Source organism: Balaenoptera acutorostrata, chromosome 17 (assembly GCF_949987535.1).
Source record: "Balaenoptera acutorostrata chromosome 17, mBalAcu1.1, whole genome shotgun sequence".
Taxonomy (NCBI): domain Eukaryota; kingdom Metazoa; phylum Chordata; class Mammalia; order Artiodactyla; family Balaenopteridae; genus Balaenoptera; species Balaenoptera acutorostrata.
The window spans coordinates 28,569,934-28,642,022 of record NC_080080.1 but is presented as its reverse complement, the minus strand read 5'-3'; the positions used below and the strand labels follow the sequence as shown (position 1 = coordinate 28,642,022).

The window sequence follows — 72,089 nt, the reverse complement described above, 5'->3', positions numbered from 1 at the left end:
CAAATATTTTAATAAATAAATTAAAATCCATTTTTAATTTAAACATTAGTTTGATAAAACTTGCAGCTGAATATTTCATGCCTGGCTTTTATCGCTCAGGAATCACTATAGCAACAGGACAGGAGCAGGATTTGGCATTTCCTTAACCACAGTCAAGTAGATAACCAATAAAAGAGGTGAACTTTCAACAAAAGAACCATAAAATATACATCATTAGACCAGTAGAGCTCTGGCTTTCTCTTGTGTTAATGTGCATTCCACAAGAACAGAAAGCAAGAAAGTAAATATTTTTATATTTACCCTGTACTCTCAAGGGGATTTATCTGCATATATACAGTGTGTTTAAAGGTCCCCAAGAGCTTGATTCTTTGACATCACGTGGGTTGTTCTGCCCTGTTCCCTTATGCAGCTTTTAGCCTCTGCAGTCTCTGCAAGCTAGTGGCATTACGTGTATGATGCACAAGAACTTGGGCATTTTCCACGCTGAGGTAAACCAACACAGGAGACCCAAATAGAGCAGCCTTGTAGGCTGCCAGCAAATGCAGTTTTACAGACATGATAAAATATCAGGGGCACAATCAGAGGGTCCCACTTCCCAGCCTAGGTCCAGAGGACAGCTTTGTCCAGCTTAGAGAGGAAACCCACTTTTTCCATTTTGGTTCCCTCAAGATGTTGGTATAGGAGAGACAATATAGTATGACTCTGGGCTACCTGAACCTTAAACATCATTTCTTTTGATTCTCAACAAGAGTCTAAAATAACCTCAAAATCAAACATTTAAAACTAGAACATGTCAGTTATTCCAACATTTTCATTTTATAAATGAGGAAACTGAGGCTCAGAGAATTGAAGTAAATTATCCAGGCTCATTATGGGACACTCAAGGCTTTCCTTTCCATTACACATACACCTTGCCTCCCTGCTCTTCCAAGCATGAAGCCAATTATTTTTTCATATGACATTGGATCACTTCGCATTAAACTGAACCTGGTTTGCAAAAAGCTAATGTTGCTTGTTGTAACGTTGTTAAAAGCATGTGTCTAGAATGAGGAGAAGGTATTCCCATGACTTGTTCTGCCCTGGAGAGGTGGCGAACACTTGCCCTAATCTAACTGAGACAAGCAAGGAAAGTTGCTGCCTGCAGCAGCTCCCACGGAGGGCAATCAATCAATCAATCGAGTTTCGATCTTTGAAGTACACTGAGCCCTTAGGTAAGCAAATTCAGCTAGAATTTATTAGGGACAGGCATAATGTTGTAGAAATTTTCTTTTTCCAGCTGCATTAGTATTCAGTTACGCACTCGCAATAGAGCCTAGGAGAATGCAGCTATTTTGGCAAGGTTCAGTGCATCTTCAAATATTAGGATGTTGTAGAAAAAAATAGAATGTTTATTCCCAAAGACATTCTCATTACTAGGGAACATGGTAGTGAGTAAGTTGGGACAACCCAGAGTTTTAGAAACATGCTCCACCTTCCCACCCTTTCAGTTTATTACACACATTCTTCCCTCAGCCTGAAATCCTCCCTCCTCCTTCTACTCTCAAGATTCAGGTCCAGGATTGGCTTCTCCATGAGCTTTTTTCATCCTTCAGCCCAAGTTGGTGGCCACTCTTATGTACAACCGAGCAGCTCACTGCATTTCTTCTCATTTCAATTGTTGAACTTACAAGGTCATAGTGTAACTCAGATTTTATGTTTGCTTGTCTCGCCCATTGGACTATAAACTATTTGAGAACATTGGACCCTGTTCTACTTATCCTTGCTCCCCACAATCCTTAGAATAAGAAGGTGCACAGTTAACATTTATTTTCTGAAATAACGTTTTGTGCGTGATATTAACTGAATTTTTTGTAATCTGCACATCTTAGCAGTTCACCATTTTCTCTCCCTAAAAGCATGACCTTGACGACTTTGACATCTTACTCTTTTGCATACACTTACCTTCCTCTTTCATTCTTAAATTGATTAAATAATTTGGCTAAGATTCAGAAGTAACCTGAATATTAACACTGGCTGTGATTGCCAAGAGGTTGGAAATTCTACAGAGCTAGTGCATTTGCCCAGGGATGTGGGTATGGTGGGGGCTGCCTATCTTCTCTGCATCGGAGTGGCTTTCAAACCCATTTGACCCATACCCACGGTAAGATGTGTATTATATATTATCACCATGTACCTCATACCATCTAGAGCCAGACTTCCAGGTCTGCACCCTGGCTCTGGAATATATCAACTCTCTGTCCTTGTGAAGTTCTTTAACCCCTTGGTTTTCTCACCTGCAAAATGGAGTTGGAAACGAGCTTTATCTCCTAGGATTGTTATGAGAATTAACTGAGTTACTATACATTAAAGTTCTTAGAACTGTGTCAGGCACTATAACAGCATCAGCCATCATATTATTGCTTATATAAATTAAGTGAAACTAGAAGTTTATGAAATAATACCCATATTATCTGCAATCTAAAAAAAAATTTGTCCTGAAATTTTAAATTGATTTAACGACCCAATATTGCGTCTCAACTTGCAGTTTGAGGATAACAATGCTTAGCAATTTCATTCTCTTTTTAAATACTCGTTTGATAGAGCTTGGTAAACATCAGTCATTTGGGAGAATCCCTTTAGAACAGGCAGAGAGACTATAAAGCCTCAGTCAGATGGAGTCATAAGAATGGGCATCCTAGTCTCCCTGACTTACTTCAAGAATTTGTTCAGCAGGATAGAAAGCCCAGAGATAAACCCACACACATACGGTCACCTTATTTTTGATAAAGGAGGCAAAAATATACAATGGAGAAAAGACAGCCTCTTCAATAAGTGGTGCTGGGAAAACTGGACAGCTACGTGAAAAAAAATGAAATTAGAACACTCCCTAACACCTTACACAAAAATAAACTCAAAGTGGATTAAAGACCTAAATGTAAGCCCAGACACTATAAAACTCTTGGAGGAAAACATAGGCAGAACACTCTATGACATAAATCACAGCAAGATCCTTTTTGACCCACCTCCTAGAGAAATGGAAATAAAAACAAAAATAAACAAATGGGACCTAATGAAACTTCAAAGCTTTTGCACAGCAAAGGAAAACATAAACAAGATGAAAAGACACCCTCAGAATGGGAGAAAATATTTGCAAATGAAGCAACTGACAAAGGATTAATCTCCAAAATTTACAAGCAGCTCATGCAGCTCAATATCAAAAAAACAAACAACCCAATCCCAAAATGGGCAGAAGACCTAAATAGACATTTCTCCAAAGAAAATATACAGATTGCCAACAAACACATGAAAGGATGCTCAACATCACTAATCATTAGAGGAATGCAAATCAAAACCACAATGAGGTATCACCTCACACTAGTCAGAATGGCCATCATCAAAATATCTACAAACAATAAATGCTGAAGGGTAGCATGGAGGAAAGGGAACCCTCTTGCACTGTTGGTGGGAATGTAAATTGATACAGCCACTATGGAGAACAGTATGGAGGTTCCTTATAAAGCTAAAAATAGAACTACCATACGACCCAGCAATCCCACTACTGGGCATATACCCTGAGAAAACCATAATTCAGAAAGAGTCATGTACCACAATGTTCATTGCAGCTCTATTTACAATAACCAGGACATGGAAGCAACCTAAGTGTCCATCGACAGATGAATGGATAAAGAAGATGTGGCACATATATACAATGGAATATTACTCAGCCATAAAAAGAAATAAATTGAGTTATTTGTAGTGAGGTGGATGGACCTAGAGTCTGTCATATATATGGAATCTAAAAAAAAAATGGTTCTGAAGAACCTAGGGGCAGAACAAGAATAAAGATGCAGACGTAGAGAATGGACTTGAGGACACAGGAAGGGGGAAGGGTAAGCTGGGACAAAGTGAGAGGGTGGCATGGACTTATATATACTACCAAATGGAAAATAGATAGCTAGTGGGAAGCAGCCGCATAGCACAGGGAGGTCAGCTCAGTGCTTTGTGACCACCTAGAGGGGTGGGATAGGGAGGGTGGGAGGCAGACGCAAGAGGGAGGAGATATGGGGATATATGTATATGTATAGCTGATGCACTTTGTTATAAAGCAGAAACTAACACACCATTGTAAAGCAATTACACTCCAATAAAGATGTTAAAAATAAATAGAGTGAGATGCAAAAAATAAATAAAATAAAATATCACTGCCTCTTGAAAAAAAAAAAAGAATTTGTTCAGCAAAAAAGGAGCTATGCTATCCACTCCTTTCATCATTAAATAGATTCAAATCCTGTCTTTGCTTTGTCATTTCTTTGTAATACAGATGAGCATCCAGCTTCTGTAGACAGCCCTGCCACTTCTTGAAACCAACAAGAATTTAGCTGGTACAACTTCAGAGGACCATGCCTCAAAAATCAGCAGATTTGGGCTTCCCTGGTGGTGCAGTGGTTAAGAATCCCCCTGCCAATGCTGGGGTCCCGGGTTCGAGCCCTGGCCTGGGAAGATCCCACATGCTGTGGAGCAACTAAGCCCATGAGCTACAACTACTGAGCCTGCTCTCTAGAGCCCGCAAGCCACAACTACTGAGCCCATGTGCCACAACTACTGAAGTCCGCGTGTCTAGAGCCTGTGCTCTGCAACAAGAGAAGCCTCCGCAGTGAGAAGCCCGCGCACCGCAACAAAGAGTAGCCCCCGCTCACCTCGACTGGAGAAAGCCTGCACACAGCAACAAAGACCCAACGCAGCCAAAATAAAATAATAAATTTATTTTTTTTTTTAAATCAGCAGATTTAGAAAACAGTCTTTTTCTTCTCCTCTAAATATAGTAGCCATTAACATTTACCCAGTACACTCTTGTGTGGGCATAGTTCTAATAATTTTAACTCGTATTACTTCATTTAATCCTAAAAAAAACCCACACACAACCCTATGAGGTAGCTACTATTATTATCCTTACTTTACAAATGAAGATATTAACATACAGAAAAGTTAAATGACTCACTAAAGTCACGCAGACACTAAGTGAACCGGGATGAAAGGCCAGTCAGTCTTTCAAGAACCATAGGCTTTGTGTACGCCTTTGCATTGGGCTCTATGTTTGTCCAAGGATGGAGGAGTCAGGCACTGCACATGTGATAGAGTAGCGTTCACCATGGGACATCCTCAGAGAGAACGTGGCACCTACTGCTGTCCACTGAGAATTTTCTATGCATGGTAGCTTCCCTACACCCCAGCTTGTTGGTCAGGGGCTATTTGTCCCACTCTTTATTGCTTTTTTTCTCTCCTGGACCAAGGAGTCCTTCTCCTTGGTCTTGTGAATTTACTCCATACCATTTCACATAGAATTAGTCACTCCTAACACCTTACAGCTTTAAAAATATGTACATACCTCAATTATAGCAGCTAACACACTGCATTATAATTGGCAGTTTGTATAAGTCACCCCTGCCAGGCTGGGAGCTCCTCTGTGCTTTTCATATTCACATTCACATCTATAGAGTCTGGGAGAGAGCCTGTCAGATAACTGGCACTCAATAAGGCAGCATTTAACAAGTGTGAATGTATGAGCAGGTGGACGGACAAATGAACCTCCACACTGAAGGTGAGAAATCACTCTGTAATGTTGTCTCTTAATTCATTCACCACACTTCTTTCTTGCCATTCTTCTTCAAAAAGTATTTCCCAGAAGACTGAAAGTTTAAGAAACATTGTAACAAAATACTTCAGAAGTGTCCCACCTTAGAGGAAATTACTATGACGATGTCACAAACGGAAGATTTGTTCCACATTAATGCCTCTTTTTATTTTTAAAAAAATCATTTTCAGTATTGAGGTGGCCTTTGATTCTCGAAGATGCTATACTTTTGATTTTGGCAGATCTTACTTATCTCCTTCAAACAAACCCCTGTTTCCTATCACCATTACTCCCAACAAGCCCCACCCACCTTCTCCAAGGGTTTGGGCCACCTGTGCTGTGCGGGGGTCAGAAAACATTTCCTCAGGGAGATGCATCCCTTCTGCACATCAGTGCTTGGATGATTTCATCAGTAACACCGAATAGTCAGCTGCCACTACAATCTAATAATTAAGTGACCAGATTTCATTCTTAACTACTTACTGTCTTCCTTTCCCTTTTTCTTTTTTTAAAATATGTACAGTTTCAGTATTCTGTGCTCTCCTTTCTGTCTTAGCATACTATGTAAGCCAACAATTCCTGACAACTAAAACAAGCCATGTTTTTCAACGTTTCCTATCACAATCGTAATTTCAAAGGCATCAGTTAAGAATTTCAATTATACAAATTCCCTCATTCATTATGAACATAATTATGGTGAATGAACAAATGCTTGCATTTTGTTAATTAATTAATAAACAATTGTGGAGGCATGAAAACATTTAATGTTATAATTCACATTTACTGGGTTTTAGAAGAATAAGAGAGATACGGCACTAGGATCTTCACAGAGATATATCTTAGCCAAACCACTAAAAAACCCCATTGGATTCAGCAAGACATATTTTATAACTTAGAAATTTTAAAGGTGGTATGTGGTGTTTTAGCAAATTTAATAATACCGGTTTTATTTTCCATGAACACATTGTGTTTATAGAATAATAAATATACTAAACTTTTATTATGTGCCAAGTACTGGACTGAGTGCTTGATATATATTATGTCATTTACTCAGCATATCTGTTCTATGAATTAAGTTTAAGGCAATCATTTGGGAAAATTAATTCACTCATTTATGCAACAAATTCGTGTTGTACACGAACTGCCTTTTCTGTATACTCTGTGTATTCTCTCTGCTGCATGCTGGGGGACACACAAATGCATAAAGCGGAGTTCACCCTAAATGTGTACAGTTACTTTCTGCTTTGAATTTTTTATATGTAGCCATTATGTAGGTTTCTATGAAAACAAAACATTATGTAAATTTGTATGAAAATGTTGCAATCATTTTGGAAAACATTTTGGTGATTTCTTAAAAATGTAAGCATATACTAAATTTATGTCCCAACAGTTTTCGCGCTTGGAATTTGGTAATTCTTATCCAAGAAAAATGGCAGAATGTTTTTACAGACATTGTATTTGCATGCATATTTATAGAAGTTTCACTCATATTAACCAAAACCTGAAAACAATTGAAATATCCACCAACAGGTGATTGGATAAAATATGATATATCCATATAACCATACGATGGAATGTTGTGCAGCAATAAAAGGGAACAAACTACAGATTCATGCAACAAAATGGATAAATATAAAAAACATTATGCTGATTTATGTGTGCATAAGAGTGTGTACTGTATAATTCCACTTATATGAAGCTCTTCAAAAGATAAATATAGTCTAGAGATAGAAAGCTGAGCAACATTTACCTGAACATAGAATTGTTCGGGGGATACAGAATTGAATGGGAAGGAACACAGGAAACATTTTAGGATGATGGAAGTTTTCTGTATCTTAATTGTGGTCGTGGCTACAAAGTTATATGTATTTGCTATAACTCACAAAACTCTACATTTAAAGTGAATTTATTTTATGTAAATTGTACCTCGATAAAATTGATTTTTTAAATGATATATACGTATCTGGGAAGCAGTGTTATGTGTCTGCATCTGTGTGTCTGACATAATAAATAAGAGCAGAGGAGGAACTGAAGGTCAAATACAAAGTTGATAGACTTAGTAAGCAAAAAAAACATTTTATTGATAAAGTCTTACACAACCATTTATGTAAGGATATAAATTCAGACTTGAAATTCCTAGCAGCCAGAGTCAGCCATGTTCAGCTTACAAAATGGGATTTTATAATAACTTAATTACAGTAACTTTTTAATATTATATGAATTTTTAAAAATAACTTTAGTGTTCCATAAAACATACAATAAATCAAAATAATCAGAAGCTCAGAAGTTTTTTTCTTTTTATTTATTTATTATTATTATTTTTTTATTGAAGTATAGTTGATTTACAAGCTCAGAAGTTTTTATTAAAATTCTTACTCTTCGATCTTTTGTGTAGGTCATGACACTTTGGGGAAACTTTTGTAACTGGTGTTAACACTTCCTGAACATGCTTCATCCAACCAGATAACAAATGCTACAGACTGCAGAGGGTAAGAAGCTATGTATATGTGTTTCTACTTTTTCACTTTAAAATATTTTTAGGTTGACTTCTACTGTACTTCATTTTTAAATCTAAGAGCTTATTTTCTCCAGAAATGTGGACACTAGGGAATGGAAAAATAAGAGTATATATGGTTGAGAAATAGAAAGGAAGGGCACTTTGTGCCCAAAATATACAATATTACTGTACAACTTATTTTACCTTTCAGGTTCTGTACCTTTTCCAATAAGCACAAACACAACTTCATAATCCCATTTCATAAAGTATTTTTCTTTGTTGATCAACAGCCAACAGTTTTCTCTAGCTAATATTTAAATTTCAGCAAAAATGAATTTTGACTTCTTTTCTATAATGTTTGCCAAATGCTTTCTTTTACTCAAAGCTCTGTGATCAAACTTACACCTGAACAGGGAAATTTTGAAGGATACTTAGTTCAGTATCTAGGTGACTTAGCATCAAATCCTGAGTTGACTTTGTTTACTACTTCCAGAACCCAAACCTTCTATCCCAGTTCCAGTGACCCAGTCTTCTGTGGTTTCTGTGTCTGAATCTCAACTCGATAGGCTGTACCTCACTCTGCTCTTCTAAATCTAGAAACCTGTATAGTTACATAATTTTTCTCAGGAACCAGACTCTGTGCTAGTGTTCTGTTGCCAACATTTTCTGTTGTCACCTTTCCAAATCTGGGTGGGTTACCCGCACCTAGTTTACTTCACCTCCCTGGCCCTCCCGTAGCCTGGACGCCCACATACCACCACTCCCTCACCTCCAGAGACCAACATTTGTTGGTGTAACTCAGTGGTTCTTAATCATCACTGTACATATCAAAGGTTAGGCTTCACTTCCTGACTAATTAAATAAGAATATCTGTGAAAGGGACCTAACTATATTTTTTAAAACTCCCCAGACGATTCTGAAATTCAACAAGGGATGGAAAGGGAAAATTCATAATATTGCTGTCTTTATTTAAAATGTTGATATTGTATTCATCATAGACTTTTTTGCATAAACCTTAATTTTAAAAATATTGCATTAAAATATTGATAGTATTAATTACTGAGGTTTTTGGCACCCCCTTAAATTTTGCCCTCTCCTCACCATGGTCTGGGTCCTGCAAACCACTGACCTAGCTGGATGCTCTACAGTATCTCCTCTGACCCCAGTGCCACTTGACCACAGTGAGCATAGATATTCTCTTTCACAGCAATCCCCCACCTGCCAAGCCAAGCTCCAGGTATGATAGTAGAGATGAAAAAGAGTGATAGATACAGAGGAGAACAAGTCAATTGCTTTTGTCCAGAGCCCCACTCTCTTTCTCAGGCCCTAGTCCAATCTGAGGACATACACCAAAACCCGAAATACTTAGGAGAGCTAAGCTGATATGTAAATTTTTAAAACTTTCTCCAGGTGATTCTGATTCCTCATTGCTCCCACCTCCCACACCAGAACCGCTGAGCTAGATCACACAGTACAAGGTTATTCGAAGTGTGGTCCACAGACAAGCAGCGTCAGCATCACCTGGAGCTTATGAGAAAGGCACATACTCAGGTCCCACCCTAGGGCTACTGAAACAGCAGTTTGGGGGCGGTTTTATCAAGGTTTTAACAAGCTCTCCTGGAGATCCAGATGCACACTAACATTTGAGAAATGCTGATAGCATAAATAATCATCTTTCTACTAAAGGGTTCATGACAACCAGCTGATAGCCAGCTACTACCTAGACAGCTAAGATCACCTTCAGAGACCAGGGTAGGGCTTTCCTGAATTCCTCTTATGTAGAATTCTTGTAGAATTCCTCTTGTGTAAAATCATGTCAGCCACCGTGTCCCAGGGACAGAGACTTGGCCAAGCAGATGATTTCCTGGGGTAGCCAAGAAAGGGAAAGCCAGATACCAAGAGCAAGCTGGCTGTCTGGTTGGGAATACCAAGAGTGGGAAGCAGAAGTGCTAAATCTTTTCCTCAAGCTGAAGGGTCAGGTCTGAGGCCAGGCCAAAAAAAAAAAAAAACGTCCCACCTTGGAGTCCAAGTGCATTCTTACAAAGGAGCCTGTAAGTGTGATGCTCATTCTTATTGACGCTAGCCAAGTGGCACACGACTGAGAAGGCCAGGCTAAAGGTCAGAGGAAACGGAGCAAAACTGAAAGTGGGCAATGAGAAGTCTGTGCACCATCTATATGCTGTAACCGTGACTTACCAACCTTTTTTCAAAACAGACGCCACTGAGCTATTTTCAAAGGATGCATTTCTCTCTAGTCAGAATTACGCAAAAGATATAAAAGTCACAGTTGGTTAGAATTTAAGATATTATTGTGAGAAAAAAATCTCACCCCAAAATGTAAAGTGTAATCTAGTTGTACACTATTTCTGTGCAGTGCTTTACACTTAGGGAGCATTTATTAGATATTATCTGATTGAGATTTACAAATAAAACACCTACCTTATGAAATCGCAGTTACTTTGAAAATATAATTTTGCAAAGAGCATGAATTAGCTTGAAAACAGACAGGACCATAAGGGACAGGCAAGTCTGGGATGGTGAAAGCAGAAGGTAGTACTCTCCGGAGATGAAAGAACTAGTTAAAGGGGAGGGAAGGAGCAGCCAAGGATGGTCTGAGTCAGAGCAGAAAGGAGCGGTCCTTACTCCGAAAGCTGCCTGGTGGTCATCAGTGGTTGTCCCATCACCAGTTCATACTCCTCACGGCCAAAGCAGAATCATAAAATTACCCCCCCACCCCCCAAAATCCTTGCCATTTTACACAGCTGGGCCTTATATAGCCTATCTCCTCCAGTCAGAATATCTTCACTCATCCCACCCTTCAAAAAGAAGCTATACTTTTCTTTAAGACTGTTCTCAGATGTTACCTTGCCTCGGAAGCCCTCGCTGGTCCCTCAGTCTGTTGCCCCTACCACCCACAAATGCTTTCCCCTTCACAACCTAAGCCCTCTCAACATATCTATGCATATTTGTAACTGTTCCTAAGTCTGCTTCTCCCAATAGACCATGACCTATTTGAAGGTAAAAACAAAATGTTATATACTAGATGCCTGGTACCTAGTAAGAGCTTACCAATTAAGTGCTAAAAGAATGAATAGGGACACAAACTGAAGACTCAGAATGGTGTCCTTACCATAGAAATGCTGAAGAATGTGCTAAGATTTAGAGGGAGGTGGAATTGCCAGGGCAGGTAGCATTGTAGATGTGCTCTCCCCTCATGTTTACTACCCAAGACTTAAAATAAGGTCTCTTCAGAAGGCCTGAAAGCTGACTAAAATCCTGGGGACAATGAGAGGGGAAAATGTGCTTTATGAAGTGTGACTTTTGAAGAGGCCTTTCAGATTGGAGGTGGTGGGGTTGGGATGGGGTAGGGAGGCAATGTTTTCACCTTAGAAAGCACTTTTCATTCCAAAATGCACAGGACTCAACCAGAAACAAGGTGTTCAGAGTAATCTCTGTCCTCTAGGGCAGGGAGAGAAGTAAAGCTGGCACCCAATCTGCTAAACCAGTTGGGGGAACAAACTAGAAGGTGGGCAGAAGTCCTATTCTGGGTAAAAGAATTTGCATTTGGCTGGTACCCTCCACTGTCTCTCTCAGGAACTGCACGTGATACAAGAGTCAAGACTCGAAAGGCTACAGAGGCCAGGTGTGCAGGATTACTGAGTGAAGCTGGCCTGTGTGACAGAAAAGAGGGAGGAAAAGAGGAGAGGACACATCCTGTCCCCCCACAGACTGCTACTCACAACCGCTACTCAGCTTCTGATGATTATTTCTAGCAGGAATATGGACTCTTGGTGGCCAGATCTTTCCATGTTTATGAGAGGCAGAAATCCAGATTTACTATACAATCTCTCAATATTGAAAGGTAGACAGACGATAGTCTACCTTTGAGCCTACATTGTGCAGGCCAAACAATACATTTCTGAAACCTGAATCTGAGTCATGGGTCACTAATTTGTAACTCTGGTTGATTTAGAAGGAGAAGTAGATACTCAAGGAGCCCTCGATGGTTCAGAGGGTAGAATTCACTCAATATGATCCAAGCTTCGCCTTCATCCCATTGTTACCTAGCCTTGAACATGACTCTGATTCCTTCATGATCCTGTCTACACCGAATCTATTCTTCCATTGACATCTTCTAGAAAAAAGAACATCTAAACTTCTTAGAGTAGAGAATCAACCTGTTCACTATATAGGGCATTAAGTTAAGGGCTGTTATTTGTTGTCAGTCTGAAATAAAAGTGGACAAACATTAACATTTGGTGTATTCAGTTGGTGTCTGGAGAAGAAAGACATATTTTCTGAGATTCCATTAAAAAGTATAAAGATTTGCCCATGGGCTACTTCAGAGAAATAAAAATCAAGCCGAAGTACACTTTCCTAAAAAAGATTGTTTATAAAGTTTTGTTTCAGAGGTATGTTACCAGAGTGGCCCTGGTTTAGAGTTCCACCTAGAAATAAATTGACACAAAACATTGCTGGGTGGTACATGTTGGTTGGCAGTCCAGAGGGTGGGTGAAGAGGGGAGAGGTGTCCAGAGCAGTTAGAGAGATCCTAGTAAGTGACGCAGAGCCAGAGTTGAAAAACAAAGTTCACAGATCATATGTAGGTTTAAATTGATGTTCTTAGCTCAAACAGGTTTTTAAAAAATAATCTTTATAAGCCTCAGAAGATTGCAGCTGAAATGGTTTAAAATCCATTTCAACTCATTTTCCATTCATATAATATGAGAGGAGGGAGTCAATTTCACTGGTTCACCGGAGAAATAGTCTAAGGGTTTCCATAGTAGGGGAAGAAGTTGATTTCAGCTCAGACACATATCTCAAGCTTCAAGGACTGTGCCTGGACTGAGAAGGATTTGCCATCCCCAAGTCCTATCAAACAGGGAGTGTAAATATATTTCAGGGCTGCCTCAGGTACTGGAGTTTCTGTAGAACTTAGACTATAAACAACTATAAGACCAGCTGCTTCTGGACCCCTTGCTGGTGATTTCAGCCTTCCAGATTAGAACTGTATCATTAGCACATTTAAAAGTAAATCCTTCGAGGGGAGAAGATTATGAATCAGTGAGGACTGACTGGCATTTGCGAGTGAGCGTGTGTGTTTGCGCGTGTGTGGGAGGGGGGCGGGGGGAGACAGAGCGAGCGAGCATGTTCTCATTAGGGGACGATCTACGATTTGACAGGCTCGCTGCTCCGGCTCCTGCTGCTGCTTCTGCTGCGGCTGTGTGGGCTGTCATCAGCTGGAAAGGCTGCAAGGGTTGAGAAGAACCGCAGTTCTGAAGACAGAGCACTGCTAAGTAGTCTCCCTGTCAAACAAAGTAGACGAGGTTTTCTGCAGCGTTGAAAACTCGCGCTTAATACTGCTTCATCTACCTGGAAAAGCAGGCAGCGCTACAGAGGAAAAGGTAAGAGAAGAAATTGTTCTCTGTTGGGTCTGCAGGGCAGAGGGCATGGGGAGAGGTAGGTTCAAAGGCTTGCTATTTTGTAGCAAAGGGATCTCACCCTTTGAGAGCAAAGGAGGCAGATGCTCATTTTCTGTCAAGCTTGATCATTGAGCCTCTTGGCTTTCCCCCCCACCCCCACCCCGGTATCTTTTTCTTCTCCATTGTACTTTTCCCAAGCATCTGAGAGATGTCTTTGTATTTATTTTTCAGGTAGCAGATATTGTTTCTTTCTTTCTTTTTTTTTTTTTTCCCATTGAGCACTCTTTCAAAACAAGGAGCATTTTCTGTGTCTCTTTTCTTGAGCATTTTTCTCCATTAAGAAAAAAACCGGTCCCTCTTATTGTAAGGTACTCAAAACAGTTATTCCATCCTACAGTAGAGTTGCAACAAAAGGAGTTTTGGGGAGTACATAGGAGCCCTATTACTGCAGAAAAATGGGAGGTGAAAGGAGAGGAGAATTACCTGTAAGTGACGGTGACTTGATCAGAATTGGTGGTGCTGTGAATGAACATGAACTTAACTCTTCGCAGGGGGAGAGAACCACTGTGATAAAGGCAGGGCACTGGGAAGAAGATGTGCTGAGAAGTGTTTCAGAGAAAGCTCCAGCCACTAAAGATGGAAAACCAGACAGTAAGTGAACTGAACCAAACACAGCTTCAGCCTCGAGCCGTGGTGGCCCTAGAATACCAAGTGGTCACCATCTTCCTTGTGCTCATTATCTGTGGTCTGGGCATCGTGGGCAACATCATGGTAGTCCTGGTGGTCATGAGAACCAAGCACATGAGGACGCCCACAAACTGCTACCTGGTGAGTCTAGCAGTAGCTGATCTCATGGTCCTGGTGGCCGCAGGCCTCCCCAACATAACGGACAGCATCTATGGTTCCTGGGTTTATGGCTACGTCGGATGCCTGTGCATTACTTACCTCCAGTACTTGGGCATTAATGCATCCTCTTGTTCAATCACAGCGTTTACCATTGAGAGGTACATAGCAATCTGTCACCCCATCAAAGCCCAGTTTCTCTGCACATTTTCCAGAGCCAAAAAGATCATCATCTTTGTCTGGGCTTTCACATCCATTTACTGTATGCTGTGGTTCTTCTTGCTGGATCTCAATATTAGCACCTATAAAGATGCTATTGTGGTGTCCTGTGGCTACAAGATCTCCAGGAATTACTACTCACCTATTTACCTAATGGACTTTGGTGTCTTTTATGTTGTTCCAATGATCCTGGCCACTGTCCTCTATGGATTCATAGCTAGGATCCTCTTCTTAAATCCCATTCCTTCAGATCCTAAAGAAAACTCTAAGACATGGAAAAATGACTCAACCCATCAGAACAAGAATCTGAATTCAAAGACCTCTAGTAGATATTTCAACAGCACAGTATCTTCAAGGAAGCAGGTAAGCAAATCTGAACCTCCAAGTCCACAGAGGAAATGTGGGAGAGAGTTCCCTGTGAGATGGGATCAACTTTGCCCTACTTAGCTAATGGTAAAACTAAAATACAATCATGCAAATGTTTCACAGTGTAAGCTTCTGCTTTACATATTAAATCCATCTCTAAAACAACTGAAGATCTAAAAATAGATGGGAAAATTTGGATAGCACATCAGCAGATACCAGTTCACATGCTACTGGGATATAAGGAAATATAACAAAAACCCTAGAATTCCTCCTTTAAAATGTTTGCGCCTCTCTGAGAAATGTTATCAAAATATTTAGACCATGTCTGGCTTCTATAGGGAGCAGCTGGATATTTTTAAGAATTCTATTGTCTGACAAATATTTGACAAGATAGTTTGAGAAAAGATGAGTCAAAACAATAATGAAACTGAGAGGGGTTACTGGACTTATTTTTTTTTTTTTTTAGTCTTAGTGGAGAAAGATTCTATTACCTTCTCCTCCACCTCCCTACAAAGTGTCCCAGCATGTAGAAGTTCAAAATGCACTTTGCTCAGGAAATGTTCTAATAAGAGGCTAACACCAAGCTCAATTTGTTACAAACAATTATTGAATTTTTTTTAAAATGTCTGTTTTTCCTGCTAAGCATCACTAAAAATCCTTTTATGTTTCAGATCACCTGAATGCTCAGGTGGTTACAGTTGAATAATGGTTTTATATGAGCTAAACAAATGGTTTAACTTTGTTTCAGTAGATATGGTTTATAAGACAATACAGGAATAAAATACTGTTATATCCTATGCACATTTACCTCTAGTTACACAATTGTTCTAAGTTATCTACGAACTTGGCATTCAGGTCCTTTTCCTTCTTTGTTAAACAGAAAAAAAATAGATGGTAAACATCCTCAGAGCTGAAAAGAAAAACTTGAAATCAACAATACTGGCTCTTTCAAATGGGTTGAATTTTCTTTCTTTTTTTTAAAATCCTGCAGGAATATAGTTCTTCCTATGTGCATAGATAGAAACTGAGTGTACTTTTTAAAGTAAGCACGTGAATCATCCACACTATCACTTCCTAAACTCTGGATCAGCTGAAATATGAAGAATTGTAATTGGACATTGGGCACATAGTGAAATAAGTTACTAATAAATGTAGGTGTTTTAGACATGCATGAAATGAATAATGAACTGTCACTAGAAAGAAATATATACAACATTTTAAATGGTACCATGATACTTGATTTATATAGCATTTATTATTAAAGATGCCCAGGTGATAAAAAGACTTGAGCAACTGGGGAAGAGTTGAGCAACTATTGCCAGCTCTTAGATTTCTGTTGCTTTGGGTCTAGCAGTACTACCTAATACAAGGCATATTTACTGGGCCTTGTATTGGGCATCTATTACCCAAAACTTGATTATGGGTAACTTAGAGAGATCTGTTGGCCATCTGCCAAGACAAACATTAAGAGAGTAAAGAATACAATAAGAGAGTAAAGAATATGTACATCTCAGAGACTAAACATGGGGTAATGTCTGTAGCAAAGAAGGTCAGGGAGTAGATTCATTCATTAGACTCTAATTTAGATCCTTGTTTCAAATTCTAAAAACTTGTTTGTCTGGTCTAATATCTTCCCTTTCAATTATAGTCATTAGCATCTATCAGCATTAATAATGTGCTTTAAATTGCTAATTGTGTTACATGTTCACACTCTTATTTCAAAGCTGTTACAAATAGGCTGCCCTTACAGAGGCTGAGTGGTAAGAGAAAAAGCCAAAGATTTGACTCCAAATACCCTGGGCTTTAAAATGCCAGGGCTCTAATCAAGCTTGGATGTATGACCTTGGGTAAGCAGAACTCTCTGAGCCTCAGTTTCCTCATCTTTAAGGATAAGGATAAATAACAACCAGGGTTGGTGTGAGGGTTTAATGAAATACCTTATGAAAGACACCTAACATAGAGTGTTGGTTCATCTGAATGTTTAATTAGTCTCATTCTGAGTTTTTTTAATATGTTGGCAACTGTAAGGGAAATATTTATTCTTTAAAATATGCATTCACCATTTAAACAAAGATCATTTGTTGAGCAGGTGTGTATATGATATAGCAACTTCTCCAAGGAACTTTTTTTTTTTTTTTTAATTTATTTTTTTTGGCTGTGTTGGGTCTTCGTTTCTGTGCGAGGGCTTTCTCTAGTTGCGGCGAGCGGGGGCCACTCTTCATCGCGGTGCGCAGGCCTCTCGCTATCGCGGCCTCTCTTGTTGCGGAGCACAGGCTCGAGACGCGCAGGCTCAGTAGTTGTGGCTCACGGGCCTAGTTGCTCCGCGGCATGTGGGATCTTCCCAGACCAGGGCTCGAACCAGTGTCCCCTGCATTGGCAGGCAGACTCTCAACCACTGCGCCACCCGGGAAGCCCCTCCAAGGAACTTTTTAATAATTAGGGCATTTGGAATTGTATTCAGAGCATTTGGGGTTGTCACAATAACATCCCTGTCACTTAGCATCAGGAGCCTGGGATGCCAAATGACCTGAAATGTGCTAGACAACCCTGCACAATGAAGTGCCCTGTTACAAATGTCAATAATACCCTCCTTGAGAAACAAGGGATGCCATATAAATCAATAGAAGTGTACTGAAGTAATATGTCGTGTAATTCAGTCTTGATTATAGATAGGAGGAGAGTTCAGAGAAAAGAAAGGAAATTATGGGGCTAGAGGGATCAGAGAAGCCTTCATGGAAGAGGTGGCATTTGAGAAGGCTCTGGAAGGATGAGGATAATTTGGAAAGTAAAAGTCAAGAGGGACAGCACTTTACACAGAAAGGACTTGGCTGGGATGAGAATGGTATGGATGTGGAGACAGGGTCAGGAGGGGGACTTTTATAGTATGTAGTGATTTGGTTGACTAAAATGAAGTCTTTGGGGAACAGCAAAAAGTAAGATTGGATTGATGTGTGTGTGAGAGAGAGAAAGGGAGAGAGAGAGAGAGAAGGAGAATGAGGGAAAGGGCTGTGGAGGATCCCAACTATCAGGCAGAGCAAGGAGTTTGAACTTAGTGGAGGGCCAATGAAGACAGTGAGTGGTGAGCAGGCGGCAGCAGTGAGGAAAGTGACGTTTGGGGACGATAAATCTGACAGCTGTGGACCAGGCAGGGTTGGAGGCTGAGAGAATTGTGGCAGAGGGACCACTTTGGAAGTTGTTGGTAGTAATTCAGGCATGAAGTAGCACGACTCTCTCTCAGGAGAATGTAAAGTAAGGTGTGAACCAGAGAGAGCTTTCAAAGAAAGAGAGGGTGAGATGTGAACATATCAGATACAAAGGATGAAGAGGGAACAATTCAACGTGGCTTCAGGGTTCCGAGTCTGGAAGAACGGTAGTGCCCCCAGTGAATGGAATGAGAGCCATGAAGGGGAGTCAGTTTTGTCCAAAATCAGTGACCCTTTGATCTGGCTCTTCCTCTTCTGAAACGGTTCTTTTCTTAAATCTTCCAAAGGTTCTAACTCCACCTCCTATAACCCAAGAACTTTTTTTCTAATATTTTCTCTGCATGTTTTTTCTTTCAGGCAATTTTAATTTACATTTTAATAAATATTCTGTCTGGACCATGTCTTTCTAACCAAGTAATGAAAGTCAAATGTGCATAGCCTAAAAGAACTATGTTTTAAGAAGAAGTAAAAGAGTATTTATATGTAAGGGACAAGTGTGGGGTTTTTGTTCGTTCATTTGTTTGCTTTTTAACTTATATCCCCTATGCAGAAAATTCAGACCAGAATCTTTTTTCTTCCTATTATTCAGATTCAATTATGTTTTAGGAAACCAACTAAATATTTGGTAAATTCAATGAAACAAATTACTCAGAATAATGGCTTGGAATTGTGTAGACAAAAGAATTATCTGATTGACTAAATCTTTTGCTTTACAATTGGCTGTAATGATAATGGAGACATGGTTTAAATGATCACATTTTTCCCATTTCAGCTCTATCTACACACTACCAAAAGATCTCTCTCCGTTCAGTCAGTTCAGGTGTTCAGCATTGTGTAGATAAAATATCTTTATAATTGACTGCGTATTTCAAAGGAATTGATTGGAGCTTTCAGTATTTTGGAGACGCAGAAATATCTTGGTAAAGGACTACACTATGGATAAACACATTCAATTCAAATATTTTATTTCCACAGGTTACAGGGGTATGCAGAATATTTTATAGATCAGGCTACCAGTTTCATTTTCAGTTGAGTCACACTAACGTACTTTTTTGTTTGTTTGTTACAGTATAACTGGTGGGAAACTGCAACATAGTCCAAGTAGAAACTCCAAAAGTTTATGGCAAAACTTTCATTATGGATTTTGTTTGGCTGAAAAAGCCTTTGAAATGCCAAACAGTCTTTGTTTACATAAATTTCTTAAAAGCCTTCTACCTTCCTAGAGGAATGTTGGTAGCCCAAGAGACAAAAGCAGCTTTCCTTTTAAAGCAATATATGCCTTTTATTTGTTGCTGTTATTGCTGCTGATGATAGAAAAGCAGTCGTGTATTATGGAAAACACAGAAAACTAGGAATAAGAAAAAAGGCATCCTTTACCCCATCTCTCAAAAACCACAATTTATTAGCATTTAGTCATATTTTTTCATGTTTTCACTTGATCTTTTTTATATCATTATAGTCAATATACAGATATATAATTTTATATGCTGTTTTTACACAAAATGTGAAATTAATATTCTCAAGAACAGCACAGAGTAAAAGAAAATGGATAAGATTATGAGTCAGTTTTTCTCAGCCGCAGTTTTCTCATTAATAAAATGATACTAACAATTCCTCATGGAGTTACTCAAATCAGATGAGATGCATCAGACTAAATTCGTGGGGTTTTTTGGGGGTTTTTTTGTCTCTCCTCCCTCCTGTACCATCAGCTACCCTTCCATCAGTCCTTTACTTCTCAGTGACTTCCATTCCCCTAGGCAGCCTCCTGACTCTGACTCTGACTCTTGAGTAATCCAAGTAGGTTGTGCTCATGGAAAATGAAGAATTCAGTTAAAGAAAGGGCTTAAATGTGTCTTTTCTCTTCTCCCCCTGCCTCCCTCCAACTCCTGCCTCAAGTGTTACCTACTTTTTATGGAAGAAATTTTGAACAAGGGAAGACACTTAAGAAACAAAGGAAAGCAGGCATAATGGTGGCAGTAGGGCTGACATTTGGAAACATAAAGTCCCTTAAGTCGTGTGGGTAGCTTAATCAACGATTAACCTTAAAAGGCATATTGGGACTTCCCTGGCAGTCCAGTGGTTAAGAATCTGTGCTTCCACTGCAGGGGGCACGGGTTCGATCCCTGGTCGGGAAACTAAGATCCCACATGCCGCGGGTGCGGAAAAAAACAACAAAAAAGGGTGTATTCATGATACTAAACTCTCCAGCATTAGGCCTAAATCAGAGGTTCCTCAAGTTTACTGGGACTGTTTTTGTACTGTTTTCACAGATCCACCTTTCATTTTTAATTGTTTTATTTGTTCCAGTTTTCTGGGTTCAACTACATCCTTAATAGTATAAAGATCTCTTAGATGGGAAAAAAGTGTAATTTTTGTAACTTAGCACACAGTTATCTAAGTGTGCAATCTTATTTTATTATTAAAGAAAAGTTTTCCATTTTCCAATTCACATCCTATATAAGGAAAAACTACATATGCCATAAATTGCCTCAGTGAAAGTGCCCTGCAGTTACATGTTTTGTGTCCTTTGGTTAGATGAACACACATTGTGTATTCCCAATTTTATGCTTGCAGCTTTGAGACATAATTTCACCAGTAAAGAAATATAAATTTTCCTGTATGCCTACAAAAAGGAAAAACCTGCACTCGTACAGAATTCTTGATTTTACCACACACCAAAAAACACCTTAAATTCAGCTAACCTTGAAAATGACAAAGTATATTTCTTTACATAGCCTCTTGTGAATTCTTCAAACTGCAGATATTCCAAGTTCCAGACAGATTAAGTCTGGGCTGTAACCATGTTCTTAGTCTCCTTTACTTTTTTTATGAGTTGGGGGAAGGGTGAAAGGTATAAAGCTAGAGCTAGATCAACATCAAGCAGATTTTTGCAGTAGGTCACTTTATTTTCACTATCCTCCTCAACTTAATGAAACATTCACTCACAACCCTAAAAGCACCTAGCGCTCTCCTAGGTGGGGGGGCCACTGGGATATAGAAAGACACACTCTTCATCTTCAAGGAGCTCACTATTGGCCATGTACACAAATAATCCTGAGCAGACCATTATGTTCTACAATAGAGGACGAAGCCTCCATGAGGGGAAAAGCAAAATGGCGGAGAATGAAGGAAAGCTCTATGGAGAACATGGCATTGATCTGGGCCTGTAAAGGTGGGCGGAATGTCTAAAAGCAGCAATAAGGAGACAGAGAGAAAAGGAAGAAAGTTCAACAGAAAGAGAGGAGTAGATAGGGGAGGACTGGGCACGTTCAAGGAGAGAATAGTCTAGTATCACGGAAGTGGGGCAATGAAAGTGAACTGTCTACTGAGGGAAGCCTGAACCAGATTGTGGTCCTGCTATATCTAACTCCCATCTCTCCTCCCCAGCCCTGACCTTTGTCACTCTACCTACTTACACCCACACCCATGATTACAACTCCCAACTATGAGAGTCTAGTACACAGCTCTAGCAAAGACATCTCCTGACCCCTACGCCTAATTGAGTTTTGGACATCATGTAATTACATCAAATCCAATATGTCTAAAACTAAATCCATTTTTTTTCCTTCATAAACCACTACCTCTTTTTTTCTTTCCTATTTTAGATTCCCAAGCCACAAATCTAGGAGTCCTTCTAAGTTATTTTCTGTCCTATATACTCACCCCAAATCCAAGTAATAGTCAAGTGCTAGTGATTCTAGCTGACAACTCATTATTTGACCTACTCCGTCACACTACCATTGTCCTAGTTCACCATTTCTCACCTGCTCTATTTCAGGACACACCTCACCAAGCCTCTCTGACTCCCATTCCACTGTCCCCCCAAATCATTCTGCACATTTCTCACTAGGGGGTTTCTCTAACAAACAGATATGTTATTAAAATGCTTTAAAGTTCCCAGAGGCCTAGAGTTTAAACATCTTAGCATAACAAGTAAGATCCTGGCTCCTTTATATGATTTTAGCTTCATCACTTATGGCTTTCCTAACTCAGACTTTATGCTCCGGTGATACTGAATTATTTGTAGTTCTCTGAACATGCTATGTTCTCTCAGCCAGAATATCTTTCATCTGGCAAACTCTCAATTATCATCCAAGTCTCAGATCAAATGGTGCCCCCCATGCATCCCATCAAGCCTTCCCTGAATGTCTCAGGCAGATCTATGTAACTGAATGCCTAGCTATAACCATGTGTGTTAGGTATTCTACCTATGTTTCCACAGTACATTGCATATACTTCTGGTTTAGTAATTCTTATGTATCATAATTGTTACCTGTTGGTCTTCCCATTGCCACTAACATCCGTAAGAGTAGGGCCCGTATCCCCAGTGCCCTCAGCACTGAATTTGGCATGTCACAGGCTCCCAAAAGAGTTTATAGATAGTCGTGTGTTGCAGCCAAAGAATACAGGCTTTGCAATACAGCAGGTGGCTAGCATTTCTTCCCAAATCTATGTTCAGTGACATCACACTAGTTGCTTAAAATTGGTCATGGTTGGAGTACTAACACTGCAGAAATCAGCAAATATGACATTTCAGGGCCCCTCCCTTTTTTTGTGGAGAGCCAATTGTTAAATACTGATCAGTACATTTCTCTGTGTGTGTGTGTGTATCATACATAATAAATGAAAGTGTAAAAGAGTACATACACGTATACTTTGGAGCTAAGTCAATTCCAACACTCTATTTTGCTCCCTAAAAAATTATTGTTTATTTATTCCATATCCTTCACTGAGTTTAATTAAAATTTATTGTCTTTTATTGAATGTCTTTTGAATTCCAAAACAGAAAAACTAGCAACCAGCTAGTATGAGAGTGAGTTTGTTACTAGATAAGACTTTTGAGCAAGATTTCCCCCTTCCAGACAGAACAGACTGACTTAGAAACATGGCAGACTCAAATCATAATTTACTTTTTATACAGAATCCTGTTGGCTTTCCAAAGAGCCTTTCAAATATCCTCCCCAATGAGAGAGCTACATTGGACCGAATGCACAGAGATGCAGAGGGATGGCAACTTAGGGAAGGAAACAGTGTGAGCAGAAGTATTAAGATGAGAATAAATCTATCCGAGCGCTCCTATGTGGCTAATTTTCCTAAAACAATTTGCACACATCATCTTCTTTCAGAAAGAAATATCCCCAATCTCCTCTGACTGGCTTTCAAAGCCCTCTAAAATCTGACCTTTTCATCATTTTTCTGGCTTTGTTCATCCATTGTTTCTTTAATTTAATAAACAATTATTGAGCACCAATTTCATGTCAGGCATTACTCCAGAAAACTAATAATAATCACTGTCTTATGGAACTTTCTGTAAAATACAAAAGATCACCATTCAAAAACAGTTGGGGTAGTATTTTTGTTTTTTTCAGATATATATCCAGGAGTGGAATTGCTGGGTCATATGGTAGCTCTATTTTTAGTTTTTTGAGAAACATCCATACTGTTTTCCACTGTGGCTGCAGCAACTTACATTCCCACCAGCAGTGCACAAGGGTCTCCTTTTCTCTACATCCTCACCAACATTTGTTATTTGTGGTCTTTTTGATGATAGACGTTCTGACAGGTGTGAAAAAACAAAAACACTAATTTGAAAAGATACATGCACCTCAATGTTCATAGCAGCATTATTTACAATTGCCAAGATATGGAAGCAACCTAAGCATCCACCAACAGTTGAATGGATAAAGAAGATATGGTACATATATACAATGGAATATTACTCAGCCATAAAAAAAGAATGAAATCTTGCAATTTGCAGCAACATGGATGGACTTGGAGGGTATTATGCTAAGTGATATAAGTCAGACAGAGAAAGATAAATACTGTATGATATCAGTTATATGTGGAATCTAAAAAGTAAAACAAATTAGTGAATATAACAAAAAAGAAATAGACTCACAGATATAGAGAACAATCTAGTGGTTACCACTGGGGGGGAGGAAAAGGAAGTGGGGAAAGTTTGGGTTAGGGGATTAAGAGGTACAAACTATTATGTATAAAATAATCCACAAAGATATATTGTACAGCACAGGGAATATAGACAATATTTTATAATAACTATAAATAGAGTATAACCTTTAAAAATTGTGAATCACTATATGGTACACCTGTAACTTATATAACATTGTACATCAACTATAATTTTTTTTAAAGTTGAAAAAAAAAGTTGGAAAATACCAAGTTAGGCTGTACAGTGTGCAGAAGAGGCAACAAGGAATGAGTGAACACCATACATAAGGCTGGAGAGCAGGCCCTCAACAGAGAAGAGTCACTTCACTTTAGAAAAACGAGTAGGCGTTCGCCAGGCCAACATGAAACCAGCAGAATTTACGTAGCCAAGCAGAGCCCAGGGTAAGACCTTGGAAGTCCCTGTGTGCCACTGAAAGCAACTAAATCTGGTTCTAAGGCACCAGGGAACCACTGAAGGACTCTAATAAGGGCAGTGGCAAACTGGATTTGACTTTCGGGAACTTCACTCATAAAATTTTACAATGAAGCCAGCCCATAAACAGGGAAACAGAAATGAGGCTTTTGCAATCTGAGCAAAAAGCAAAGAAGACTTGAATTAGGGCGTAACAGTAGAGAAGTCTAGGAAGGATATACAAGAGTTAAATGAGTGGGATTTAACTACTAATTTGGCAAATGAAAAAGAGAGAAGCTCCTAAAGTGAGTCCCAGATTCTCAACCGGAGTGACTGGACGGGCAGTGGTGGTAGCAAGCATGGCGCAGAATACAAGAGGAAGAACAGTCGTAACTGTATTTACTCCTTCCTCATATACGTGGGTATGTCTCGCCAGATTCTCCCATGTATAATAAGCTCATTTGATTTTGCAAACTTGCTCATGTAATTTTTCCCACCTGTAAAGCCCTCCCCACTCTTGATACCTCCCACCTCTCTGAAAAGCTCAAGTTCCCAGCTCAGGCTGCAGTTAGAGCCAGGGATCCCGTACATTGGACATCTACCTGAAGGCAGAGTCTAGCATGAGCTCTAGAGTCAGAAAAACGTAAGTTCAATTCTACTTCCTATCTCTGTAACTTTGGATACGTTATTTTACTTCTTGATACTTGTTTGTTCAAATGTAACATGGGATACTAATGATACCCACTCATAGGGTTGCTGTGAGGAAATGCTTAGTACATAGTAAGCATTTAAAAATGTTTATTTACTATATTTAAATTATATGCTATAGTTAAAATACTATTTACCCCGCCTTATTCATGAAATAGCAAAAAATACAGACTGGTAATTCCCCAAAACGACAAAGTTTAGAGGTTATAATAGAGGTTGATCTTCCAGGCTGATCTAACAGTATATTTCATAAGATCAAATTAATATTTCTTGAGCTCTGCTATGTGCCCAGAGAGAAATACATTAAGCACATTAAGTTTATATGAACTAAATATATCTTCACAACAATCCTGAGAAGTAGGAACTAACTGTAGAAGAGAATTTGGAGGCAAATGAATGCAAAGTGACCTGCTGGTTGTGGCAAAGCCAGGATTTTGACCCAGCACACCTGCTCCATTTCAACCGTAGGGCAAGAGAAAATCAAATAAAGGTGAGACTGGTGAAGGCTAAAGTAAGTTTCCTGGAGTTGGATGTTTCGGCCGGGTTAAAGAGACTGAGAGGAAAGAGGTCGTTCCATATAAAGGAGGGAGATGGGAAGGATATGACAGTATTATCAACAGGAGAAAAAAGCCCAGAATTTTAAAAAGCATTTTCTGTCTGAGGAATAGTAATGAGATTAGTCAGATGTGGGCCAAAAGTTTATCGGAAATAAATTTGGAGGACATGCAGACTGGGGCTGGAACAGTGAGACCAGAAAACCAAGCACAGGACCACCAACTGCCTCCCCAAGCCCGTCATCAGGCTGGTGAGCAGCACCAGGGAAATCACCTTCTATAGGGCGCAGCTATCCCAGCCTTGGAGTTTCCCTTCCAACAGGCCCTCGTTAACCTCTGCTGATCCGTTTACAGGACCATCACCGGTTCCCTTTTTTCATGCCTATTTCAAAACTTTCTACTCTCCTCAAGTTGTCACACCTGGAATTTTTTCCCTCTGAAATCCGCCCCCAACATCCAACCTCTCCTCTCTAATGCTATTTTCTTAATTCCAGTCTCATCATGTCCTCCCTGCACTGTAGACCAGGAGGCTGGTCTCTCTGCCTCGCCGAACTGTTGCATAAGCATCCTAACCAACTTCCCTGCCTCTTAGTTGCCCTCTTCCAATTCATCCCCCAGGGTGCTGCTAGAATCATCTAAAATGCAAACTTGATAACATCATCATGCTGCCTGAAGTCTTCCAATATCCTTTTTTTCCTATAGGTTTAAATCCAAGGTCATAGCACACTGGGACATTTATGTTCTGCTCCCCACCTACTTTCTCAACCTCATCCCCTTTCTGTCCCCAACATACCATTCTACAAGCAGTTTCCTTATCTGGCCACACTCTTTCCTGCCTCCAAGCCAGTGTGCATACTCCCCCCTGCCACAGGCATTCCATACAGATGCAAGAACAAAATGCTACAAGTGGAAGGGACAAACACCAATCCCTGCCAGTGGAGAAAAAGAAAGCCTGCTCTGAGTTGTGATCTATGAGAGGGTCAAATGAGGGCCTGCGTGCACCGCATTGCTGTAGTAATTTGTTCAAATGTCTCTCCCACCAGACTGTGTATCCCACAATGACAGAAATATTATCCCATTCATTTTTGTGTCCATAGTGCCTGTCATGGTGCCTAGGGACATACTGATAAATGACTAAACTAGTAAAGACTGGATGTAAAGGTAGAAGGATCAAATATGACTCCAAAGACTTTTTCAGGAGACCAAAAATGGTAAAATTGTTGAAAGAAATGTTAAGGGAAAAGATGTTAAAAACACTGTCAGAAATCTTTAGCTTAAATGAGGATGTGGAAATTTTACATTATAAGTATTTAGGATTTGGAAAAATTTAGACTGTGAGTAGTCAGAATCAGATATGTGCATTTATGAACCAATAGAATAATGGAAAGAAGGTATGACTAGGGTTGAATTTATTTATTTATTTATTTATCCTTTTTATTGAACTACGGTTGACATACAATATTGTATTCATTTCAGGTGTACAACGTAGTTATTCAACGTTTATATACATTATTAATTGATTACCACTATAAGTCTAGTAACCATCAGTCACCATACAAAGTTATTACAATATTACAGACTATATTTCCTATGCTGTACATTACATCCCTGTAACTTATTTATTTTATAACTGGAAATTTATACCTCTTAATCCTCTTTACTTATTTCACCCAACACCCCACCACCCTACCCTTTGCTAACCACCAGTTTGTTCTCTGTATCTATGAGTCTGTTTCTGTTTTATTTTGTTTGTTTGTTTTGCTTTTTAGATTTCACACACAAGCATACTTCACTTTTTGCACTTCACAGGTATTGCAATTTTTTCAAATTGAAATTTTGTGGCAACCCTGGGTTGTTGGATGATGGTTAGCATTTTTTAGCAGTAAAGAATTAATTAAGGTATGTATATTGGTTTCTTTTAGACAAAATGCTATTGCACACTTAATAGACTACAGTATAGTGTAAACAAATTTTATATGCCCTGGGAAACCAAAAAATACATGTAACTCGCTTTATTGTGATATTCCCTTTATTGCCATGGTCTAGAACCAAGCCCACGATAGCTCTGAGGTATGCCTGTATAAATGAAGTCATATAGTATTTGTCTTTCTCTGTCCCACTTATTTCACTTAGCATAATACCCTCTAGGTCCATCCATGTGTTGCAAAGGCAAGACATCTTTCTTTTTTAAGGCTGAGTAATATTCTATTATATATAATAGATACATTATATATATATATATATATATCTCACATCCTCTTTATCCATTAATCTGTGGATGGATATTTATGTTTCCATATCTTGGCTATTGTAAATAATGCTTCAGTGAACATAGGGGTGCATATATCTTTTGGAATTAGTGTTTTTGTTTTCTTCAGATAAATACCCAGAACCAGAAGTGGAATTGCTGGATCGTACAGTAATTCTATTTTTAATTTTTTGAGGACCCACCATACTGTCTTCTAAGCTGGCCACACTAATTTATAATCCCACCAACAGTGCACCAGTGTTCCTTTTTCTCCACATCCCTGCCAACACTTGTTATTTGTTGTCTTTTTGATAATAGCCATTGTGACAGGTATGAGGTGATATCTCAAGGTGGTTTTGATTTGCATTTCCCTCATATCAGTGCTGTTGAGCTTCTTTTCATGTGCCTGTTGGCCATCTTTATGTCTTCCTTGAAAAATGTCTATTCAGCTTCTCTGTCCATTTTTTAATCAGGTTGTTCTGTTTTCTTGATGTTGAGTTGTATGAGTTCTTTGTATATTTTGGATATTAACCCCTTATCAGATATATCATTTGCAAATATCTTCTCCCATTCAGTACTCAGCCTTTTCTTCTTGTTGATGGTTTCCCTCACTACGCAAAAGCTTTTTAGTTTGACGTAGTCCCATTTGTCTAGTTTTGTCGTTGTTGCCCTTGCCTAAGGAAACAGATCTAAAAAAGTATTGCTAAGACTGATGTCAGAGTGTACTGCCTATGTTTTCTTCTAGAAGTTTTATGGTTTCAGGTCTTACATTTAAATTTTTAATCTACTTTGAGTTTGTTTTTATATGTGGTGTAAGAAAATGGTCCAGTTTCATTCTTTTGAATGTAGCTGTCTGGTTTTCCCAACACCATTTATTGAAGGGGCCTTCTTTTCTCCACTGTTTATTCTTGCCTCTTTTGTCGTAGATTAATTGACCACATAAGTGTGGGTGCATTTCTGGGCTCTCTATTTTGTTCCACTGGTCTACGTGTCTGTTTTTGTGCCAGTACTATACAGTCTTGATTACTATAGATTTGCAGTATAGTTTGAAATCAGGGAGTGTGATACCTCTAGCTTTCTTTTTGTTTCTTAAGATTGCTTTGGCTATTTGCATTCTGCTTTGGTTCCATACAAATTTTAGGATTATTTGCTTTAGTTCTGTGAAAAATGCCACTGATGTTTTGATAGGAATTGCATTTCATCTGAAGCTTGCTTTGTACATTTTATCAATATTAATTATTCCAATCCATGAGCACTATATATCTTTCCATTAGTTTGTGTCATCTTCATTTTCTTTCATCAGTGTCTTATAGTTTTCAGAGTAGAGGTCTTTCATCTTCTTGGTTGAATTTATTCATAAGTATTTTATTCTTTTTGATGCAATTGTAAGTGGGAGTATTTTCTTAATTTCTCTTTCTGATAGTTTGTTATTAGTGTATAGAAATGCAACAGATTTCTGTATTGATTTTATATCCTGCAACTTTACGGAATTCATTTATTAGTTCTAATGGTTTAGGGGTAAAGTCCTTAGAATTTTCTATATATAGTACCATATTATCTGAAAACAGCAGCAGTTTTAATTCTTTCTTTCTAATTTGATGCCTTTTATCTATTTTCTTGTCTGACAGCTGTGCCTAGGAATTCTAATACTGTGTTGAATAAAAGTGGTTATTGATAGAGGACATCCCTGTCTTGTTCTCGATCTTAGAGGAAAGTTTTCAGATTTTTACCATAATGTTAACTGTGGGTTTGTCATATATGGCCTTTATTATGTTGAGTTATATTCTCTCTATATCCACTTTGTTGAGAGCTTTTAGCATGAATGAATGTTGAATTTTGTCAAATGCTTTTTCTGCATTTATCAAGATGATTATATGATTTTTATTCTTCAATTTGCTTATATGGTATATCACTTTGATTGATTTTTGGATATTGAACCATCATCATTGCATCCCTATAATAATAAATCCCTCTTAATCATGGTATATGATCCTTTTAATGTACTGTTGAATTCAGTTTGCTACTCCCCCTACCCCACATTGTATGCTTTTTACATTGTATTTTACATATTTTTATTTTGTTTGTTGCTTAACTAATTATTTTAGGTATAGATGATTTTTACTACTTTTGTCTTTCAGTCTTCATGCTAGCTTTATAGATAGTTGATCCACTACATTTATTGTATGCTTGCTTTAACTAGTGAAATTTTGTCTTTTGTAATTTTTTTGTTTCTTGTTATGACATTTTCTTTTCTGTTTAAAGAAGTCCTTTAACATTTCTTGTAAGACTGGTTTAGTAGTGATGAACTCCTTTAACTTTTGCTTCTCTGGGAAACTATTTATCTCTCTTTCACTTCTGAATTGTAACCTTGCAGGGTGGATTCTTGGTTATAAGTTTTTCTTTCTTTCATTACTTTGAATACATCATGCCAATCCCTTCTGGCCTATAAAATTTCTTCTGAAAATTTAGCTGATAGATTTATGGGGATTCCCTTGTACATAACTAGTTTTCTTCTCTTGCTGATTTTAAGATTCTTTCTTTATCTTTAACTTTTGATAATTTAATTTTAATGTGTCTTGGTGTGGTTCTCTTTCAATTCATCTCATTTGGGCATCTCTGCCTGCTGGACTTGATTGTCTGTTTCCTTCACCAGGTTAGGGAATTTTCAGCCATAATTTCTTCCAGTAGGTTTCTGTTTTTTTCTCTCTCTTTTCTCCTTCTGGGACCCCTATAATGTGAATGTTAGTACACTTGATGTTGTTCCAAAGGTCTCTAAACTATCCTCACTTTTTAAATTATTCTTTTTTCTTTTTGCTGTTGTAATTGGGTGATTTCCATTACCCTGTCTTTCAGAACGCTGATCCATTCTTCTGCATCCTCTAAATAGCTTTTTATTACCTCTAGTGTATTTTTTAGTTCAGTTACTAAAAAATACTGATTGGTTCTTTTTTTATAGCTTCTACCTCTTTGCTGAAGTTCTCACTGAGTTCATCCATTCTACTCCTGAGTGCTGTAATCATCTTTACAACACTATTACTTTGAACTCTTTATCTGGTAAATTCCTCATCTCTGTTTCATTTAGTTCTTTTTCTGAGGTTTTGTCTTATTCTTTCATTTGGAAGGTATTTCTTTGTCTCCTCATTTTGCTTTACTTTCTGCGTTTGTTTCTGTATATTATATATATCAGCTATGTCTCCCAGTCTTGAAAGGATGGCCTTATGTAGAAGGTGTTCTGTGGGGCTCAATGGTACAATCTCACTTAGTCAAAAGAGGCAGGTGCTCCAGAGGTATCCCCTGTGTGGGATGTGCTTGTCCTCCTACTGTGATTGAGCCATGATAGCTGCGGACCTCCTGGTGGACAGAGTTGGTTCCCAGGCCAGCTAGCTGTGTGGCTTAGCCACAACTGCTGCAGACTCCCTGGTGGATAGGGCTGGTCCCTGGCCCAGCTATCTACAAAACCTGTCTGCAACTGCTGCAGGCATGCTGATATGAGGGCTGGCCCCCAGTGCAGCTGGCTGGGAGGTCCAACCTCGATTGCTGCTGATACATCGATATGTGCGGCTGGCTTCCTGTAGCTGAAGCCACTTTGAAGGGGCACTGTGCCAGCTAGAATAGCCTGACAGGTTGTGGAGGACAAGAGCCACTTCAGAGGGGCCAGCCAGGACAGGTGGGTTGAGTGAGGTGGGTCCCAGAGAACACCGGGGTGGGGTGCACGGTTTTAGCTAGGTTGATGGAGTGTGACAGAAATGGCACTTGCCAGCGCTGGGCCAGCTAGGTGAAAGGAAAGTAAAAGAAAATTGGCACCCACCAGTGCTTTTGTCCCCAGAGAAAGTGCCGCCAGATACCTGTGCCTCTGGTACCTGCCTTTATGTTAGTCAATGATTCTCCTTTGTATATGACCCAGGTTCTTTTCAAGCTGCTGCCTCTGTGCTGGGATTCAGAGGGAACGAGTTTATGTGCAAGCCCTTTAGGAGTGAAATCTCAGTTTTCCACAGCCCTCCAGCTCTCCTGGCCATAAGCCCCTCTGGATTTCAAAGCCGGATGTTATGGGGGCTCATCTTCCCAGTGCAGGACCCCTGGGCTGAGGAGCCCCATGTAAGGCTCAGACCCCTAGCTCCTCAGAGGGGAATTCCATGCTCGTGATATGCCTCCCACGTGTGGATCAGTGAACTGGGGTTGTGGGTTCTGACCGTACCACATCTCTGCCCCTCCTACCCATCTCGATGTGGCCTTTTCTTTATATCCTTAGTTGTAGAAAAGCTGCCCTGCTAGTCTTCAGGTTGTTCTCAGAGATGGTTGTTCTATGTATAGTTGTAGTCTGGGTGTGTCCCTGGGAGGAGGTGAGCTCAAGGTCCTCCTACTCCACCATCCTGATCCGGACTCTGGCTAGAGTTGAATTTTTTAAAATGGAAGGACAGACTGACAAAAACCTAGTTCTGGAGGAATGTCTGCATTTAGGAGGCTAGAAGATGACTGGATTCTTTGCTACAGATTAAAAAAAAAAACACCACCCAATTTCCCCTTCTTGGAACAGCCAGAGTGTCAAAGGCATAGCTGTAGTGGATGATTCCAGTTAGGAGGGAAAGTAAAGAAAGAAGAATGAGCCAAGGAGAGCGAGAAGGTTCAGTTAAATGAATAAGTGGATTTATCTAAAACTGGGACGTTGTGTCCTTGCCACTAGAGTCAAACACAGCTCTTCAGAGCTGCATGGGAGGCACCTGAAAAGCACTTGAATAAACTAAAAATTAAATTAGCTCTGAAAATTAAACAAGGCTAAATACATGTGCACATGAATAGGATGAATAATGTAAAACACCTGACATCCATATTTAGTTGAAATAAAAATAGATAATATTATTTTGGAAAAGAAAATATTGCAACACTTTTAGCCAAAAGCTATCTCTCTTGGATAGATTGCCTGAACATAATTTTATAGTAGCTGCAAATAAGTAAAGCATCCTCTGCCTCTCCATCCCGTGCCTTTGTTGTTTGAGTCTTATGTGGATTTATGACTATGGGAGAACTCAGCATACTTTCCGCAGGCAGCAGCTCTTAGCTTTGAAAATAAGGAAGTGACTCAGTGAGAGAGGTGGCATGATCATGAGAATGAGAGAGGAAAGAGACAGAGTTAATGCAGAGCACCCCATGACTTTTCAAAGATCATTTTTAAAGTCAAGTGACCCCATGTGCAGGATTGACACCCTGCCATGTTTCCTCTGATAAGAGTTCAGCTTTGTGAGTGATTCTACTTGGCAAACGTTTGAAATACTATGCATATAGAAAAATCTGGGTGGGAAGAGTGAGAGAGAAGTGTGCACTGAGATAGTTTCTGTTCTACTGGGAAAGACAGAAAGAAGCTCAGATTCAGGGTGAATTTACAGGAGAAATATTTGACTAGATATTGCAAAGCGCTAGAATGGACCACCAGGAATTTCTTTACAAATCAATTAGACAAGTCTCTGAATAAGTTAAGAGCAATCGAGTTACTACTTTTGTATAAACCAACTGTCGTGAACAGTGGAGGTATGATCCTGGTATTAAAGATGGCCTTGTTCAATTATTACAGTGCATTCTTATATGGAATGGGAAAATAGTGGAAATAAGGACAAATTTGTACCTACTCATTTATGATTCAATTGAAAACCTACTATATGTCAGGCACTGTATTAGGCACTAGGATATAAAAATGAACAAGTCAGAGTTCCTGCTCACAAAAAGGTCACAGTCTAACAGGAAAAAAACTTGAAAGTAAACTGATCATTAAAGCCATAAAGGAATAAGTGTTATCACGGGAAAAAGCACAGATTAGTGTTACCTGACCTAGATGGCTTGGGGAAAGGTGGGCATCAAAAAGGCCTTCTGGAAAAGAAGACTCCTAAACTGAGCCTTGCAAATTAATAGAAGCTTTGTAGGTGAAGAAGGGAAGGAAGATGGTTTATGCAAAGGAAACTCTACCGGTGAAGACCAGGAGTCCAGAAAGAACACAGTCAGTCCAAAGAACTGCAAGTAGCTCATTAAGGCTGGGCAACAAAAGAGGAGACTGAACCAGGAAATAAAGTCTTAATCTAGGATATTGAGAATTTGGACAATATGCTAAAGGCTATGAAAAGTCACTGGAAGACTGCAAGGCAAGGTGTATTATAATTACATTTATGCTTGAGGATGATCACTGTTTTCAGTAGGCAAAGGATTAGATCAAAGTCAAGGGCATTAGTTAGGAGAGTACTGCAACGATATGGGTGAGATAATCTGAGTAATTCTGCAAAGGCCTAACATGATGGGGTAAATAGCAGTGAGGATAGAAAGAAATAGATACATCTGGAATAGAATCAATAGATTTGATATATGTAGATGTGTAGAAAGGGGGAGAGAAAGGACTCAAACACTTGCACCATTGAGAAAAAAAGTGGTATGACAGTTGAGAGTCTGCATTCTGGAATCTCATGCCCATATGAGTACCTGGAACATGAAAATAATAAACGTTATTATTAACTGGATAGTGTAATTTGCCTAAATGAAGACAATTGGTGGAGGAACATATTTCGGGGGGTGGGGGTGAGCATGTTAAATTCAGTTCTGCCTTCGTAGTATTTGAAATGTCAATAGGATACATGGGTGCGGTTAGAAATATAGAACTAGAGCCCAGAAGAAACATCTGGCCTGGAGATATAGATCTGAGAACAAATCAGGTTTGTGGAAGACTCCGGATTAAGTATAATTACAGGAAGAAATTTTGTGGAATGGAACGGAAACCCTGGAGTAGCTAGAATTGTAGGGAGACTGGGATGAACAGCCTATGAAATAAACGAAGAAATTGCCAAAGAGGAAGGAAGAAGAACAGGAGAAGTAGAGTCCCAAAAGCCAGAGGAAGGGACTTTCAATAGTGATCAATAAAGAGGAAAAGATAAGAACTGAAAAAGCACCTAAAACATGCATTGGTAACTTACCTTTGTGAGTAGCGTTTCCATAAAGTGAAGGGGGGAATAAATCAGATCTCATGGAGTTGGTGAATGAATTTCTAAGGGGAAAAAGACTGGAAAGAGAGTAAGAGTAAACAGCTGTCTTAACAAACTTGATTATGAGAGAGAGAGCAATAATGACAGTGAGAAACAGGGCAGGGTATTTATGTTTGTTTTACTTGTATTTTATTTCTTAAGATGAAGAAACCTGAGCCTGTATAAATCCTGATGGGAAAGAGCTGGTAGAGTGGGAGGAATTATTTGTAGATACACAAGTGAGACTGAGTATGGAGAGAGCACCATTCCTGAGGATGCAAGAAGGGATACCATAAAGAGCGTAGGCAAAGCAGTCAGCCTTGGGGAGAAAAGGGTGCATCCTTGTTTTCCTTGTAAGCAGGGTTTGTGTCTAAGTCACTGACCCATTTACATCACCTAGCACCTAGCACAGTGCCTGGCACATAGAGGTACCCAATAAATGTTTGTTAAATAAATAAATGGAAAAGTGAGTGAATGAAAGAGGAAATGAATAAGATACAAGGAAAAGAGGTGAGGATGACTATTTTGCAGATCAGTTTTAAGTTCTGGGGCAGGAAGTGGTGAGTTCTCACAAGCTAGTCTCTATTTTCTCAATGATAAGATGGACAATATTGATTGAGAAAGAAGGGGCAGTGGCAGAGGGAGGGGACATGGCAGTTCGTTGTGGGAAATGGGAAAAGTAGATGAGAGGTGGAATGGTAACAGTGTTCAGCCGCATTCCTGTTTAGAAAAAATGAACTGGAGCAGTAGTAAATTACAGGCGATCTAATTTCTTAGTGACGTTTGCATACTTGCAGTGGACCTCCTCTGGGACTTATTCCCAATAAACATCTCCAGCAAATTAGGAAAATCCATCACTTTGTTTGGACAGTCAGTGGTCTTTACCCGTGGTGCCCTATTTAGATGAGCCATTTCATTGTCCTCAAGGTTGTTTCCTTTTCTGTTGCAGCAAGTGACACACCCACAACAGGTACAATTTCACATTTAGCACTTCATTCCCCTTCATTGAGGCAAGGATCTTAGGACAAAGGGCCAGATCACATCAGATGTGATGCATTGCCACAGGGCAGGGATTTCTGCATTTGCCAAAATTGCCATGGGGAGCCCTGCCTCCAAATGGAGAGGAGCCAGGTGCCTGGATAAACCCCTTACTCAAAAACATCGTGAATAGGACCAGCTCATGGGCAGTAAGTCCTTCCTCACCCCCTAGAGCCAGATCTCTCCTTTATCAGCATCCCCAGCTGACATGCCTAGTGTTCAGTCTGTTTTTCCTTCCCCTCAAACATCTTGGCTCTTTCCACTTTTTTTTTTTTTTTAATTTTTATTGAAGTATAGTTGATTTACAATGTTGTGTTAGTTTCAGGTGTACAGCAAAATGAATCAGTTATACATATACATATATTCACTCTTCTTTTTTTTAGATTCTTTTCCCATCTAGGTCATTACAGAGTACTGAGTAGAGTTCCTTGTGCTATACAGCAGGTTCTTACTAGTTATCTATTTTATATATAGTAGTGTGTATATGTCAATCCCAATCTCCCAATTTATCCCTCACCCCGCCACCTCTTATTGCCTGGTAACCATAAGTTGGTTTTCTACATCTGTGACTCTACTTCTGTTTTGTAAATAAGTTCATTTGTACCCCTTTTTTTTAAGATTCCACATATAAGTGATATCATATGATATTTGTCCACTTTAGAGGATTTTGGAAACACACGTAAAAGCAATTAGCCTTGGGACAAAAGCAACACGCTCCGTTTTGCACACAGTCCTTTACTTTAACTTTGCTCTTGACTTCATCTCAGAGAAAGAGGGTATCATGAGGTGCAGACACCCTTAATAAATAGAGATCCACGCTATCAAGGGTGCTTGACCCTTCTTGTTCAAATGCAAGCATACCAGCTTCCTGTGCCTCACCAAGACTCTTGAGATGCTAAAGGCAAAAGCCAGAGAGGCTCCACATAATAACACTTTTTTCTATCAGTGCTACTCTTCACACCTCAGCATCACGCAGAATATTTTTTTATTCCTCAGGGGAGCTCTCCTATCTCAAGAAGTCTGTGCCAGCCACTCAAAAATCCAATGCAGACCCAAAATTCAGACAGGTGGAAAACTGCTGTTATTCACTGTGGCTCTTAAGCTAATGAATAACAACTTCTGTTGCTGGCTCCTCCCCAACTCCACCCATTTCCTCAGAATAATTAATCAAAAGAGGTTGTTAAGTCATATCAGTCTTCTTGTCCCCTTCTAAACATGCTTTAAAATAGAAAATTATCCATGCACTCTGAAACTTTTTTTTTTAAATCATGAAAACTGAGGCACCAAAAGAAAACTCATGGTCCTATTAAACTCAGCCAAAAGACAGAAATTTCTAGGCTGTGATGGTATGAATTTTCTCAAATAATTTTTAATGACCATTATGAAACTCTTGGTAGCATTTAAGGAAGGCACAATAATTTTTGCAAACTGATGTAAATGTAGACCCACTTTCAGATGCTGCTGCTATCTTTTGAAGAGTTACAGAGTAAAGATATTATAACTAGAATTCTATTTATTCATTAAGGCCATCTTCCTGCCTCAACAAAACTGACTCAATGCAATCCCAATATTAAGGGTAGAGTCAAGTTATTTAGTAACATGGAGGAATATGAACTATTCTTTCAAAAACACCAATAATTTATCATGAAGACAACTTGAAGCATGGTGATTAGCAAGGATAAAATTCACAAAACCGTTTTTTGGATATGCATACCCTTAATGGCCTGGGCAGTTTCACGAGTGTTCTTAAAGTGAACACGAAGATTTGAACCTCTTGACTCGCATGATTTTGTGGGGTTTTCTTGGTCAAGTGAATAGTGAACCACTTTTAGCGGTCACCTCAGGCCGCTTATCGGAAAAGGCTGAAACTTCCAAGAGATTCTTACAAGCTTCCTCAAAGCCTCCCCACCCCAGGTGGAGAGTCACTGTTTAAATATGCTACCTTAGATTCTTCAGTTAAAATCATGCCCCAGACCACTTGCCTTGTCTTCCTCCCACCAAGCAAGTAGTCTGTCCCACTTGCTTAGGTGTCAGTTGTTTATTAACCTTTTTGATAGGTAGTATTATTGAGCTTTTCCTACACTGAGCCAGGCATGTTTCTCAGGGATTTTCACATCTCATCTCATTTGTGCCTCTGACATAGACATAATTTTCTCATCTCAGTTTTAAAGGTGAGGGATCTGAGGTTTAGCAACATTAAAATCAGGGCCTCCAGTCAAAAAATAGGAGGACAAAGAGTTTAATCCTAACATCTGATCTAAACCCTCTGATAGCAACGCTACACTCTACTTCCTCACATACCTGCCCAGGGAACTAGTATGTCAGAGATTAGGTATAGAGTGGGCCTATCTGCCTAAGAAAAGGGGAACTTCTTCTTATATATGTGACAGTTAAATTGATTCATTCATTCCACAAAATGTGTTGAACACCTGCTTGAACGATCCAGGCATTGTTTAGACCTTGAGAAACAGTGATGAAAAAATAAGACAAAAATCCCTGTCCCGTAGACCTTACATTCTAAAGGGGGGGGGGGTGGGAATCAGGGAATAAATACACATAATATATAAACAAACACACATAATGTATCAGATTGTAGAGAAAAATTAAGCAGATAAGGAGGATATGAAAACTTGAAATAGGAGGGGTATGATTTTAAATAGGACAGTCAGAGATATCAAATAAATAGCCCATTTGCAGAGTGCAGTGTTATTTTGATTCTATATGCAGGCATTAGTAAATGTCATTTATAAATCAATGCCTGAAACAACAGGGTTTTTCCCATTGATGAAATGTTAAAATAGGCTGGTTTATGTTAGTCATTTGGCTTTTATGCACAGGAAGTATAACATTAGTGATACTATTTAATTATATTTCATATACTTGTATAGCACTTATTCTAAAAGAAAATGCATTTTATGTTCTAATTCAGAACTGAAGTATTTCCCAGCGGTGGGAATAGGGACCTCTAGGTAGGTCAGTGATTGAGAGAGGTTTGTGATAAATGTTCCTTTACCCAAATACAGCATTAGGCCTCTTCATTTTTGTAAGAGTAAGTTTGACAACCTCTATCTTCCCTTCTCAACTGGGGAAGAAGAGACAGTTGCCTTTTTAGGGACAGGATAAGAGAATTCCATTTTTTCGATGGCAGCCGGAGTGGTTAAAGAGCAGATTGGGACAAGCTGCCTAGATCAAATCCCAGTTTTACTGGGTATATGGGTTCCCTTGTTTGTAAAATGGAGATGATAGTACCTTCCTCACAATACTATTGTTGAGATTAAATGAGCTAATGTGTAAATGAAGCACTCAGAACAGGACTTGATGCATAGTAAGTAATGAGTGTTTTCTATTATTAGTTTCAAAAATACCTTTCGCTGTTCTAGCATTTGCTATGCCCCAAGCCCTAGCATATACATCATCTCATGTTTCCACACAAAAACCCTGGGAGGTAGGTAAAATTTCTTTCACCATTTCCCTGAAGAGAAAACTGAGACTCAGAAATAGTTTCAGTAGGGCCCAAAGTCTAACAATAGGTAAGTGGTGGGACCAGGATACCAGCACAGAGTGACTGGTGTAAAAGAAGAGTCTTTGACATTAGTAAATTAGGAGGGTTTGATATAAAAACCGAAGGGCTGGCTTGCTTAGGGACAGGAGAACCAACTACGGATCCACATGTAAATGCACCTTCTCCAACTGGCTCCTATGCTGGCTTCTGCAACACTCCTGACTTAATCACCCATGAGAGTGCATCATATCTTCTAGAAAAGTAGCTCCCAGGATTATTGAAAGTACAGTGTTAACATTACATTTTTTAGGTGATGTTTTTTAGAGAGGTAATGCTAACCATGACTCTGTCATAAGAGAAATCAAATTTTAAATCAAAACTTTGGTTCACGAGCTAAAAGCCAGCATTATTTGTTTTATATTTCTCATAAGCTCTGTTGATGATGAAATGAAGAACTTGAAAAAAATTAGTCATAAAATACAACAATAGTTTGAAATACATTATATGCCATTTGTTGTTTTATTTAAAGTGTTCAACGCTTCAGTTGGTTGGCAAACTACAGTCATGGGCCAAATCCAGTTCAACTGCTTGTTTTTCTAAATAAAGTTTTAATGGAACAGAACCATGCCTGGTCACTTATGTGCTGTTTATGGCTGCTTTTGCATTACAATAGCCAAGTTAAGTAGTTGAGACAAAGACTATATGGCCCAAAAAAGCTAAAATATTTACTATCTCGCCCTTTATAGTAAAAGATTGCTGACCCCTGAACTATTCCTATTTAAGAGTTTGTAAAAATATTATATACTTAGTACAGGCACTGGTAAATGACAGGTGTTCAAAAACAAATGATAAGTACATATTAAATAAATATGTTTGAATTCCACAAAATTACTCAAAACAGAAAAGTTCAAACTTATCACAGGCAGGCTAAGTTAGCAGCTAGTATATCCCCTGCCTTCACTTGACTCTGTATCTCCTAAAGAAAATGCTTTGCCTGTTACGTGGGAGGATCCTTGATTTCAATAGGCTCTAAAAATACAAATTTAAGATGCAGAGTGATATCTAGAAAAATAGTTTTCTACAGTTTCATGAGTGACAGAGAAGCCACAGATGACTAAATTTGACAGCAGCAGATAAGAACAGAACAAGAATGGCTGTAAAGTGAGATTTATATCTTTTGGAGGCAACCTTCACCTTACTTTGGTATACATTAACAGAGTATCAGTCAACATCCAGTAATGGGAAATGAACTCAGCATAAATCATATTGAGTTAGCATCTCTTTAGCTCTTTACATTTCATAAGTTCTTCATAACAATATATCCAACAATTCTTTATTTCTACAGACTATTCCCCAGAAATTTTTCTTCAACATAATTTCAGTCTGATCTATCATGACCCTTCTGGACACTGAATCTTTACACACTGATTTTAATTTTTAACTTCAAGCATATTTTGATGCCAAACCTTGCCTCAGGGGCTAGAGATAAAAATGTGCACTACACATTATTCCCACCATCAAGATCTTATGTACCAGGAAAGAAAACAGACCCAAAATAAGAATGACATTTGCAATTAGGGCTGGAAGTATCAAACAACCACATGGAATTCCATGAAGGGAGCAAAACTTAGAGTAGCATTAGTGAATTGTTTCTTCATTTATACGTTCATTTCTTTCCTGAACATTTATTGCACCTACTCGGTACCAGACCTTCACGTTGTTCCTTGCATGTAAGGTAGAACAGGGATCCTCAAGGAGCCATCATCATTCTAAGGACAAAAAAGAGACTATAAACAAAGAACCAAATGAAGCAACAGGATCTCTTCAGAATGTAATTATTAGTACAGAAGAAATAAACAGGAAGAGATGAGAGGAACTTAGAGAAGGGTTTATACCCACCACTCTATTTTTAGAGAGTATTGTTTTCATGTCCTCCTTGCAATTAATCTTCAAACATATATTTTCCTATATTAAATGCAGACACCAAGGCTCCAGAAAGCTTTGAATGGTAATGACTAGTGAAGCTAAAATTTCAAACCAAATCTTCTAAGACCCATGTTTAACACACCAGAAAGTTAAATTCAGTGAAAATGCTGAATTTATGGCTTGCTGAAGGAAAGAAACGTATCTCCCCCATTTTTGGCTGTCTCTGTGGGTTGTTTTGGGTCAGCTAGAAAATTAGCTCTGTAACTCCAGATGGACCCAAGCATGGTACGAGCTGTCTCTCCAGGGACAGACACAGGTAGAGAAGGAGTTGGCTGCCTCCCAAGTGCTCTCAGCCCCATGATAAGGGACTTTGTCCAAGACCTTTAGAAGCAAGACAACTAAATGCCCACTAAAAGTTTGGTAGCCCTTGAGGGCTTTACTGCTATTTAGAGATTACCTCCCTTCCCCTCCATCATTCATATTCTACATCTTAAAATATTCTCATTGATTTCCCATCCCGTGCTGGGTGAGCAGCTGAGGGATCACTTGTCTGTATTACAGTCTACAGTGTCTCCCGTATGAGGCCAGAGAAGCACCGGGGAGAGATGAGACTGGGAAATAGCTCCCTCAGAAAGGATCAATATCTTCATAGATGTGCGATAGCCAGTAACTGGATTCCCAGCTCAGAGCCAGCCAAGATGCCTCATTCAGAATTTCTAAGGTCTCATTCCAATGAGAAAAATGATCAAAGGAACTAAACATACCCTAGGTACAAAGGAAAGGAAACCAAAGCAAGACTTATTAAGACAAGCTTTTCCGCATGCTTAGCCATTCTCCAATAATTTACCTGGAAGAGAGAACACTCAGAAAAGACTAAATAGGACATTGAACCCACGGCAGATGACCTGCAGCGTTGTTCCAGCATGGCTCATGAAAGAATTCAGACTGACATTTCATTTTCTAAATTGAGATGTTATTATAATTTGAATCCCAGGTGTGCCAGCTGAGTTTTTCCCTTCCCAGCATGTTTCCAAATATCCTCCTCCTGTGAACAAGAAAACATCCAAGCAACAGGAAGGAAGCCAGCCTTTCATCATGCACAATTATCGGTCTCTGTAATCAATACCGAAACCTCCACCCTACAATAGTTGTTAGTGTTGCAGCAAGTTTTGCATCTAATCCTCAAGTCTAGCTGCACATGTTACCTAGCACACAGCTGCTTGCTACTCTTAGCAAAAGAACTTGAAATTAGAAACATTCCAAAAATATGTTCTATCAGGACTTAGTATCGCAGTATGAATAGGAATATCTTTGTTAGGTGCTGAGACATAAACACTGTGAATGAGGCTTGCTTTTTTTTTTTAACATCATCTGGGCTCTTTTTTTTAATTGAAGTAAAAATTGAAGTATTTTTAATTGAAGTAATTTACAATGTTGTGTTAGTTCTGGTGTACAGCAAAGTGATTCTGATAAACATATATATATTCTTTTTCATATTCTATTCCATTATTGTTTATTATAAGATATTGAATATAGTTCCCTGTGCTATACAGTAGAACCTTGTTGTTTATCTATGTTATATATAGTAGTTTATATCTGCTAATCCCAAACTCCTAATTTATCCCTCCCCACCCCTTCCCCCTTTGGTAACCATAAAATTTGTTTTTTATGTCTGTGAGTCTATTTCTGTTTTGTCAATAAGTTCATTTGTATCATATTTTAGATTCCACATGAAAGTGATATCATATGGTATTTGTCTTTCTCTGTCTGGCTTACTTCACTTAATATGATAATCTCTAGGTCCATCCATGTTCCTGCAAATGGCATTATTTCATCCTTTTTTATGGCTGATTAGTATTCCATTGTGTATATATAGCACATCTTCTTTATCCATTCATCTGTCATTGGACATTGCTTCCATGTCTTGGCTATTGTAAATAGCGCTGCTATGATCAGTGGGGTGCATGTATCTTTTGGAATTAGAGTTTTCATCTTTTCCAGGTATATGCCCATAAGTGGGATTGCTGGATCATATGGTAACTCTATTTTTATTTTTTTGAGGAACCTCCGTACCGTTTTCCATAATGGCTGCACCAATTTACAATCCTACCAACAGTGTAGGAAGATTCCCTTAAGAATTAGTTTTTCATCCTCCCTGCTCCCCTGCACATACAGCCTTCATCAATTCCAACCTTTAAGCAGCACATGTCTTTTGGGTTTTTTTTTTTTTTTTTCTTTTTGGTTTTGCAAACTTCAGGAAAAAAGTATTTCTTCCCCAAATTCAAGGTATTATAGTAAGGAGGATAAGGAGACTTTGGAGTCAAATATATATGTTTATACATGTTTTTAAACTGTGGCTTTATTCCTTAGCATATGACATTTCTCAGCATCAGTCTTACCCTTTGTAAAATGCAGATAAAGTAGGGCTATCATGAAGAAAATGCCAAGCACATTGTCTGGTACATAGTAAGTATTTCATAAATCTTAATTCTCTTTCTCTCCTTCATCTGCCAATTCCCATTGCTAGATTGGAATACCTTTCATTTTCATCCAGTTTTCTTCATTCTAGATTGAAACATGTTAAGAAATACTGCAGAGTCCCCAGATTCTCAGAGATTCTCAGAAAGTGAGGCTTACAGCCACTCCGGGTCTCTCTTACCCTGAGAGGTGTTGGTGTCATTTTACCCTGAACCCTAGCTCTACTAACTGGGACGGCTCAACATTCCATCACTTTTTCTCACTCTTCATGTGTCTGTGCCTCTGCCTGTCTTTGCTCTTGAAAGAAAGTGCAAGCTTTGAGGGTTCATCCCACATCAGAGTTGGGTGCAGGGCTCTGCCCATTTCCCACAAGAGGTGACTCTCACTTGGTATTTGGTGACGCTCAGTGATTATTCTGGAGACCTGGACGTGTCACAACAGAAGAGTCACATCATGTTCTGCACAGAAATATGCCACCCTGTTACTTCAGCTCTCATCTGTGCTCTTGTATCTTACCAACAGCAGTGGCCACTTGTGGCTCTACTGGCACATGAAGCCCCCCTTGGACATAGAGTCCAGTTTCCTGTGCCCACAATCGTCTCACTCAAGAAACAGCTCTGCTGGACAAGTCCACCTTCCTCCACACCTCTAGAATTGTGAAGAAATTTTTTTTCAATTTTACTGGACATACCACACTTACAAATTTATACTTGAAAAATCTTGTGTCACCATTTTTTTCACTTAATCACTACTTCTCCTTCCTCAGCATCACCAAATACAACCACAGTTTCTCTACTGTGAACCTCTGCTACATTTTTATGGACCTTTTTAATCAGAGTAGAGCCCAGAAAACACTTCAGAATTCTTGCCAGAATGGCTATTCTGAATAGAACATTTAGATATAGTACCTGACAGGTGGAGTCAAGAACCCATGCATTAGCATCTCTGTGTGGCTTCTTGTGAAGAAATCCACAACACAGGATATGACAGTCCACAATCTCTCCACCATGAATCACCACTCAGCCTTCATTCACTTTTATTATACTTTAACTGACTTTGAGTTGATTCCAAGCCCTTTTCTGGCCCCATCATTCAATTTTTAAATCCCGTCAATGATCTCACACCAAGATATGAAGGACCCCACATTGATTACAACTGTCTTTTTTAAACTGTCTGTGCAGATACTAAGTCAGAACAAAGTAGAACAAGCTGAAAGTGGAAAATTCCAGAGCCCCCCAGTCAGTGTAGAAGCTTGGCTAAATTCAGATTTATATAATTGTCTAGTCAAGTTTTTCCTTCAGTTGGCTCAACTGATGTAACAAAATGCAAGAGATCATCGATCACATTGATCACAGGCCATCTGAGAGCAAAATATTCCCAGTAACAGAACACTTTGCTAATATGCAGCAATGCAGGAGAACGTGGATAGTCTCCAGACACAGAACGTATTGTCACCCTTCAAAAAATGGCATTAGAAGATTAAAGGCTAACTTTTATATCCATTAACCAACAAACTGTGTCCAGAAGGATGTACACTTCTGAAAATGGGAATATTCCAGTCAGAAGTGCAAGAACTAGAGCACTTTGCTAATTTAAAGAGCCCTACACCCACACAGACCTCCACAATTATATTTTAACATTTGTAAAAAATATTTACTCAATAATAATTCAACTGTTAATTGAACACTTATTATATCACAGGCACGCACACAAAGGCCTTCTCCCAACCTGTTATGCGATCCTATAAAAGTTAGTTGTTGATTTTTGATTTACTTTGTTCATGAAGGCAAAAACAGAGCTTTAGCAGTATAGAATGCGGGATCCAATATTGACAAAGAGCCTGTTTACAAACTGAAGTTAGCCTACGATGCTATTGACGATCACTCACAAAAGTGGTAAATATTCTTTGAGTGCATTTACCGATGTGGTTGTCACTTCCTGTAATATGGCTTTGCCTTTTTAGTTCTAAGAAAGCTTTTTCAGATTGCACTGAAATTTAGATATTCTGCACCTAAATGACAGCCAAAGGTTTGAATGGGCCTTGGTACATTTTATTAAGTAATTTTTGTCCGGCTATTCTTTTTAAATCTTCTATAAATTCAGTTTTTAAATTGACAGTACTCCTAAAAAAGGATTTAATTATTTGCTTTCTTCTCAAAGTGATACCTCTATATCTTTCTATAGCTCCATGTCTTCAACAATATTTCAGTTACAATGAACTTTATTTTTTTAATTTAATTTTATTTATTTTATTTTTGGATGCATTGGGTCTTCATTGCTGCATGCGGGCTTTCTCTAGTTGCGGCAAGCGGGGGCTACTCTTCGTTGCCATGCATAGCCTTCTCATTGTGGTGGCTTCTCTTGTTGCAGAGCACGGGCTCTAGGCACGTGGGCTTCAGTAGTTGTGGCATGTGGGCTCAGTAATTGTGGCTCGTGGGCTCTAAGCACAGGCTCAGTAGTTGTGGCTCTTGGGCTTAGTTGCTCCGTGGCATGTGGGATCTTCCCAGACCAGGGCTCGAACCGTGTCCCCTGCATTGGCAAGCAGATTCTTGACCACTGTGCCACCAGGGAAGCCCTATAATGAACTTTGAAAAAGAAATAATAGTAGGTCTGGAAACCAGGGTCCTGGGTCTAGAGATGCACTGTGTTCTTAGATAGCTACAGGAAATTAATATAAATTCTAGTAATTTCTTCAACACTTCAAGAAACTGCATCACCTCTCTGAATGCAGCAATTAAGATGATTACCAACAATCACTGTGATTGGGAACTGAATCTCTTCCTATAGTTCATCAGCATCTTGAGGGATACATATGCTCCAGGTGTTATTTCCCTTTGCCTGGCCTTATAATCCCCAAATAACAAAATCCCATTATGTGAAAATGATCACAAACATGTCTGAATATTGTGTTACCATTAATAACATATAAGTTTGATTTTCTTAGAATGTTCAAACTGGAGAGACTTTTGAGAGGAATCCAGATTGTGTATTTACTGGCTCGGAATATGAGGTTCAGACATAAGTCATGTGACCTGCCCAATCTCCTCAGAACTCAGAGGTGGATTGTGAAACCAAGATGCTGGACACCAATTCCAGCTCCTTCTATGCCCACTGCACTTTGTCCCTCACTAACATACAGAAGGACTATGCCACAGCATTTATCTCCCAGGGGAGAATGTCCAGATAATAGCAGGACCCATGACCAGGCACAGGATTTTTTCTGAATCATACATAGAATCAAAAATCAATTTTCTTTCCTGAATCAGTACAAGAATTCCAACTAAATTTCCCAGAGTACTGAGGTATCAACCATTCCCCATGACCTCCTAGGCAGACTAATAAACCAATCTCTGATAATTAATCAAAATGTCCTCAGATTCTATGTAAGCAGATCCTCATAAATGGCATACTATTAATTGAGCTGTAACCCAAAAAAGAAGTTTCCATTTTATTTTTTTATTCCATTTTATTTTTTATTCCATTTTATTACTTTCACATTTTAAATTTTGTTTGTTTTTTCCCTAGGAAATTGGTATGAAGGATTCCTATCTGCCTTGATACGATAATTTTCTTCTCCCTAATCAGTACTTTCTAAATGTAACACTCCAATTTGGGGCAAAAAATCATATGTGATTCCAGGGCTACCAGTGGTTCCTGCCGATAATGTTATCCTTTCCAAATACTTCAAAAACATTTTTTATTGGAGTATAGTTGATTCACAATGTTGTGTTAGTTTCTGCTGTACAGCAAAGTGAATCAGTTAGACATATACATATATCCACTCTTTTTTAGATTCTTTTCCCATATAGGTCATTACCGAGTACTGAGTTCACTGTGCTATACAGTAGGTCCTTATTAATTATCTATTTTATATATAGTAATGTGTATATGTCAATCCCAATCTCCCAATTTATCCCTCCCCCCCCACATCCCCCCAGTAACCATGTTTGGTTTTTTTTTACATGTGTGACTCTATTTCTCTTTTATAAATAATTTCATTTGTACCATTTTTTTAGATTCCACATATAAGTGATATCATATATTTGTCTTTCTGTGTCTGACTTACTTCACTCAGTATGACAATATCTAGGTCCATCCATGTTGCTGCAAATGGCATTATTTCATTCTTTCTTATGGCTGAGTAATATTCCATTGCATATATGTTACAGCAATTTGAAGGCTTAAGCTTACCATATATGTTGATTTTTGTAATTATCTAGAAAGAAAACTAGAGTTAGAGTGGACAGACCTTAGTTTAATAACTAGCTTTGCTATTTATATGTGAGCTGTATGACCTTATTTCTCTGCTTCTCTGAGCTGTTTCCATTCATCAATGAGATGGGAATAATAACACCTGTCCTACAGATCTCACTGGGACATGAACAGAAAATGGTTTAAGGACAATGAAAGTACTTTGTTAATTCCAAGGAATTAAACAATTAACTGCTATCAGGACTCCATTCAGGATTCAGGGTATTGACAAGAAAGTGGCATTTTCTCCCAGATTATCTTGATTGCTTAGATCAAGTGTGGCTAAGAACAAAAAAAGAAAAGAAAAGAAAAGCAGATATTGAAAAAGTAATTTTGTATCTACACTTGAGAAGAGGCCAACCACACCACTTGGGCACTGGACTGTGTTCCCTATTGAAGAACATAGTTCTTCCAATTGTCTTCCTTCTCTTTCTCCTGGATCATAAGATTTCCCCTCTCTATGGGGATTGCTCCCTAAGCAAACAAACATGCTGTGATGTCTCTCATCTTTAAAAAAATAGACTCTTCATCCCCCTCTGGCAGCCCTTCTGCTTTTCTACTCCTTTTCCCAGAAAAACTCAAAAGATATGTTTATAATCACTATCCACTTTTCCCATCTTCTCTTGAACCCACTCTAAACAGGCTTGCCTGATAAATGAAAGTTTTTATTTGTATAAATAAATAATGCTTTTCTCCAAAACTACTCATTTCCTCTTACTCATGCTATTCTGTCTTGTAGTTGTTCTCCAAGTTACAAGAGTAGCCTAAGAGGGTTGTCCCAACTATTTTAGTTTTGTCTTTTACTCTTTATCTTTCTTGAGTCCTGATCTGTAAAATCAGTTAGTACTTTTTACTAGGCATTATTGTAATAATTATCAGAATTATTTCAGAATTATATCAAATATTAAATGTTTAATATTCTTGAATACTTTATAACTTAAAAAGCAATATGCAACCCAGCAATTCCACTCCTACTTATAGACCCAAGAAAAATAAAAACATACATGCACACAAAAACTTGTACACCAATGTTCATAACAGTATTATACATTATAGGCAAAAAGTGGAAGCCACCCAAATGAGTGGATAAATAAAATGTGGTTTATACATACGATGGAATGTTATTCAGCAATTAAAAGAAATGAAGTACTGATATAAGCCTCAACATGGATGAACCTTAAAAACATTATGCTAAGTGAAAGACACTAGTCATACACAAAAGACTGCATGATTCCAATTATATGAGATATTCAGATAGGCAAATCTGTGGAAGCATAAAGTACATTAGTGGTTGCCTAGGGCTGGGGAAGGTAGACAGTGACTGCTCATGGGTATAGGGTTTCTATTCAGGATGATGAAAATGTCCTAAAATTAGATTGTGGTAATGGGTGCACAGCTCTGTGGATACACTAAAAACACCTGAATTGAACACTTTAAGTGGGTGAACTTAATTATATGTAAATTATATCTCAATAAAGCAATGTACGAGGTTAACATCATTAGTCATAAGTCAAGCTGATAGCCTGTGCCCCTGATATGTTGTGTTGAAAATGGCAGATCACCTCTGTGGCCTTCCTCCAAAAACTCCATAACTTCATTGTAACCATGAGGAAAACATCATCCAAACTCAAGTTGAAAGACATTCTATAAAATGCCTAACCAGTTCTCCTCAAAACTATCAAGACCATCAAACATAAGGAAAGTTAGAGAAACTGTCATAGCCCAGAGGAACCTGAGAAGATGTAATGACTAAATATAATGTGGTATCCTGGATGGGATCCTGGAACAGAAAAAGGGCACTAGGGAAAAACAAATGAAATCTGAATAAAGTATGGAGTTAACTAATTCTGTGTAAGAATAGTCATTAATTGTGACAAAGAAATGCACCATACTAGTGTAAGGTCTTAGTGATAGGGAGACTTTGGTGTAGGGTATTTGGAAACTCTCTGTATTAACTTCGCAACTTTTCTATAAATCTAACACTATCTTTTTAAAGGTAATATGCAAACGTTAGCTAACAGTTTTAGAACTTGTAGTAAAAGTCGTAGTACTAGTACTAGAGATAGTAATTAGTAAAACGAGGTTCCTCAGCAGCCTAGAATAGAGAAACTAGTTAGCCTCTGATTTTTCACAGACAGCACACATATGCAAAGTTGAGCTTGTGTCCACTCAGGGAAATGTAATCTCAACCTTAACAGTCAGATAGACATCTATCCAGTTCATGTCTTTTTTAAAAAAATTTTTAAAGGAAGAAAAGAAATCCTTGAATAGGGTCTTTATCTAGAGATTTTATAGATTACAAAATGATGTTTTGAGGACTGAATTGAAACTCTCTTGTGAGAACTATATGGCACTTATTCCACATAATTAAATATCATAAAGAGTAAAATATATATAGTAGGGCTTGATTCTAAAGTTTCCAGCTGATCCTCACGAAAAAGATAACCCTTCACCATGGTGGCCAAGGACAGAGGCCTGCCCACCTTAGACCCTCCTGTTCCCACCCTGCTCTTCTCAACCATCTCTGTAGGCAGCTTCTCCAGCTGAACACTATGTTTTAATTAACTGATTTTTATGACCTCTTTGGCTTGCCCTCAATATACTCTGCAAAAATGGCTGCCTACTTCTTTTTTTTTTTTTTTTCTAATTTTATTTATTTTTTATTTTTATTTTTCACACACACACACTGTATTTTATTTTTACAAGAGATAAATAGACTGACACCAAGCATTGTACATGGATGACCACAACAAAAGCAACAATGATTGCAATTACCAAACATGAAACACACTCATACTATGTCATAATATTGACATTCAGTCCAGTAATCCTCCACTGTAACAGCACCTTTACTTTGCAGTGAAAATTGATTTGTATATTCTTTGCCTGAGTCCTTGTGGGATTTTTTTTTTTTTAATTCAGACAGAAAGTCACAAAAATTATACTCATCCTCATCAGTTCACTCAGTCCCATGTAATTAATTTTTTTTTCATCTTGATCTTTTGTTAGCACTTTTATGAGTTCATCAGTTTTTCAGTAGAGTTCTGAAAATGCTTATTCATTCAGTTCAGCAGTACAGTCAGTTACCAGAAACCTGTACTTGTCAGAGTCTTTTCCATGAATTTCTTGAAGATGAAACCCTTTTATAGGAACATATTTGCAAAATCATCAGAGTACACCCAGAACTGTCTGTAAATGACAAAAGACTTAAAAATGACCACGGTTAAAGATCAGATGAAAGTTCATAATAATGCAGTTGACAAGAAAATTAGTTATTTCTGAGATATACATTTTAAAGTAATAACTAGGATTATTACTTATAACATTATACCAGAACATATAAGATTTTTAGAAATTTCATGTAATGTCTGAAACATTTATATTAACATATTTCCATACATATTTCCATACAAATACAAGATTTTTAGAAATTTCATGTAATGTCTGAAACATTTATATTAACATATTTCCATACATATCTCCATACAAATACAAATATAAGATTTTTAGAAATTTCATGTAATGTCTGAAACAATTATATTAACATATTTCATACAAATAACCCAATGAAAGTTTAGTATTAGTTGTTTTGTTTGTTTTTTTATACTGCAGGTTCTTATTAGTCATCAATTTTATACACATCAGTGTATACATGTCAACCCCAATCGCCCAATTCAGCACACCACCATCCCCACCTCACCGCAGTTTTCCCCCCTTGGTGTCCATATGTCCATTCTCTACATCTGTGTCTCAACTTCTGCCCTGCAAACTGGCTCATCTGTACCATTTTTCTAGGTTCCACATTCATGCATTAATATACGATATTTGTTTTTCTCTTTCTGACTTACTTCACTCTGTATGACAGTCTCTAGATCCATCCACGTCTCAAAAAATGACTCAATTTCGTTCCTTTTTATGGCTGAGTAATATTCCATTGTATATATGTACCACAACTTCTTTATCCATTCGTCTGTCGATGGGCCTTTAGGTTGCTTCCATGACCTGACTACTGTAAATAGTGCTGCAATGAACATTGGGGTGCATGTGTCTTTTTGAATTACGGTTTTCTCTGGGTATATGCCCAGTAGTGGGATTGCTGGGTCATATGGTAATTCTATTTTTAGTTTTTTAAGGAACCTCCACATTGTTCTCCATAGTGGCTGTATCAATTTACATTCCCACCAACAGTGCAAGAGGTTTCCCTTTTCTCCACATCCTCTCCAGCATTTGTTGTTTGTAGATTTTCTGATGATGCCCATTCTAACAGGAGTGAGGTGATACCTCATTGTAGTTTTGATTTGCATTTCTCTAATAATTAGTGATGTTGAGCATCTTTTCATGTGCTTCGTGGCCATCTGTATGTCTTCTTTGGAGAAATGTCTATTTAGGTCTTCTGCCCATTTTTGGATTGGGGTGTTTGTTTCTTTGATATTGAGCTGAATGAGCTGTTTATATATTTTGGAGATTAATCCTTTGTCCGTTGATTCATTCGCAAATATTTTCTCCCATTCTGAGGGTTGTCTTTTCATCTTGTTTATGGTTTCCTTTGCTGTGCAAAAGCTTTGAAGTTTCATTAGGTCCCACTTGTTTATTTTTGTTTTTATTTCCATTACTCTAGGAGGTGGATCAAAAAAGATCTTGCTGTGATTTATGTCAAAGAGTGTTCTTCCTATGTTTTCCTCTAAGAGTTTTATAGTGTCCAGTCTTATATTTAGGTCTCTAATCCATTTTGAGTTTATTTTTGTGTATGGTGTTAGGGAGTATTCTAATTTCATTCTTTTACATGTAGCTGTCCAGTTTTCCCAGCACCACTTATTGAAGAGACTGTCTTTTCTCCATTGTATATCTTTGCCTCCTTTGTCATAGATTAGTTGACCATAGGTGCGTGGGTTAATCTCTGGGCTTTCTATCTTGTTCCATTGATCTATGTTTCTGTTTTTGTGCCAGTACCATATTGTCTTGATTACTGTAGCTTTGTAGTATAGCCTGAAGTCAGGGAGTCTGATTCCTCCAGCTCCATTTTTTTGCCTCAAGACTGCTTTGGCTATTCGGGGTCTTTTGTGTCTCCATACAAATTTTAAGATGATTTGTTCTAGCTCTGTAAAAAATGCCATTGGTAATTTGATAGGGATTGCATTGAATCTGTAGATTGCTTTGGGTAGTATACTCATTTTCACAATGTTGATTCTTCCAATCCAAGAACATGGTATATCTCTCCATCTGTTGGTATCATCTTTAATTTCTTTCATCAGTGTCTTATAGTTTTCTGCATACAGGTCTTTTGTCTCCCTAGGTAGGTTTATTCCTAGGTATTTTATTCTTTTTGTTGCAATGGTAAATGGGAGTGTTTCCATAATTTCTCTTTCAGATTTTTCATCATTAGTGTATAGGAATGCAAGAGATTTCTGTGCATTAATTTTGTATCCTGCAACTTTAGCATATTCATTAATTAGCTCTAGCAGTTTTCTGGTGGCAGTTTTAGGATTCTCTATGTATAGTATCATGTCATCCGCAAACAGTGACAGTTTTACTTCTTCTTTTCCAATTTGTATTCCTTTTATTTCTTTTTCTTCTCTGATTGCCGTGGCTAGGACTTCCAGAACTATGTTGAATAATAGTGGTGAGAGTGGACATCCTTGTCTCCTTCCTGATCTTAGAGGAAATGCTTTCAGTTTTTCACCATTGAGAATGATGTTTGCTGTGGGTTTGTCATATATGGCCTTTATTATGTTGAGGTAGGTTCCCTCTATGCTCACTTTCTGGAGAGTTTTTATCAGAAATGGGTGTTGAATTTTGTCAAAAGCTTTTTCTGCATCTATTGAGATGATCATATGGTTTTTATTCTTCAATTTGTTAATATGGTGTATCACATTGATTGATTTGCGTATATTGAAGAATCCTTGCATCTCTGGGATAAATCCCACTTGATCGTGGTGTATGATCCTTTTAATGTGTTGTTGGATTCTGTTTGCTAGTATTTTGTTGAGGATTTTTGCATCTATATTCATCAGTGATATTGGTCTGTAATTTTCTTTTTTTGTAGTGTCTTTGTCTGGTTTTGGTATCAGGGTGATGGTGGCCTCATAGAATGAGTTTGGGAGTGTTCCTTCCTCTGCAATTTTTTGGAAGAGTTTGAGAAGGATGGGTGTTAGCTCTTCTCTAAATGTTTGATAGAATTCACCTGTGAAGCCATCTGGTCCTGGACTTTTGTTTGTTGGAAGATTTTTAATCACACTTTCAATTTCATTACTTGTGATTGGTCTGTTCATATTTTCTGTTTCTTCCTGATTCAGTCTTGGAAGGTTATACCTTTCTAAGAATTTGTCCATTTCTTCCAGGTTGTCCATTTTATTGGCATAAAGTTGCTTGTAGTAGTCTCTTAGGATGCTTTGTATTTCTGCGGTGTCTGTTGTAACTTCTCCTTTTTCATTTCTGATTTTATTGATTTGAGTCCTCTCCCTCTTTTTCTTGATGAGTCTGGCTAATGGCTTATCAATTTTGTTTATCTTCTCAAAGAACCAACTTTTAGTTTTATTGATCTTTGCTATTGTTTTCTTTGTTTCTATTTCATTTATTTCTGCTCTGATCTTTATGATTTCTTTCCTTCTGCTAACTTTGGGTTTTGTTTGTTCTTCTTTCTCTAGTTTCTTTAGGTGTAAGGTTAGATTGTATACTTGAGATTTTTCTTGTTTCTTTAGGTAGGCTTGTATAGCTATAAACTTCCCTCTTAGAACCACTTTTGCTGCATCCCATAGGTTTTGGGTCGTCGTGTTTTCATTGTCATTTGTCTCTAGGTATTTTTTTATTTCCTCTTTGATTTCTTCAGTGATCTCTTGGTTATTTAGTAACGTATTGTTTAGCCTCCATGTGTTTGTGTTTTTTACGTTTTTCTTCCCTGTAATTCATTTCTAATCTCATAGTGTTGTGGTCAGAAAAGATGCTTGTTATGATTTCAATTTTCTTAAATTTACTGAGGCTTGATTTGTGACCCAAGATGTGATCTATCCTGGAGAATGTTCTGTGCGCACTTGAGAAGAAACTGTAATATGCTATTTTTGGATGGAATGTCCTATAAATATCAATTAAATCGATCTGGTCTATTGTGTCATTTAAAGCTTCTGTTTCCTTATTTATTTTCATTTTGGATGATCTGTCCATTGGTGTAAGTGAGGTGTTAAAGTCCCCCACTATTATTGTGTTACTGTCGATTTCCTCTTTCATAGCTATTAGCAGTTGCCTTATGTATTGAGGTGCTCCTATGTTGGGTGCATATATATATATATTTTTTTTTTTTTTTTAAAGACGAGTACTGCTTTTTTTTTTTTTTTTTTTTTTTAATGAGGATCTTGAATCAGATGCGTATGTTTGATTGATTGATTGATTGATTGATTTTGGCTGTGTTGGGTCTTCGTTTCTGTGCGAGGGCTTTCTCCAGTTGTGGCAAGCGGGGGCCACTCTTCATCGCGATGCGCGGGCCTCTCTCGTTGCGGAGCACAGGCTCCAGACGCACAGGCTCAGCAGTTGTGGCTCACGGGCCCAGCCGCTCTGCGGCATGTGGGATCTTCCCAGGCCAGGGCTCGAACCCGTGTCCCCTGCATTAGCAGGCAGATTCTCAACCACTGCGCCACCAGGGAAGCCCGCATATATATTTATAATTGTTATATCTTCTTCTTGGATTGATCCCTGGATCATTATGTAGTGTCCTTCCTTGTCTCTTGTAACATTCTTTATTTTAAAGTCTATTTTATCTGATATGAGTATAGCTACTCCAGCTTTCTTTTGATTTCCATTTGCATGGAATATCTTTTTCCATCCCCTCACTTTCAGTCTGTATGTGTCCCTAGGTCTAAAGTGGGTCTCTTGTAGACAGCATATATATGGGTCTTGTTTTTGTATCCATTCAGCCAGTCTATGACTTTTGGTTGGGGCATTTAATCCATTCACGTTTAAGGTAATTATCGATATGTATGTTCCTATGACCATTTTCTTAATTGTTTTGGGTTTGTTTTTGTAGGTCCTTTTCTTCTCTTGTGTTTCCCACTTAGAGAAGTTCTTTTAGCATTTGTTGTAGAGCTGGTTTGGTGGTGCTGAATTCTCTTAGCTTTTGCTTGTCTGTAAAGCTTTTGATTTCTCCATCAAATCTAAATGAGATCCTTGCTGGGTAGAGTAATCTTGGTTGTAGGTTCTTCCCTTTCATCACTTTAAGTATATCATGCCACTCCCTTCTGGCTTGTAGAGTTTCTGCTGAGAAATCAGCTGTTAACCTTATGGGAGTTCCCTTGTATGTTATTTGTCATTTTTCCCTTGCTGCTTTCAATAATTTTTCTTTGTCTTTAATTTTTGCCACTTTGATTACTATGTGTCTCGGCGTGTTTCTCCTTGGGTTTATTCTGTATGGGACTCTCTGCGCTTCCTGGACTTGGGTGGCTATTTCCTTTCCCATGTTAGGGAAGTTTTCGACTATAATCTCTTCAAATATTTTCTCTGGTCCTTTCTCTCTCTCTTCTCCTTCTGGGACCCCTATAATGCGAATGTTGTTGCGTTTCATGTTGTCCCAGAGGTCTCTTAGGCTGTCTTCATTTCTTTTCATTCTTTTTTCTTTAGTCTGTTCCGCAGCAGTGAATTCCACCATTCTGTCTTCCAGGTCACTTATCCATTCTTCTGCCTCAGTTATTCTGCTATTGATTCCTTCTAGTGTAGTTTTCATTTCAGTTATTGTATTGGTCATCTCTGTTTGTTTGTTCTTTAATTCTTCTAGGTCTTTGTTAATCATTTCTTGCATCTTCTCAATCTTTGCCTCCATGCTTATTCTGAGGTCCTGGATCATCTTCACTATCATTATTCTGAATTCTTTTTCTGGAAGGTTGCCTATCTCCACTTCATTTAGTTGTTTTTCTGGGGTTTTTTCTTGTTCCTTCATCTGGTACATAGCCCTCTGCCTTTTCATCTTCTCTATCTTTCTGTAACTGTGGTTTTTGGTCCACAGGCTGCAGGATTGTAGTTTTTCTTGCTTCTGCTGTCTGCCCTCTGGTGGTTGAGGCTATCTAAGAGGCTTGATGGGAGGCTCTCGGCTGCCTACTTCTTCGTTGATTTTTTAGCTCCATGGAGCTGACCCTTTTAGGACTCAACACTCTACATCCCCTTTGGCAGCTGCATCTCCCCTTCAGTCCTAGCAGAAGGAATGCCAAGCACCCCACAGAAAAGGATGGATTTTGCTATGGTTTCCACAAGCTTCCTAGAGAAAAGAGATCGCTCCACTTCTTTCCATGGTCTGCAGTTAGAACTTGCACACTAAATTATTTCTGGTCTTCATGCTATGCCCCACTATCTCATGCCTCCAGATTGTCACACACACCCAGTCTCTGCAGTAACACTTGTCCTGCCTCTCCTTATCTTCAGATTTTGGCTTAACTATCACTGAGACCAAATCCTCACTCACCAATCCTCAACCCCAAATCCAGATCAGGGGCTCTCATAGAACCAAAACTTTCCTCTGTCTTAGCATTTGTCACATTGTATCAGATTATAAGATACATGAAGCCATTGGCAATGTGTCTCTGGGTCACTGTCGAATCCTCAAGAGCCAGGACATTGACTGGTACACAGTAGGAATGCCAATGAATCTCCTAGAGTAAATGGGTAAATTAATTCCTTCCCAATCAAAAATATATGGTAAGATAATTTTCCCCTGAAGATTGTTTCATGCTGTTTCTCAAAGACCTTTAGGTCCTGGGGCAGCGACTTCTGTAAATAAGCAATCTTTCAACTCATTGTGTATCCCATGCACTTCCCCAGTAAAAATGTCAATGCCTAAAAACAATGGCCCAAAGATATATTCAAATTTGCATTTTGTCACTTATTTGGAACCACAACAGAAATAAAACTTCAGCAACCAACAGTGAAATTAATTGGGTATGAAAGACAATCTCTAGGACATTTCCTTTCTAGGTATTTGATCCTGTATTCAGAACTATTAAAATCCAAGCTATGGCTACACCAAAAACTTGTGAACATTTTAGAAAGTGATTAAGCTCAATCAAAGATATTTGGAATTAACTAAAAATAATTATGAGTGAGATTAAATGTATTCTCTATTATCCCACTGGAGACATATTTTCCTCCGGGTCAGTCTTAGAAACATCACTGCATTTGTTTTATTTTAACACCTCCTTAACATTTAAAAAATGTATTTCAAACAAAAAGCTGAAGTATATTAAGGACTCATTTTACTAATCAACCAATCTCTATTTAAAAGGGATTTTTAATATTAAAAAATTAAGTGTTTGCAAAAATCCTCTAACAATATGTTGGAGTATTAAAACCCAGAAAAGGAATACTCGAGGAATGGTGTCTCCTCCAGGATGGAGTATGGAGTGAATAGGGGGCAGCTCCAAGGGAACCAGGTTCATGAAGCCTCCCCTTCTCTGCAGGTGGAGTAAGTTAATCCTTCCTCAGAACCCTGGACTCATATATATCACAAGGCACATATCATAGTCTGCTTATTTTTAACGTATAAAGTCAGCGACTTCACAATGCATTGATAAAAGCAACATGAAAAGAGGAGAGAGCCTTACTGTTTGAATCCCCAGCATCTAGAAAAGTCCCTAGGATATGGTAAGTGCTTAATAAATGTTCACTGAATGAAAAAACAAAAAACCAGAAAAGGACCATGATTACATGTTTTGAAATAATTCTTTCCATGCCTGAATTTATTCAACATTAATTGAGGGCTATCTTATGTCACATACTGTATTAAATACCTGAGGAAAGAGAAATGAATAAACTTTACTCATGTCCTGAAGAAGCTCACCATCTATTGGACAGGTGGACAAATATAACTCATTGCAATAAAAAGTTTGGGGAGTGATGATGCCAAAGTATGCATGGGGGCCTGTGGAAGCGCATGGCAGAGACACTAACCTAGAAACAGATTGCTTTTCTTTGAGACAATGAAAGTTGCCCCCTTACATTAAGTAAAAAGAGGTAGGTAGATATTATATGTGAATTCAGTGTTTCATCTGAAAATAGTAGTAGGGAAAAATAAACAGATAAAATTCAATCTTTAAGTTCAGAAATTAAGCAGCAATAAGTATGTTGAAATTATACTTAGAAGAGATTAAATGTTTTTGGCAACCATGTGGGAGTAACATGGTAGAAATATCATTAATGAAAATGCAAAAGACTTTCACAGGGAGAGCAAAGTATAAAGGAAAGAGCATGGGCTGTGGCTTAAGCAGACTTAGCTTGAATCATGGCTGTCACTTACTAGCCATGTGTCCTTAGACAAATCACATATACTCTCTAAACCTCAATTTCTTCATATGCAAAAGAGAACCAATACTAGCTTACACACGGAGTTATTAAAAGCATTAAATAAGATTATGTTTACATGTCTTTATGACGGGCCATTATAAAGACTCAAATGTGATGCTAGTAATCCAATTGTAAATCAAGCCAGGGGCTCAAATATAAGATGCTTAGTCCTTGGCAAGGAGTGGGAGGATGTTGGTAAGTGTGAAGCAGTGACCTCATATCAGAGAACCTGGAGTACCAGGCAGTGGAAAAAGGCAGGGATGTGAGTGATGATGATGACAATAAAGATGATAATTACTATGGCTCCTTCCAAAGCTCAGAGTATTTATCACTGAATTAAGCCTTTAGTTTCTTAGGATCAATTAAAGTGTTTACTCATAATCTTAAAAGTCAGCTTTGAAAAAGCAGGCTTCCCTTAACCTCTTGTCTGAATAGATCCTCTTTATCTCTGAGAGAGGTCAAGAATCTCTGAAATGTTTTACTTGGTATTATATGAACCAATGTGAAAATCATATCTTCCCACTGAACAACTTCCCTGCCCCAGTAAGCCAAATAGAAAATGTAATTATCCTAATGCAGTGAGTCAGCAGGACCGTGAACAGTGATCGCTCAGGGAACTGTGAGTGAGGTAGAGCAGGAGGGCTCGGGGCACATTCTTAGAGGGTAGGGAGGACTTCAAGAAAGTGATCAAAGGGTTCTGGAAGCAGAGGAAACACAGTAACTTGAGAGTAGGTGGATAGATAGCTCATAGGTGCCATTGCAAAGAAGTTGTAGGAGTTGTTCAAAAAAAGATAGTAGTGGTTCAAAAAACGATAAAGGCTATGTGTGTCCCTAAGTGAGAAGTCTTACAGCAAATGATATGAGCCAAGGAAGGAGGCAGTTACTATAGAATAACAGCAAGAGGGTAGCATTACCCCCACGATGTGTTCCTGGGGTGGACAAGATATAGTTAAGGGTAGGACAGAGCCCCAGTATCAGAAGGAGTGCTAGGAGGGGAACGAAAGGTATTCTAACACAGGAGAGCAAGATGGATTCTATTATTAGGATTAAGTACAAGGAGCTGAATTTATAGTAGATACTCATGACAGAAAAGGTATCTAGCTGTGAAATCCTTATTTCTACACTAAAGAGCTTTTAAAAGCCCTGTCTAAAAACAGGATCTCTCTCAATGCCAGAACAAGATAGAGGCTGGTGGAGAGGGCTTTAGGGAAACAGCTGAGAGGTTAAGAAGGATGAAAGAGGGGGCTTCCCTGGTGGCGCAGTGGTTGAGAATCTGCCTGCCAATGCAGGGGACACGGGTTCGAGCCCTGGTCTGGGAAGATCCCACATGCCGCAGAGCAACTACGCCCGTGAGCCACAACTACTGAGCCTGCACGTCTGGAGCCTGTGCTCCGCAACAAGAGAGGCTGCGATAGTGAGAGGCCCGCGCACTGCGATGAAGAGTGGTCCCCACTTGCCACAACTAGAGAAAGCCCTCGCACAGAAACGAAGACCCAACACAGCCATAAATAAATAAATAAATAAATAAATAAATAAATAAATAAATAAAAATTTTAAAAAAAAAGAAGGATGAAAGAGGAAGTATCAGTTCCTTCTATTTACAGTAGTTTTCAAGTTCAGAACATCTAGAAAGTCTGGGCTGAGGAAGCTGAAATTTGTCAAACTCTGTAAGAGACTATAGATAACTAAAAAGTTATTTTAAAATATGTAAAGTGTTGCTGTTGAAAGAAAGGTGAGTAAAGATGGGATTAGACCCTAGGTCTCCTAGTGTTCACCGCAGACACTTTTGGTGCCCTGGGTCACATCCTCTTAGACAGACTGTGGTTTCAGCCATGATTTCATGGCTATTGTGGTTGGTTCCTGCTTGCTGAGAACACTGCACTACAGGTATCCAATGTCCCCTGACTGTCTCTCCTCTTCTCCGCCTCAAGGTTCTGTCTAAAGCCCCTAGGAGTTTCCAGGTAGGTGAAACTTGGAAGTACCGTGCATTTAAAGCCCCTAAGGCACCTCTCAACAAAGGGGAGATGGCAGCCAGTAGATAAATGCCTCAGCTTCTCTGTCTCTGGACGGATGATCCCGAAATGCATTACTTGATCCACAGTTGCCCACAGTGGGAGTTGTCTCAAAAACACACCCTATTTTGGCTTTTCCTCCTCTGTCACAATCTCTTCTATGCCTTTAATCCTGCTTCCTGGGTTCATCTCCCAAATACTGTAAACTGCCTGCACTTAAGTCCTTGTCTCGGACTACATCTTGGGAACTAAATGCTGGAGGAGGGCAGAGGGGGAGTCGTTTTATTTTCATGTTTTGGTTCTGTTTTGTTTTAATTTGTGTTTGCTTTGCATTTCTGTTTCTCCATAGGTCACCAAGATGCTGGCAGTGGTTGTCATTCTGTTTGCCCTTTTATGGATGCCCTACAGAACTCTTGTGGTTGTCAACTCATTTCTCTCCAGCCCTTTCCAAGAAAATTGGTTCTTGCTCTTTTGCAGGATTTGCATTTATCTCAACAGTGCCATCAACCCAGTGATTTACAATCTCATGTCCCAGAAATTCCGTGCAGCCTTCAGAAAGCTCTGCAACTGTAAGCAGAAGCCAGTGGAGAAACCGGCTAACTACAGCGTGGCCCTCAATTACAGCGTCATCAAGGAGTCAGATCATTTCAGCACAGAGCTTGATGACATCACTGTCACTGACACTTACTTGTCTGCCACGAAAGTGTCTTTTGATGACACCTGCTTGGCTTCTGAAATAACCGTTAGCCAAAGTTGATTCATGGAGTAGAAGAAAATGGATGATAAAGAAAATGAGAATCTGTGCAGTTATCAACCCAAGAGAGGAAAGAGCCAATACTCGTATGTGACGACAGAGCAGATAAAGTCCTCGCCAGTGCTCTAACACATACTGCCCCAAGACACTTTAACCCATTAGAATGATTCACAGCTTCCTTCTCGTATCAAGAAAATGTATATCATAGAAAAACTGAGCAGATCTGTGAAAGATCCAAATGGTGGAAATTTTCCATTTAATTTGAGACTATATTTTCTGGGGCTGTGAAGTTTAGATAAAACCTAGACATCAGTTTACCTTATTCAAAATAAGTTTATCAAACGTATTTTCTCACCCCCCCCCAAATTATTTATACATCTGGTAGTTTGGCGACATGAAAATTTTTAATGTTTTCATTTAGCATTTCATTTTAATAAAGTGCAGTGCTATTTTCATGAATATTTAAAACTACAGGGAAAAATAGAAAAAAATTTGATGAGTAAAAATGAGATTTCAAACAAATATTTTCACCATATGAAAAAAAAGTCATAATGCTTATAAAATTCTGAGTTGATTTTTATATCTTACAAAGTGTAGATGGTCACCATTCAACTTTAATGTAAATAGCCAAACCCCAAAATAGCCAAAATTACTAATTGAGAAGACATGTAGATTTGATATTTAGATAAATCCAGCTCTGTACTCTGCAAGGCTTCTAAATGATGGGTGAGACAGGAGAAATATCAAGATTAAATAAGTGTGAAGATACATACTAACGTATAATTAATATTGAAAAGTAGCCAAGACAAGACCAAGTATTCAAAATAAGGTTTTACTTCTTCCTCTGAGACTTTTAAGGAAGAAAATCCTATTTGAGCATTTGAGAAGAAAATCCTATAAACTACTGAGCCATGTCAAGCAAATCCTTCTAGCTGAATCTAGCTAAAAGTCTGAAACATTCTCAAAAGCTTAGTTGCTATTCTAAGTCAGCCAAAGGCTGACTATTACACTTCCAGCTGAAGACTCCCCACTGAGCATTGTATTCTATGGATTTTAACTTGTGTGCAAGTGTCTTTCCTTCCTGCCTGCTTGTCATTTGTAGGTTCTCTCTCTTTTTTTTTTTAAATGCTTGTGACATTTTGTTTACAGATTCTAAATCAAAGCAATGCAAAATTTTGTTGGTTTTATTTCCAATAGAGCTAAAACTAATTTCATCTCATTATTAATACCTCTTTATAGTTATGACTTAGGCCTGCTCTTCTATTCCAGTGATTATTAGAGAGGTGTGAATGTGAATCTGTCAGGTCCTACTTTAATCCCTTTCAGTTGACTCACCTACTAAGATTTGGCCAAGTGTAAAAATCGCCCTTGGTGTTGGTTCAGTAATAGCTGATTTTTAATGACTGGGTCAAAAAGTACTGTGTACTTTTAAGTGCCCCATAGACTGGCATTTTCCCTTTCCAGGGTATATCCTTATCTTGTGGATTTTTTCCTGAAACCTAATTGCTAATGATAATTACCCACACAAACACCTTCTTTATGAAGGATATATCACTCTATTTTGGAAACTTCAGTTTTTAAATGCTGCTTCATGGAGACTCTGCCATCCAGAACCTCAGTCCCGAATATGCTTTGGTGAAAATTGGCCTCATCTACTCCATGAAAACATTCTTATCCTGTCACTGTTTCAGTAAACCAATGCAAGCAAACACTTATAGGAAATACACTAAAGGTCTATATGCACGACACTAAGAAAACTATTTTAACTGACTTTTCATCCTGGATTAAATATTAATTTTGGGATCATAGAGATAGAGCACTAGAGTTACCCAACCCCAAATCACACGTGCACGTATGCAGGTGCATACAAGCACATACACGTGGATGTGTAAATTGCTTATCCATGGGGATTGGAATATATTAGATTTTTTTCATTATGGAAAAGAACTGATATCATTGAGCATCTACTATGTCTCAGGCATGCTGGTAGGTATTTAATCAACATTATCTTCATCACAGTCTCACTACAGCTGTGATTTTCTTATGATAAGACCAGGGATCAGGGATTAATTCCCTAAACTGTGTAGATATTAGGGAAAGAAAATGAAGAAATGTCTTTCTTTTTTCTTTTTTTAAGCCAGCATGCTGATTGAAATTCTTGTGACCTGATGGCTTAAATAATAAAAAAAATATATATTCTTTGCAGAGTGGTAATATCAGATGTTGAAAAAAATTATGATTAGTTTTATATGTTATACACAGAACACAATATACTCTTCCCACCTTTGGAAATTTAATATATGGGCTCAGTTTTTGTTTTAATGTTTAAAAAGTTATTCGCTAATAATCTGTTAGTTTTAGACCACATGGGAAATTCAAAAGAACACAGTTCATAGCGTTTCAACTCTAAAGCAAATGCCATTATGAAATTAAATGTTTCCATGCAATATCCAATAGATATTTGGGTTTACACAGCAGAAATATAACTTTTTAAGGTATTCTTTATCACACTGTACTAAATCATAAAATATTGCCATAAATAATCAAAAGTTAACAAACCATCAAATGAAAAATAAAGAGATTAAAAATTGCTGACGTAGTGATGTTATTAAGGCCTCCCTTAATAAAATTCCTTGAGCTATTTTATTACTTCTAATTTCATTAATTGCTGAGTGTCTTTGGTTAGATCTTGGACCTGAGGTAATTAGGTAAAGGGCACAGATCATGAATAAAACAAGCAGACATAAATTTCCTCTTAAGACTTCTCCATCAGTATTAGGAGTTTAGTTCTAGAGCTTCACTCCAACACAAATATTCTAAACGCTAAAGAGGAATGAGAAAAGTGAAAACTGTAATCACTCTTAAACAGGCCAAATGCACAGAACAATACACCGTGACAATATACCCAAACACATGGCTGATTTGTGCTAAACAACTAGTTAAGTCAAAAGAAAACTATAGCCATAAAACTTAGGTTAGTGTAACTAAGTCTTAAATAGATACTTGAATTGTTTCATTTTCAGAAGAATGTGTTGGAGTAATAATGACAGTATGTCATAGTAAAGCTGAGTCCACACGGTTATGGACTACTCTTAAAGAATAAGAGTTACATCATTCCAAACTATGTTAAATCTATAAACATGATAGAAGAGAGAAAAGATTAACTTTTTGGAGGAAAAGGAGATTTTAAATACCTTACCCATGGCTCTATGAATTCTATAAATAATATATGCAACATTATTTATGTCTCCCAAGTGCAGCTCACAAAGGGGTTGGACCGTTTGATCATGGAGTGAGGGACCTGGATGTGAACGATGGGGCAGCCGCAGACAACAAGTCCATCCAGGCTAAAAGAACATTTATTTCAAATATTTGGAGTCACTTGTTCTCCTTGGAAAAAGCAGAGTATGAACATCGCTAGCAATTTGTTTTCTGTTTATCTGTAGTTGTCCACAGTAAATAACCATCAAAACTAAGATTTGGCTGAGCGAATATAAGTTTTTAGAGTAATACACAGGAAGAAGTCTTACAGCACTCTGTAGTAATAAATATATTTTTCTCTCCTTCCCCACCTCCCCTATCAAACTCTTCTCCCTCCACAAACATGGTTTTCCTCAGAGCAGCCAGTTTTATGTGACTTTATTCAAGACTAAACCTGGACATGAACTATCTTAAGTGTACTCTTTCAAATATATGTAATATGTATGTGTGTGTGTATATATATATGTATATATATACTTGCTCTGAACACTTCTGTGTTTCATAAAATCATGTTCAAATTGTGGAAGAACTGATGCTTCTAAAGTTTCTATTTATGTCTCAATTTTCACGGTGGGGAGTCATGTGTAGAGTTGAGCTGCTCAATGTTTTTTCCCTCACAGATAAGTAGAAGTCTGGCATTTCAGAGCTTCACTGAGAAACCAATAAAAGAATACTCCATATGTGAAAAACTACTGCAGAAATTTAAGAAAATCACACTGTACTAAATAAAATGCTCTCCCCATTCTTAAGGATTTCACAATCCAATGAGGAAAAACTAAATCAATATAATATCATCTCAAGATATAACATTTTGGCAATATTTAGAATATGAATTAGAAACATCAGAAATGTTTTAAAGAAGCAATTAAGATCGTTCATGTATTATGATACTATTTTATGAACTATAATTAGAAATATTGATTAATTTTTAACTTCATTGATCACACAGGGGGAGAAAGGTCAGATACAGCCCTGTAATATTTTTGTTTTTATGTTTAGTCTGTAATCTCAAGTCACTCAGCAGAAAAGCTCATTTACAAGAGTGCCCATTGGGGAATAGTTTTGTTACTGAGACAGTTAGAACCAAATGGACTATGCTGATATAAACTAAATCTATATGGTTCTGATTTTAATATTCAAGTAATCTCTGTGAAAAGAATTGCGAAGAATGTTTGTAGATAGTGTTGTCAGACTTCTTTGCATTCTTCTACACCAAGTACATTTATGGCAAATCCAACATGAGGTGATTGGTTTATATTTTAGAGATTATGTCTGGAAAAATTAAGCTGGATGAAATAGCTCAGCTGGGACAGCACATTGTCCGAACTGTCAAATCTGGATCCTGCAAGAGAACAAAAGACAGTTTTATGGCCAATAAACAGCAAATCCACACAATGATCACCTGTATATCCTCGTGGAGGAGCATCTGGGTCAAGTCCGTACTACAGGCTCTCAACTGAAATAATGGAAATAAAAGCATTTTGAAAGTTATACAAGTTAAAAGGATGGCATAAAAACAATGGAGTTGGCTAGAGTTCCTGCAACTTATTTGAGCCCCTAAGCAACACCCATAAGTGATTATTTCATTCCTCACAGAATAATGGACTTAATTTTTGTGCATATGGTCTTTCTCTGACTTGTAAGAAAGAGAGAATGAACTTTCTCAAGAATGTTATGAACTGATATTGATGAAGATGGAGACTTTTCCAGAACAGAAAAATAAACACAACATGACAGTAGAATAAGATTGAACTTAACCACAGGTCTGAATTTAGAAGACAATTAAGAACATTTTCTGTATTCCTGAAATGGCACAAAATGCCCCAGTAAGGAGGCTAAATGTTTACACCTTAGCCAAGAATAATAAATCACTCCCACTTTAATATGCATAAGAATTATCTGGAAGCTTATCTTAAAATGCACTTTATTTGACGTTGCCGCAAGATTCTTGTTAGGTAATTTTGATGCCTGTGGCGCTCTGACCATACCCTGAAAACCACTGAGGCATAGTCCCCAGTGTAGACCTTCAAGGCTCTTACATATCATAATTCTTAATAAACAAACTACATGAAAAACTCCTTGAGAGTAAGTCTATTTCATCTTTGTATTCCACAAATTATCTAAACTTGGATGATGTCCCTAAGTATCTGGTAAATGTATGAATAAATCAATGAATTGCAAGCTAATATATTTTTTAATTTTCTGCTGATGTCCAATTTGCCTCTAAATCTTTCTACACAATAAGATAACTAGTTATATCTGGGTTTTATTTTTCTAAACCGTTCTCCCAGCTCAGTGAAAGGCACTACATTAAGTGTGCTAGATGAGGGTCAGAACAATTCCTTACATACGTGTAGTGCTTGACAATTTCAATAGCACTTCCACATCCTAATTTAATAATTCAAGACTAATGCATTGCCTCTGCCCTCAAGGAGATTACAATCTCGTGATAACATATTAACACAGAAACATAAGAAATACAGAATGCATAATTGGAAGCCAAATTGTGTGATTTCAGACTACAAACAATTGAACTCTTCAGAGGAAAAGGGACATCTTTGGTGCCTGGAGTCATTAAGGATAACGTTGTAGAGAACACAGGACTTCTTTCAAGAATACGTTTGATTTAGATAAAGAAAAGACAATACATGTGGGAGAAATAAGATGAGTGAGGTCAGGGAGATACAGATAAACATTAGAGCAAGGCTCTGGACATTATGGATACTGGTCCAAAGTATGTCCATTTCATGAGAGATTAAGGAAGGCAGCTAGTCCTTTCATATTTGCCACCACCAATAAAACTCCAAGTAAAGGAAAAGTAAAGGAAGTCAAGAACCTACCTGTGCTTATATTTGGTGAGGAAATATTCACCCATACACTAGAATATAGAGTTTAAAAGCATATAGGTCAGCTATATTTACTTTCTAAATATTTCATTTATTATGTATAGGAAATATAATACACCATTTGTCTTATAAGCATTATAATTCCAAAAGTACTCTTATAGTCTTAATTTTTGAAGTGGAAAATATGTGTGTATATATATATATATATACATATACATGTATATCTTTGTTTCTATATCATATCATCACCATATATTTTAAAGTATTTATACCTGTGTATATTATCCAGGGGTCCTTAACAACTCTGGATTTATCCAATTATGTTAACCATAGAAATCAGAGCTAGCTCAGGGACCTAGGCCCTTCATGAACTTAAGCTTCAAGATTAAATTTGTATTGAAAAGCAAGTAGTGATTAGCTTCAGATTACTTGTGACATCGTGGACTTGCATGTTGCTTTTGATGTGCTCCTGAATGTGTTGGCTTCCTTCTATCAGTTTTAGAAAGTTGTATGCTGACTCATTTCATCACTTGGGAATTAATCGCTGTGTCCTTGTGGGACAAAGACTCTTCTTTAAGAAAGTACAGTATCGTGTGCTCTGCTGTGGGAAACTGTGTCTGTACCAATATGTGTATTGTGAGCAATAAAGCATCAGACTGAAAGAACTGGCTCTTTAGTTTTCTTTGTCTTCCAAATTATTTCATTTTGGTGCAACTTGACTCTTAACCACTTGCTCAGAAGAACATCATTTTAATCCAGTGGCACCCAACATGTACCACTGTGGTTTTTTGAGATGATTGTAAGTAACACAGAGATAGACGTTTTCCATTTCAATAGTCATTTTAATGTGTATTGGAGCAAATATGACTAGCTCATCAAATTCACGATGTCAATGATGTTAATGAGTTCACGATGTTGATATTAGATAGGATGAAAAATCATGAGGTTTAAACAAGTGGCTGAAGTGTGGACAGCACTGAAGTAATTCTTTCAGGTGTCTGTCCCTTTTTGAACAATAGCAAAGTAAACCCAGCTACTTGTGTGTATCATTGAAAAGCAGCTTGCTCCATTACCTTTGTAGTTCCAAGTAATCTCCAACTTACCTGGAATAAGCAAAGCAAAAAATACGTGGACCATAAAGTTCAGCTCTTGTAGAAGTGGATTTGGCTTATTCCTGGGGCCACTGCTCTAGTACACAGACTCTATTTGATAAAGTTCATCTTACCATGTAAAAGAAAATGCTTGCTTAAGTAAATCTCAAACTTTGCTTGAATGACCTTATTCTTTCACACTTGGAGAACATGAGAAAAAGAAAATAAAAAATAACATTTGAAGCACTGCAGCACTGAGTGAACAACAGTGGATTCTTTGAATCCTCTTTATTCAAGAATAAAACAACCTTGCCACCACTAACCCTATTTACCTTCCAAAACATTTATTCTTATATTATGATGTGTAGCACCTTCAGCAATGTCAATTTTCCTCAGCCCCCACCCCAGGTCATTCGTTTAGTGGGATTTTACCAAATAGCATATTCCTCTTTCCCAAATCTCCTAAAAATGCTATAAAAATCAATGAAGACACATTTTCATGTACCATGGTCAGTAAAATGCAGCGACTAGCACACTACCTGGCATGTAATGGACCCACCAAAAGTATCTGTTAATGGATGTGAATGAATATGTTTAGCAAATAATTAAATTTAATGGACAGAAAGCATTTTATACCGCAGATAATAACTACTAAGAGTATAGATTGCATGTAGACCCTAAAAGTCTTAGATCTCCTCAGTCTCAAACACCATCCGCTTATTCATACTAACCTTAAAATATGTTCAGCTTCATGATTTAATATTGTTTCCTCTGACATAAAAATCCACCAGGGAACTCCCTGGAGGTCCAGTGGTTAGGACTCTGAGCTTCCAATGCCATGGACCCTGGTTCGATCCCTGGTCGGGGAACTAGGATCCTACAAGTTGTGTGGTGCTGTCAAAAAACTAAAAAATGAAATAAGATAAAAATCCACCAAATGTGATCACTCCATCCACTCCACAAAACTGCGACCTCTGCTGATAGATTTGTTATAAAAGGTGAGATAATATTAGATGAATCTATGCAAATCAACCAGTGGTAGCAGCCACCTGTGGGGATTTGCATCACGTCTCCTCTTTGGCTTCCATGATTTCAGCACAGCTGTGGTGGACAGTTCCACGCACATTTCTTCCCTCCCAGCTCCAGCAAACCAAGGTGACTCTGCTTTTCTGCCTCACAACTTTCTTCAAAGCTGTGGGAAGCCACTCAGCTTGAGCATAGATTTCAAGGGAGTTAATGTCCTTGGGGACAACATTAAAACAGTGAGGGATGAAAACCAATGGACAAAAGCGCCAGCATCTCACCTTCTGGTGGAAGAGGCGCATCTTTCTGAGCATCTTCAAAAGGTTCTTCAGAAGGTCTTCAGCCTGACCAGCCCCCAGTTTCCATATTGGTAACCAGCTCAAAGACATACCCTTCATTAACTTTTCTTCCTACCTTGTTCCTCTCTCCTAAATTTCTCACTTCTGCTTTCTGGAGTCACCTCCAAAATATAACATTCACACCCAAATCTTTGTTTGAGTCTCTGATTTGGGTTTTTACAATTTTTTATGATTTTTATGTGAATGTCTACTCAGTGGCAGATCAGAAACATCATCATCAGAAAGTAACACAAAGACTAGATCTCATTGTATTTCCAATCAGATTGCCTTCTAAAATCTCAAAGAACTGACATTGCATATAGTTATCAGTTTTTACACTTCTAATATAGCACAAAATGTACGAATCACAGAAAAAAAAAAGTTGTTTCTCTATACTACTCTATACTACCATAAAGGATCCTGTCATTTCAATTCATCTTTTTTCTTCTCAATCTCTCTTATGTAATTTATAAGTATTTAACTCAGCATATAATCATTGCATTTGTAAAATGGAGATAGAAACATCTAAGTATGACCTAGAATGTTTCCCTATGAGATCCAGAATTATCTTGATATTAAGATAGTTTTTAAAATTAGTCAAATGGCAAAATTAGGCAAACCTTATTAACAAAACCACTAGCAAAGCTCATAACTGTCAAACCATAATTCAAGTGCAGGGATTTTTTTTGCAAGGAGCTTTTTGAATATCTCTCACTTGAATCAGTTAGCTTCGCATTTTGTTATATAGTAGTATAAACCAGAAAAGCCCCATCCTAACCCCAAATACACACACACAAACACACTGCCAGATTACAGAATATAGAGAAGCATAAAACAATTAAAAAACCAAACTGACCATAGACAGCTTTCTTCATTTCATCCATATAACCATTCATCGACTAAAATATATCATGCATCTACTACATGACTTCAGTCATTCACAGGTATTATAAAATGAACACTAGTTGACTTCAAGGAGTTTCTAATGACTCTGCCATTGCCAAGGTACCCTCAGAGAAACTCCATCATTGTTGATTAAAACAGTGTTTCAACTTTTACCCCACACTCCAGACCTTGAAAATCATGTCTTATGTCTTCAGCTATTATGGCAGGTGACATGGTTGTGGCAATTTCCAAGGTCTAAGAAAGACTAACTCTTAAACTGAAAAAAAGCCCTGAAAAAGAGGTGACGATAGCAACAATTAAAATACTTGTTTGTTTGTTTAGCT

The 72,089-nt window shown here is 38.2% G+C and overlaps 1 protein-coding gene across 1 annotated transcript; it reads left to right on the top strand.

Annotated features, from left to right (window-relative positions):
- The first annotated feature begins 14,166 nt into the window (after positions 1–14,166).
- Positions 14,167–62,509, top strand: TRHR (thyrotropin releasing hormone receptor). The gene is made up of 2 exons (XM_007188778.2): positions 14,167–14,955; positions 61,897–62,509. Exons 1-2 carry the CDS (start codon positions 14,167–14,169, stop codon positions 62,302–62,304), a joined length of 1,197 nt encoding a protein of 398 aa, XP_007188840.2. The 3' UTR covers positions 62,305–62,509.
- Positions 62,510–72,089: the final 9,580 nt, after the last annotated feature.

What these genes read in the sequence shown, in the direction of transcription:
- TRHR (XM_007188778.2), top strand. Translation starts at nt 14,167, where the DNA reads ATGGAAAACCAGACAGTAAGTGAACTGAACCAAACACAGCTTCAGCCT. An exon ending in CAGTATCTTCAAGGAAGCAG is followed by an intron (nt 14,956 to 61,896) that starts GTAAGCAAATCT and finishes GTTTCTCCATAG; the next exon opens with GTCACCAAGATGCTGGCAGT.